The sequence below is a fragment of the Cavia porcellus genome, unplaced genomic scaffold, assembly GCF_034190915.1.
Source record: "Cavia porcellus strain 051 isolate PalLab524CR breed Dunkin Hartley unplaced genomic scaffold, mCavPor4.1 scaffold_17, whole genome shotgun sequence".
In the NCBI taxonomy this organism is placed as follows: domain Eukaryota; kingdom Metazoa; phylum Chordata; class Mammalia; order Rodentia; family Caviidae; genus Cavia; species Cavia porcellus.
This window is the reverse complement of record NW_026947500.1, coordinates 62522804-62574955: the sequence shown is the minus strand read 5'-3', so window position 1 is coordinate 62574955 and position 52152 is coordinate 62522804. Positions and strand designations below refer to the sequence as shown.

General features: G+C 36.5%; 1 protein-coding gene across 1 annotated transcript; it reads right to left on the bottom strand.

Moving 5' to 3' along the window:
* Nucleotides 1-6410: 6410 nt before the first annotated feature.
* Nucleotides 6411-23532, bottom strand: LOC134471140 (vomeronasal type-2 receptor 116-like). The gene is made up of 6 exons (XM_063229117.1): nt 23459-23532; nt 17805-18093; nt 16635-17441; nt 10748-10975; nt 10292-10415; nt 6411-7339 (listed from the first exon to the last, which is right to left on the bottom strand). Exons 1-6 carry the CDS (start codon nt 23530-23532, stop codon nt 6411-6413), a joined length of 2451 nt encoding a protein of 816 aa, XP_063085187.1.
* Nucleotides 23533-52152: the final 28620 nt, after the last annotated feature.

Genomic DNA, 52152 nt, shown 5'->3' with positions numbered 1-52152 from the left:
ACAGAACTGAATCATACCTGTGAACAAATGGGTTTGTTAGACATATACAGAATGTTCCACCCAACAACATCAGAATACACATTCTTCTCAGCAGTACATGGATCATTTTCTAAAACAGACCTTATATTAGCTCACAGAACATATTTAAACAAGTGCAAAAGAGCTGAAATCATCCCTTGCATGTTATCGGATCATAGCGCCCTGAAATTAGAAATTAATGATAAAAGATACTGCAAAAATCCCACAAACACATGGAAACTGAATAACACACTCTTGAGTAATCAGTGGGTCACAGAAGAAATTAAAGAAGAAATTAAACAATACCTAAAAGAAAATGAAAATGCAGATACAACTTACTGGAATCTGTGGGATGCAATGAAAGCCATCCTGAGAGGAAAATTTATTGCACTGAGTTCCGACATCAGGAAAACAGAACGAATACAAATAAATAACTTGATGCTACACCTCAAACAGCTAGAAAAAGAAGAGCAAGTCAAGCCCAAATCCAAAAGAAGATAGGAAATTATAAAAATCAGAGCAGAAATCAATGCAATAGAGACTAAGAAAACAATCCAAAGAATCAACGAATCAAAGAGTTGGTTCTTTGAAAGAATAAATAAAATCGATAAGCCCCTAGCCAACCTTATTAAAAAAAGTGAAGAAAAAGCTCAAATTCATGCAATAAGAAATGAAAAAGGAGAAATCACTACAGACCCAATAGAAATACAGAAGATCATCAACACCTATTTCGAAAAGCTCTACTCTCAAAAGTTTGATAACACAGAAGAAATAGACAGATTCTTAGAAGCATATGAAGTGCCAAAGCTAGATCAAGAGGATATAAAACTGTTGAATAACCCAATCTCTGTTACTGAAATTGAAAATGTAATTAAGTCCTTACCCACCAAGTAGAGCCCAGGCCCAGATGGATTCACTGCAGAATTCTACAAGAAATACAAAGAAGACCTAATGCCGACACTCCTCAAACTATTCAATGAAATTGAAAGGGAAGCAATCCTTCCTAAGTCATTCCTGGAAGCAAATATTACTCTAGTACCAAAACCTGAGAAAGACCCAACTATAAAAGAGAACTATAGACCGATCTCCCTAATGAACACAGATGCAAAAATCCTCAATAAAATATTGGCAAATAGGATCCAGCAAATCATCAAGAAGATTATACAACATTACCAAGTGGGATTCATCCCAGGAATGCAAGGATGGTTCAACATACACAAATCAATAAATGTAATCCACCATATCAATAAAGCCAAAAATGAGAATCACATGATCATTTCTATAGATGCAGAAAAAGCCTTTGATAAGGTCCAACATTTATTCATGATAAAAACTTTACAGAAAATTGGAAGAGATGGTCTTTACCTCAATATAATAAAGGCCATTTATGACAAACCAACAGCCAGCATCATACTAAATGGCCAAAAATTGAAAGCCTTTACTTTAAAATCAGGCACAAGACAAGGATGTCCTTTATCACCACTCCTATTTAATATAGTACTGGAAGTACTAGCCAGAGCGATTAGGCAAGAAAGAGAAATAAAAGAGGTAAAGATAGGAAAAGAAGAAGTTAAGTTATCATTGTTTGCAGATGACATGATACTCTACATAGAAGACCCCCTAAACTCCATTGAAAGACTCTTAGATGCAATAAATAAATTCAGTAATGTGGCTGGATACAAAATCAATACTCAGAAATCAATAGCATTCCTATACACTAACAACAAAATCACAGAGAGGGAAATAAGAGAAATTGGACCATTCACATTAGCAAGCAAAAAATTGAAATATTTAGGAATTACTCTTACGAAAGAAGTGAAAGACTTATACAGTGAAAACTATAATACACTGAAAAAGGAAATTAAAGATGATCTCAGAAAATGGAAAGACATCCCTTGCTCATGGATAGGAAGAACAAACATTGCAAAAATGGCCATTCTCCCAAAACTGTTATACAGATTCAATGCAATCCCAATAGAAATACCATCAACATACCTTATAGATCTAGAGAAATCACTCCTAAATTTCATCTGGAACCAGAAGACACCTAGAATCGCAAAGGCAATTCTAAGCAGCAAAGACAAAGCAGGAGGCATCACAATCCCTGACTTGAAATTATACTACAAAGCAACAGTAGTAAAATCAACATGGTATTGAAATCAAAACAGAGCTGAAGATCAATGGAATAGATTAGAAGATACAACCACAACTACAAACACACTCAACCACCTTATCTTTGATAAAGGAGCCAAGCAGGTTCACTGGAAGAACGACAGTCTTTTTAATAAATGATGCTGGAAAAACTGGCTCTCCATTTGCCGAAAACTAAAGCTAGACCCATGTCTATCACCATGTACTAAATTAAAATCTAAATGGGTCAAAGATCTGAATATTAAAACAGAAACACTAAATCTATTGGAAGACAAATTGGGTAGAAACCTTGGAGTCATAGGAGTAGGTAGAGAATTCATGAACAGGACTCAAACCGCACGGGAAATACTTCCCAGAATCAATAACTGGGACCACTTCTTATTAAAAAGTTTCTGCATGTCAAAAGAAATCTCCAGCATAGTGCAAAGAAAACCCACAAACTGGGAAAAAATTTTAGTGAACTCTCTCTCAGACAAGGGACTCTTGTCTAAAACATATAAAGAATTAAAAAAACTCAGACCTCCAAAATTCAAAGATCCAATCCCAAAATGGGCATCTGGATGAATACGCAATTCTCAGATGAAGAAATGCAAATGGCAAATAAATACATGAAAAAATGCTCATCATCATTGGTCGTTAGAGAAACGCAAATTAAAGTCACACTGAGATACCATCTCACTCCTGAAAGAATGGCCAGGATCAAGAAAACCAACAACAAATGCTGGAGAGGCTGTGGGGAAAAAGGAACTCTCCTGCACTGTGGGTGGGAGTGTAGACTGGTACAGCCTTTGTGGAGGTCTGTCTGGAGATTTCTCAAAAAGTTGGGATTGGAAATCCCATTTATTCCAGGTATTCCACTTCTAGGCATATTCCCAGAAGAACTGAAAGCATCATACCACAGTGATATATGTGCACCTATGTTTATAGCAGCACAATTTGTAATTGCCAGATCTTGGAAACAAGCCAAGTGTCCATCAACTGAGGAATGGATAAAAAAGTTGTGGTATTTCTATATAATGGAGTATTATTCAGCTATAAAGAAGGATCACATTGAGATATTTATCAATAAATGGGTGCAGCTTGAGACCATAATCATAAGTGAAATAAATCAATCTCGCATGTATGAATACCAAATAGTTTCCCTAATGTAAGTAATGATTCAAATATATGAAAATATGTGGTAATCATGATTCCCCATTATGTGGCCTTGAAGCCTTATAAAATTTTCACTTATAAATTAGAAAGTCTTTATTCTGGGCTTCTTTATATGGAAATATTTGAAGCTATAGTATATGAAGTTTTATCCAAATATTTCAAGGAAAAAGACAGACACTATGGTAACTACTATTAAATCGGGTTATTTGGTGATGAAGCACGAGGTTGCTGAAACAGTCATGCTTTGACCTCTATTGTTATATTGTTATGTCCTGTTTTAACTCAATCTCTCCCTTATTCTTTAAAAAATTATTTAGTTATTTCTTATGTTTATTTTAATTAAGGGGAAAAATTTTAAAAATTAGGATATATAATAGTAACTCTTTTCGATTTCCTATTAACTTGTTTTGAAGTCCTGTAATACTCCCACGATCTTGTTTTGACTGATTAGACTCTGTTCCATTCTGTGTGATAGTATCAAGTTTGAGGGTATAGGCAACTACTTTGAAGGCAATAAGATTCACAAAGATGCCCATTCTGGTTTGACTATTGTCTCCTTTGGAAGTCCTGTAATGTTTACAATGCCTCAGTTTTATTGGTCTTGTTCTCTACTGTTTTGTCCAACTTTATAATATCTAATGAGATAGACAAATCTTTTTAAGGAAACAAGAGACAACGTTGATAACCATTGTTGATAACCTTGTACTCTGTTCTACATCATGTGCTATGTCTATCCTTGACTGACAGCTTTGTTTTGCCATATTAGACTTTATTCTCTCCCCCCCCAAAAAAGTAATAAGAACTAAGGAGTAATAAAATCCAAATTGTGTAAATTTTGTTGTAAAAAAGAGAGGGAGGAAAAAAAAAGAGCTCTAATGGATATAACAGCAAGTGTGTTTAGGGGTGTTAAATAGCTGACTATATTAATGTTTTTGGATCATTGAACACAGCTGTTTGTAGTCTCTCTGTTTGAATGTCCACTTTGTATTCTTTAATACTGTGATTTGAGCAACTATTTCCAAGATGATAATATGTAATCTATTAACAGGTGATTTCTTACTGTTACTTTTTTTTTTTGTAGTTCTGTATTATGTGTAACCTTACACCGCTTTGTTTTGTTTTGTGTTTTTCTCTTTTTCCTCTTAAATGAAATTTAAAAAAAAACAAAAAGAAATGATTACATCTCAGGGTCCTGTATTCATCATGATTCAACTTTGGATGAGTTTAGTGCAGTTAATTTCAATTGGGTTTCTGGGGACTTAACCCAAAAAGCTGTGTCCTTGTCCCCAAATCTTTCTTTGTCACTCTGCTTCCTGATTGCCATTTTTGAACGTCTTTCTTCAGTCAGCTCCTTCCATGTTGCCTTTCTGCGTCAGAGCCAGTGGACCTGTAAATGAATCCATGAGACAGAATAAATCTGTCTCATCAGTGCTTTTCGTCAGCAATAAAGTGGTTACCTAGATTTTGGAACCAGAGAACTGGAATCATTGCTGTCACTGTACCTAAGTATATGGTTTCAATGCATTTTGGAACTACACTGTGAGAGGAATTTGGAAAGGATTGAAATTGTCAGGTGAAGAAGCCCTAGAATGTAGAAATACAGAAAATGGAGATATAGGAGAGGAAGATAAAAGCCCAGGTGATTACAAATTTATTTCATCAAATGAATCAGTCATGCCAGGAGTTGGGGCTGTGCAGAGTTGAGGGAAACACAAAGGAGCAGTTGCATTTCTGCAAGTTTGTTTCACATGGGACAATGACAAATTATTATATTTTGTATTTTAGTTGTACTGAGGTTTTGATGGAATGTATTGGGAACATCTAAAGAGAGCAACAAAAGAATAAAACTGTTCAACTCTCCATTTTGTTTGTGTTTACAGTTTACTTCCTTACCAAACTCTCACTTTTATTTACTCCCTAATATTCCTTCACTTTTAGTCCCATTGATGTACCCATGAACTCTGCTCATCTGTTTTTTGCCTCTGATACTCTTTTCTTCCCACCCATCCTTGTTTCTGTCCACCAATCCACAGAAACATTCTTTAAGTCTGTTCATTTATGGAACAGATTTTCCTGCATATGTATTCTCAAAAATCCAATAAAGGAGAAATACTGTCTCCTTATTTTAAAACAGATGGTAAATATTGATTTCAAGTAAGATCTCAACAGTGTTAAAGATCAGCACGTGGTGTCCAATTGAAGGTTTCAATCAGAAATAAATTTTCAACATTATTATTGAAATTCTTCTATTTAAACACTGAAAGAAAAAAAATGGTGACTCAAAAGCCAAAAACTGGATGTGGGCACACAGTAAGCTTCTGATTTATTTAATGTTGATTTTCAGACAGATGCTTGTTAAGTCTCAAATTACTCCAGGTTGAGCTCAAATTTACAATCTTCAGCTCACTATACCTTAGTGCTGGGATCACATGTGTATACCACCATAAACAGAAATAAAACTTCGTATACGTGGATTAACATGAATATATGCGTCACAATATATGGCAGATAAATCATTTCTTGTCACATTATCCAAGCATTCTTTAAAATACTTGGATATAAAATGAAAAGAAAGCTTATTTTATAAACTATCTCTCTCTATATAATTCCAAATGTACATTATACACATGTCTACCTCACAGTCAAGAATATAGGGTACAAGGAAATGCAAATGTGGAAGTTGAAAACATTCTACTGCATATCTGCAAGATTTTTCTCAAAGTAGTTTACAAATTCAATACATAGGCACCATAGAATCAACAATGTTTATACTTGAATTAACCAGTCAATTGTAGAATCTTAAAAGCTATGTAAGACAGGATACTTAAAAGTAATGCAACTAATTGGAAAAATGGCAGTGAAAGAAGACAAATATGCACACAACTACTAAAATGTACTATAATCAGCACATAGAAGACAGGATATACCTTAAAATAAAATATTTGAAATAAAATTCGTTTGAAAGAGTTGAGGACTACAGTTTCTACTAAGGATCTAAGTCCCATATAATAGATTATATTTTCTGACTTTACACATGGTCCAGTTTTGATTTCAAGACCACAGATTATAATTGAAAGCCAAGTTATTTAATGATAAGAAGGCTCCTTTCTCACAGAAAGTATATTATTCCTGATCCCAGTTAGAGAATTTCTCTCTGGCCTTAACAAAATAATGTAACACTTAGGGACAAAGATACAGCCCAGCAGACCTGCAGCAGAGGCCAAGATGGAAAAGACCTCCATGGCCACCATCACCTTCCCCTTGCTGCTGTGGTACATGGGGAGGAAGGTGACCCACACACTGCAGAACACCAGCATGCTGAACGTCAGGAACTTGGCCTCATTGAAGGTGTCAGGCAGGTTCCTGGCCAGAAAAGCCACTGTGAAGCTGAGCAGGGCCAGGGAGCCCAGGTATCCCAGGACACAGTAGAAGGCAGTGAGGGAGCCCTTGTTACACACAATGATGATGTGGCCATGCTCAGAGTGTGCATCTGTGTCAATGTAGGGTGGATTTGTCCCCATCCAGACTGCACAGAGAGTGAGTTGGATCAGGGAACAGATAGGGATGATGGAATTTGGTGTCCCTGATACCACAAACTGCCTCATCCTCTTGCCTGGAGCAGTGATTTTAAATGCAAGCACCACGGTAATGGTTTTGGCCAAGACCGTGGAAACAGCCACAGTGAATGCAAGTCCAAATGTGGTCTGCTGGAGGATGCAGGTGGCTGTGTTGGGTTGGCCAATGAAGAGCAAGGAACAAAGGAAACAAGAGAGGAGAGAGATGAGCAGGATGTAGCTGAGAGTCCTGTTGTTGGCCTTGACAATGGCAGTGTCTTGGTGCTTCACAAAGAGCCCAAGGACAGCAGCTGTGAGGGCAGTGAGACTCAGGGCAGTGCCAGCCAGAGCTTTTCCCAAAGGATCTTCATAAGCCAGAAAGGTCACAATTTTATGCAAGCATTGGTTTCTTTGAGTGTTGGCATATTGATGACCTAGACACTTTACACACTGTTCCATATCTAGAGAAAATTAAAATTGTCACTTGTCTTGGTTTCGTATCTATTTTACAGTCCCATCCCCAGGAACTCGGTGGACTTGAAGTAAATGGTGGCTTTTTGATATTTTTCTTGTTTTGTCTTTTCTTTCTCTTTCTTTTTCACAATGTGGGACTGAACTCAGAAACTGCCATGAGGTATATTTCTAATCCTTTTAAATTTTAGTATTTTGAGAAGAAAATTTCCTTAAGTCCTTATGTTGTGAATTGTATGCTCTGACTGAAAATCCTTTAGCCTCAGCCTGTCAGAAACCTGGATACCAAGCATGTATCACCACACCTCATGCTTCCGTTGTATTACAAGCACAAAATTAAAGGATGGTATATAGAGAATAATTCCCAGGTAATCCTATTTGTTGTTTACTATCCTTTATAATGTGACATAACCATAAAACCCTCTTTGTACAAGTAATAAAGGATCAACCTTTATTACTTACTTCCCTTATTTGATCTAACTCAAATCTTTATAAATGCTACCCCAGATATTCAATTAACAATCTCGTATTAGAAAGCCAACATAATTTACTGTGTTCCAGGGAAATACATATGAGGAAATATATTAAACGTGACTTGTTTCATTGTTGACCCTTTCCATCTATGTGTTTGCTACAATCACTTTTAAATTTTTATTTTCAAAAGGGTGTTTCAATGGTTTGATATGGGTATCTTGCTAAACCATTACAGCTTATGTACTACATATTTAGTGATTTTGAAGTGGTGAAAAATCATTTTTCAAGATTTTACATATGAATACTTCATGATCAAGGTGTGGAAAAGGTTTCTTTTTTGTAATAGTCTTGTGTTGAATAACTAGGAATTTCAGCATAATTTTATTCACTGACACAAATTTTACAGTTAACTAATATCTCTACAAAATCTCATTATCATGTTTCTCCATTTCTAATATATATTTTCTGTTATTTTTCTTCACTGCATTAATCATGATGTAGAGCATCATGGCTGGCAGACTAGACCCAGAAAGTTCTTATCTCATTCTTGCTAATGGACCACAAATTGTAAAGTGTGCTAAGGGATAACATAACACATTTTTGAGCAATAGCTAGAGACTTTTCTCCTATTTCTTAATTGGTAAGTAATGTTCTTGATGTTTCTAACATGAGTAGAAGTACAAAGTGCTCAAACCTCTGTTAATTGAAGACATTTTTTCAAGCTCTTTGATCAATATTTGAGTGAAGATTTTTGATGAAGTGATCTTAATTGTCCATTTCTGTTATTTTAAAATTATAGTTTGAAGAATTACCATCCTGTTTACCATGAGTTAGTGTTAGAATAAACTGAAGTTTGGGATAAATATTTTTTGAAACCTGGGCATCAAAATCTAAACTGCTTTCAAATGTATAGTGGCTCCAACCTTGAAGTGTGTTGCTTTAAAAAGAATTTCATCTTTGACCACTATATGTAGTTGATACAACTGCAGTCCAGAAGTTGGAAAAGGACTGTTTTGATGAATTCAAATGAGCATGTTTTTCGTCTACAAATTGTTCAACAATCTTGTGCTGCTGACCTAAAAAATATGTCTTAACTGTTGATCAAGGCAGGCCCACAAAGCCTCTACTTGTTAGTATTTGAATTTAGGATTAGCTTTTCTTATTACTTTCTATATCTCTTAAGTATTTACTGATGCTTTATACTAAATCACACTTCTATTTGATACAAATATGGTGTGTTTTATCCAAGCCTCTCCTCACATTGTACTCCAAATGAGGTGTTTGGTGATGAGGAGCAGGTCACTCATGATAAGAACACTTTGGACACTTACTAAAGCAAGTTCAGACATTTCTTCCACTTTTCATGTCCTTTATTCTCTATCATTTTCCTCATTCCTCTACTACTGTTATGTTCAGAACCCTTCCTTTGGTATTTACAAAATAGTGTACAGGACTGAAAAAACACACGTCCTTGACACCTTTTTCAATGAGTCACAACTTAGGACATTGTTAAAATCTCTAAACCATCATCCTGCTCTAGGTAGCCACCAACTGATCCACTGTTTGACTCTTAACTCATCATGCACTACAGTCTTCCTGTGTTCCTTGTCCTCAGTTCCCCCTATGTTATAAAGTTGGACCAGAGGGATTTGTGATTGTTACTCTCTGGATTAAAAAGACCCATTCAACACTTTTACCTAGGTTTACTTTGAAGTAGGCAGTCATGTAGGCTTTATTCCTAAAAATTATTTGCGATCCTAGTAGTCATGAATGTATGCTTGTATTTGTAGATTACCTAGCTGTCAAGAGGCACATTCTGCTTGTTTAGTTTTATATTCTCAAATCTGTGACTGCATCTCTAGCATTTTCTATGCAGTGGGGTACTCTGCCTGTATTGAAAGCATCAAGAGTAGATGATTTTTCTGTTAAACATGTGCAGAGTTGAGAGTTGATACTGAAAATTGTCATTTAATCCTTCTAAAATTGTAATTGTAAAATATCCCAAAACAAATTGATCTGCCTAATTTTTATAACAAAAATTAAATAAAACAATTTAGCCAGATGTAGCAGTATATAAGTGTTATTCCAGAGAATTAGTGAAGTCAGACAGGGCTTTCAAATTTTTGTGGCAGCCTGAGGCAAATTTGTGATACTCTATCACATAATATCAAATAAGAATATCTGGGGATATGGAAAAGTGATAGAGTACATTTTCGTTGAATAACCAGTAATGGAAAAAAGATTAATAAGAATGTAATAAAAAGCAAATGAATTAGAGTGAATTTCAAAAGAGAAAATGTTTTCCAATCAAGTAATAGCACTGAATAAAACAAATAATTTGATAAGTGAAGGAAGAATCAGTGTCTTCTATGTCATCAGTGTCCTCTATGAGATTTATTTTCCATTTCCTGAAGGGGTAGAGTGAGTGTAAAGTGGATTGAGTATGTGTCCACAGGACATGCGCCTACCTGTTTCATTGGCGATCTCATTGTCTGCACAAGGGGTGCAATCAAAACAGCAGGCAGCCTTTCCCTCCTGAGGGCTTTTTCTAAATCCAGGACTGCAACTCTGACTGCATACTGAGAGGGGAATCTAAGGCAAGAATGTATAGTGGTAATTTCTTAGAATTTTACTTACTTCAGAAGTTCCAGAAAAAATTTATTTTCATAGCTACATAAACAAAACTATTGAATACCCATGCAAATTTTATCACATACAATGAAACTTATACTTACAAAAATAAAGTAAATGCACTCATTTCCCACACACTAGAAAACATATAAACAATTATTTTTAAAATTTAAAATTTAATTATTCAATGTCCACAGATGATTATTGCATGATGACAATGGGAATCACAACATCTTTGAGAGATTTAACTCACTTGTGCTTAAGAAAGTGCATCGTGATTAGGTACAACATACCTCTGTAACTCCTGTGGACCACTCTATCAAATCTTCAAATAAAGTCATTTTTTGACCATGTGGAGCATGGGAAGAAAATGTTCCCACTTTAACATTAAGTCTAAGGCCTTCTGGAAAATTCCAAAAATTGAGAATGTCATACTCTGAATCCAGTTTCCTTCTGTCATTCAAATTCACTTGGTCTCCAGCAGAATTTGAAAATTGGATGTTCTTCAAAAATGGATTCAGCTAAAAAACACACAACATCCTATGTTAACAGGGCTTCAAGATACAAATGAAAACAGGAATGCAAGGAAGATCCTAAGTGTCACTAATTTCATTTACATAAAACAGTTTAAACAATGGTATTAATTAAATTGGAACAGGTGAATATTTGAAGGACTAAAATGTAACCATAATCAGGAAACACCAGCCTATTTCAGAAAAACAATTTTTTGCATTCCAATTTAAATAAGATGTACAGTTGCGTTAGGGAAAAACATTAACTGTGAAACTGAAGCTTCTAAATTTCACAACTTGCAGCCTGCATTCAGCCTCATTGTCTCAAAGTGTGCCCAGAAAATTCCATTCCATGGTGAAGCGTTGGCACCTTGCTCTGAGATGTGTAAGGCTCCACCCAGAGTCCTGCATCACCAGAGGACACCCTGGAATGTCCCTGCAGGTCTATTTGGGCCTGCAGGCCCAAATGACCCCCGACTAGCCAGCAGCACTTTGCATGAGACAATTGTGTGTGCAGCAATTTCCATCCAACAGAGAAGCTTTGACACATGGATAAAACCCTGAACAGTGTCCCACATAGCCAGAGGATGCACTCAAAATTCTCTCAAGGCATAAGTGGCCCAGTCCAGTGCCCCTGAGTGGCCTGCAGCCACCTATACTCCATGTCATGAGTTGAAAATGTGTGCAGAAATTTCCAGTCCATTGGGAAGCTTTAGCTTGTTGCTCTGAGACTGGCAACACCTTACTGAGCACTCCTCATCACGAAGGATGCACTGGAAGGTGCCTCCAGGCCTGTTTGGCTCCATTCAGCAACACCTGAGTGGCCCCCAGCCACCTGTGCTCCACCTTGCTAGTCAAAAGGGCATGTAGTGATTTCCATTACACAGCAAAGTTTTGGCACATCACTCTGAGACTGTTAACAGGCCACACCTGGTGACACCAAGCAGCTGGGAGCCCCTTGATTAAGTCTATCTAAAGACTTCCACTCAACCAGGGAAACTCCCTCCAATAGGAATAGATATTCTCAACCCAAGAACAACTGAGACCTTGCCATCAGCTTCCCTAAGGTAACATAGGAAAATGAAAAAATGACAGAGAAAAATGCAATTTAAAACCTTCAGCCCATCCCAAGCAAGCCTAGGAGACATGAACACAGAAGAAAAAGTAAGTCACATACCTGAAACTTCTGAAATGATAGGAACTAAAGTAAAGAAAAATTGGAAACTACAAAAGAACTCAGATCAGAGATAATCACCTGGCAAAAGAAGAAATGATAAGTATAATGAAAGAAATGCTTAATCATACATGTAAGAAAGACACAGTTAAAAAATAGAGGAACAATGCAAAAAGATGGAAATCTTGGATGAACAATATTAAAAACAAACAGAATGCGTGATACAGACTCAAAGAGGTATACTGGAAAGCTTGAATAAAGGTTGGCAACACTGCCTCAATGAAAATGAAGATATACCATAAAGACAAGACTGCAGCTAGTAAACAGGAAAGGAAAGATCTTTTAAAAATAACAAGGAACCAGAAAATAACAATTCAACAACTGCAAGATGATTCAAAGAAAAACGACAGAAGATTGATAGGTATAAATGAAAAAGGTGACAAAACAAATGATACTGAGGCTATTTACAGAAGTAATACCTGAAAATTTCCCAAACAAGAGAAAGGAAACTGAGATACAGTTAAGCAAAGCATATAGAACTTCAAATAGCCATAAGCAAAATAAAAATACACCCAGAATTACAATAATCAACATCCCAGAAATCCAACATAAGAATTGAGTATTAAAAGCTTGTAGAAGAAGCAGATCACCTATAAAAAAAAGCCTATCAGAATCACAGCATACTTCTCAACACAAACAATGAAGTCACGAAGAGCATGGATTGAAGTATTTCAGATCCTAAAAGAAAATGACTTCCAACCCAGATTGATGTACCCTGAAAAATTGTCCTTCAAAATGGATGGAAAAGGTTGGTCCAGTAAGACCAGGGGAGGCAGGGATCCCCGCCCTAGTTTGGCAAACTGTTTTCTTTGCCTAGGGCCCAGGATCCAGCTTCCTGTGGATCAAACAAGTCCAGTGGAGGCGTGGAACTCTCTTCTTTGCCTGGGGGCCAGGCTCCAGCTTCCTGCTGGTTGAGTAAGTCCAGCAGAGGCAGGGAACCCCGCCCTAGGCTAGTGAACTGTTTTCTTTGCCTGGGGCCCAGGATCCAGCTTCCTGTCCATATCAGTGAGTAAGGAGGGGGCAGGGAATTCTGTCCCAGCCCGGCTGAGCTCTCTACCTCACTTGGAACAACACTTGAAGCTCAAAAATATAGGAAAATGACAAAACGAAAGACCAAAATGCAGCCTCAAACAGTCAGCCCATCCCAAGAATGCCTAGGAGCAATGTACATAGAAGAAAATATATGCTACATACCTGAAATACCTGAAATAATACTAACTGAAATAAAGAAGTAACTCTGGGAAGACTTAAAGGAAATCAAAATAGAAATAATCTCTCAGGTAAAAGAAGAAATGATAAAAGAAATGAAGGAGATGCTGAACATATCTAAAGAAGACACAGTTAAAAAATTTGAGGAGATAAACGAAAAGATAGAATCCATGGATGAACAATATAAGAAACAAACAATATATAAAGCAGATGCAAAGAGATATACAGGAAATCAAAAACTCCATCGAAAGTTATAAAAACTGCCTCAATGAAAGTGAAGATAGAATTTCAGACCGTGAAGACAAGATTGCAGCCAGTGAAGAGGAAAGGAAAGATCTTTTAAAAATAACAAGAAATCAGGAAATCACAATTCAATAACTGCAAGATGATGCAAAGAAAAACAACATATGATTGATAAGGATTAATGAAAAGAAGAGGATGACATAAAGGATGTCAAGAGGATATTTAGAGAAGTAATAGCTGAAAATTCCCAAACATGAGATTGGAAACTGATATCAGGATCAATGAAGCATATAGAACTCCAAATAACCATAACCAAAATAAAACTACAGCCAGACATATAATAATCACATCCCAGAAATTGAACAAAAGAATAGAATATCAAAAGCTGTCAGAGAGAAAAACAGATCACTTATAAAGGAAAACCTATCAGAATCACAGCAGATTTCTCAGCACAAACAATAAAGTCAAGAAGAGCATGAAGTATTCCAGATCCTAAAGGAAAATGATTTCCAAACTAGAATGATGTACCCTGAAAAACTATCTTTCAAAATCGATGGAGACATAAGATACTTCCATGACAAAGAACAGCTGAAGAACTTCATGATCACCAAGTCAATCCTGCAAAAAATATTGAAAGACAATTTAGGTACCCTTAGGAAAGCAGATAATTAAACAGAACAGAAATATAAAGATGCAACAGCAGAAAGATAACATGACAAAAATAAAGCAGCATATAACAGTTATAACCATTAATGTAAATGGTGTCAATGCATCAATTAAAAGAAAAGGCATGGCAGAATGGATCAAGAAACAAAATCCAACTATATGCTGTCTACAAGAAATCCATCTAACCAAGAAGGATACTCACAGACTGAAAATTAAAGGATTGAAAACAATACTTCATGCAACAGGAACCCCCCAAAAAAGCATGAGTAGCCATTCTGTTTTCAGACAATGTGAACTTTAAACCAATAATGATAGGAAGAGACAAAGAAGGTCACTACATACTCATTAGGGGAAAACTTCAACAGGAAGGGATAACTATCTGAAATACGTATGCACCAAATTCCAGAGCACCCTGTTATATAAAACAAGTATAAACAGAAATGAAAAATCAAATTATCAGTAACACAATTGTAACAGGAGACCTTAACACACCATTGACACCAAAGGACAGATCAACCAGACAGAAAATTAGCAAAGAAATAACAGAACTGAATCACACATGTGAACAAGTGGACTTGATAGAGATATACAGAGTGTTCCATCCAACAACTTCAGAATACACATTCTTCTCAGCAGTACATGGGTCATTATCTAAAATAGATTATATATTAGCTCACAGAACATATTTAAATAAATGCAAAAGAGTTGAAATTAAGCCTTGCATGTTATCAAACCATAGCGCTATAAAGTTAGAAATTAATGATAAAAGATACTGCAAAAATCCCAGAAACACATGGAAACTGAATAACACACTCGTGAATAATCAATGGGTCACAGGGGAAATTGAAGAAGAAATTAAACAATTCCTACTAGAAAATGAAAATTGTGATACAACTTACTGGAATCTGTGGGATGCAATGAAAGCTGTTCTCAGAGCAATATTTATTGCACTGACTACCCACACCAGGAAAACAAAACAAATACAAATAAATAACCTGATGCTACACCTCAAACAGCTAGAAAAAAAAGAGCAAGTCGCACACAAAGCCAAAAGAAGAGAAGAAATTATAAATATCAGAGCACAAATCAATGCAATAGATACTAAGCAAAGAATCAAAAGAATCAATGAATCAAAGAGTTGGTTCTTTGAAAGAATAAATAAAGTCGATAAGTTTCTTGTTTTTTCTAGTAATCTGTTTTGTTTTGGTTTTCTAACACAAAAAGGATAGGTATACATGTATAGTCTTGTACATGCCTAGAACTTCTCCTAAACAGTTTACAAAAATGGATTATATTATGCATGATGAAATGAGCAGCTGCTTTGAAGAAAGAGACTATTCTGGTGTCTATTGCTGATTCCATATCATCATGCTCTGAAATCAAGTAATGCATTAATAATTTGTTCAGAGTGGTATTAGTTTGTTTTGTGTTGTTTAATTTCAACATACGTGAAGGTATGGATAGGTATTGTGAAGAGAACAAGAGACATTATGGCAGCCATTGTTGCTTTTCCTATTGTCTGGTTTTGAAAGGCTGTATGCCTTCATTACTTTGTTATGATCAGTTTTATACCATTTTGTTTTGTATGAATTCATTGTGTTTGAAGATAGAGACAACTATTTAGAAGAAAACAAGTGACATTTTGGTAGCCTCTGTAGATCTACTGTTGTGTTGCTTTGAAATCGGTGTCACTTCCATTATTTTCTTCTGATACTCTTGATTCTGTTTTGTTATGTTTATTTTTACCCTCTTTAATGTAAAATTTCTCACAACTTCCATTTTCTATCTGACTATACAGTGTCTGACCCATGGAGTATACCTACAAAATGAGTTCATCACTAAGTGAAGAGTTGGCAGAATTAAATAAAATTTAATTACATGCATTGTCAAGTTTAACCCAATATAGTTTTGGTAAGATTTTTTTGTTTTCTTTGCAGGTATTCAAGACCCTGCACTTGCTAGGCAGTTGCTTATGCTCCTAAGGTAAATCCCTCACACCAACCCAATTTAGATTTGTAAGTATCTACAGGCTTCCCAGGTGTCCTTAAGAAAACCAAAGAACGTCTTTACATGAATGTGGCATCGACATACTTTAGATCAAGCCAATTAGCTTGCCTTTTGTTCGTCCTCCTTGCCAGTGCTTCTTGATGGGGAGTAATTTCAAGTCAACTCAAAAATACTTCCTTAGCAATACGTGTGATACACAATGTCTTGTATTTTCTAGAAATGGTCCTAAAATTGTTGGGTGAAGCACATGGAATAAGTGGAGAGATGCACCTTGATGACACTGCATGCCATTCAGAGAAGACACATTACCTGCCATGGGGAAAACATCTTCATTTGTCTATTTCTCATTGATGGCCCTTGTTCTTCTGCAAAAAGCATTGCATGGAGGGCATGGGCAACAGCATACACACCATTGTATATATTGTAGCTCCTGTCATTCATGGCTGTGTCAAAATGATTTGGAGGCAACCAAGCTAGAGAGGCATTAGGTGTACAGTTCTCCAATGTACAGTCAGACTCAGAGAAGGAGCAGTGAAAATTCTTGTACCAGTACATAAAGAGGTAAGTGTCATCTGGGTATTTGAAAGGAGTGGCTTCCTGGACATAATTTTTGAAACCTGAAATCTCTTCATAGTGGTGTGAAAAAACAAGAACCCCATGGAAAGAGTCAAGTATGAAATTTCTTCCATCCAGGTCTGCTTGCCATTGTGAGTTTGTCACCCAGATTTTCCATGTCATTAAGTTTTGCACTATGTGGTAGCTCACATCATGTATACTATTAGTGTCATAGTAAATAACCACCACATTGACTGATGATGTATCTGCAGTCAGAATATCATGTTTCTGCATGGCTGAGAAATATAACACAGTGGAACTTGCCACAATTTTCACAAAGGCTACACAGACTCTGTTCCTGTCCATCTCAGTTCTCACATCCGAGAGAAACTGAAGACCCTTATGGCCCTCTGTGGTGAGCAGGCCCACCCAGGTCCAGTGGAAATGAAGCATCAAGGACACCATGGCAAGGGCCAAAAACGTGTCCTTTTGAGCGACCTGATGGAGCAAAGGATACTGGCCACTCTCAGACAGTGTAGGATCAAACAAACCATAGTAAACCTAAAATAAAGAGAAAATTGGGTAATATACTGGTGTTGATGGAAAGCAACAGTATTTTTAAAGTGTATTGAGTATGCTGTACTAGTTTTAGAAGAAAAACGTGTCCCTCCCTTTTTTCTAAATATTTACCACAGCAGATTTTTTAAAAAAAATGAGTAAATCATTCAGATATCTAGGAAACATACTTCTCCTTCTTTATAAGGAAAAGAAGTTGTGTGTAACGTATGAAGTCTCTATGTATAGACTCTGGTGCATTGTACCATTTGAAAGACACTAAATGCAGTCATTTTTAAACCTTTATGCTCCTGGTAGCTGAAATTCCCTGCATATGTTTCCATGATTTCCTGTCCCGGAAACCCTCACCTGGGGAAATTTGTAGAGTTTCAGTAGTGGTCCTATCTGAGCTGACATATCCCATGGATTTTCTGTCAATACTGCTGCACATTTATTTTCTTTCCTACATGTGTAATTAGGTATCTCATGCTGTCCTGTGACCAACAGGAAGGAATTCTCTAGCATCCTCCAATGACTGTAAATGAAATTGTGGAACTCATAGCCCAGAGAAACGTTGGGTAAAATATGAGGATTCCTGTTGATCTCTTCTACAGCAAAGGTGAAAGCCAGGTAGTTCTGGTAGTTGCTAGGTGTAAGCCTGCAAGGAGAACACAGAGGTCCTTAGGGAAAAGTTTCCTTCCATGGTTGCCTTCCAATTAAGCACGGTATCATTTATGACCCGAATGCTTGTCTTACCACACGTTCATATATTTATAACTTAAGTGTGAACATGGTGATATTAGCAGATTTACCTTTTAGAAGGCAATTGTAATTAAATGAATCATGGGGGTGAATTTCTCATAAAGGGTCTTAGTAGCCTTACAAAATTTCCAGAAGAGTTGCTTCATTAATGTTATATATGTTATGCAGTTAACATGTTCATGCTACATAAATTCAGATTAAAATTTGTATACTTGACCTATGTAGGTCTTTTGAAAATGTTATATTTTTAAAATAATCTTATAGTTTTCATGTACAAAATATTATATTTATGAGTAACATATGGTATCCAGGACTAACAAGCACCCATTTCTGCTTAAAAGCTTCATTTTAGGTAAAAATATTTCCTTAATATTATTATTTAAGTGTATGCAAAACAAAATTGCTATTCAGGCTTATGCATGTGAAGAAATACTAGTATGATTATACATTAATCTGCTTGATGTAATGTTTAGGTAACATAATACGTAGAGGCATTTTACACTGCACCTATTAATATAGAGAATTGAATGTGATAACTAAAGATAAAATTAAAGATAAAACTAAAATTCTTTTAAGTCAAATCTTAGATTTGCTTAAAGAATAAAAGTGAGTCAGCACTGGCATAGAAATTCATGCTCTTTTAGGAGTTCATCACACAATCATCCACCCTTCTCCTGCTGAGAGATTTCTGTTAATACAGCTGTAAAATTGCTACTGACACAGTGCAATCTCCTTTCATTGTTGTAGAATAAATCTTCTAAAAGCTGTATATCAAGAGTGTTTTCATTGAAAAAGTTCCCAAAACAGAATTTATTTGTTAGCATCATAATCTCTTATTATTACTCTGGAGTTTCTAAGTCACGGAATTTATATTCAGCAAGTTAGTAGAAAAAAAAAAGAACTGAAGAGAAAAGCCAGCATTTCTATATCATTAGGAAATTACTATTCAGTTAAAAAATAGAAAATATTCTAGTAATGCTCCAAACATATCTAAGTAAATGAGAGTGAAAAAGAATTACAATATAAAACTGGTAAATGATACTCCTTTGTGATATACATAGTGTAGCAACAGCTTTAACAAAACTTACAGTAAGACTTCTTTAAAAGCCCTAAAGATATGGTAAAGAGATAAGAGCCCTAAAAATAATACTTCACAAATTTTAGTATTAAAAATTTCTATCAATGTTGTCACTAATAAATATTTAAAGATGTGATATCTTATATGAATGGCACATATTACACAACTACTATAAAATATTCAAAATCTGAACAGTAGTGAAACTGTTTCCGAACACAAAAGGAGCATGGTATTTGGAGAAGAAGCAAGTCAAGAAAGAGCTGCATCAATGGAACAGATCATAAAAATAATGTTTATATAACTTGCTCTGTATCTATCTCCTTATCATCTATCATTTTTAATCACAAGATTTGTTTATAACTTCTCTATTAAACTATGGTACTGATAGCAAAAATAAACTAATGTGAAAACAAATTGAGTACACACATTAATTGTTAAATACATTTTAAGTACTAAATAATTAAAATGTAGGAGTAATAATCTCAACACAAATGTATTTTCAAAATTATGATTGAGATGCATTGCAAATAGGAAAAAGAAAACTGGGAGGTTTTTTTTCCAGCCTACGAAGTCATATCAATTTCTGTTTAAGCATGATTTATGTAAAACCATTTACAACAACAAAAGCATAGTAAATAATTTTAGAAATACCTAATCAAGAATATTTCCTTTTCCTTAATATGAAAAACATTATTTTATTAATTAGAAGAACTTTCCTAAGACAAAAAATTGATGAAGGGTAAGTCATAAAATAAAATACTTAAGACAATGCAGACAATATTATCAATCCAGATGTTAATAAAGAGTATGTCTGTGTATAAAAATGTTGCCATTTCTTTTACCTCAACTTAGGACAAGTGTCCAGTGTAAAGGTTATGGATATATTGCTTCCTTGAGTGGCTGTTCGAAAGTGCTTATTATTTTGTTGTAGGATGTGGTTTGATAACATGTGTACAACAATATAAAATAGATAATTTGGAATACAGCCATTTTACTCTTGAACATTCTCTAGATTTAATCAGGGAGGATTCCTCTACACATCATATTTCTATTATCTTCCTTAAATGAAAAGAGGAACTAATTGGAAAATTTGGAATATTCAAAAAAGTGTGATTATTGACATGATAGTTTGAAAGTATATAAATTTTGCATGTATAAGAATTAGCGTGAATTTATATTATATTATGTTATATAAGGACAAAAAGTTGATGCAAATATCAACAGAGACAGAATGATGCTACCTTGAATGTATTTATGTGCAGAAAAGCCAAGAATAGAGTATTAAATATTGTGACTACTGCATTTGCAATATGATTCTGCAAAATATTAAAATTAGATTCTTAAATATATGGTTGGTATAAAATATGTAACTTGATTATATGTGAGTATTTTTATTTTTCCAAAGTTGTTTTCTTTCTGATTTTATCAAGAATCAAAATAATCTTCTATGTCCCTAAACTCTCATTCCTGGTAGATATATCAGCCTGAGCATAAAAGCTCAGAATTTCACATGTTTTTTTCACCAAAGACAGAGATTACAGCATGTGGTACAGCATAAAAGCTGCCTGATTCTCTGAGCATATGAGGGGAATGTAAAGAAGAATAGACGAGTGGGACCTTATCTTTTCCTCCCAGGAATAGAAACAGAACCTATATGCTAGAACTACTCTTGAAATCTGATAATGCTTGGTATTTGATCAGTTCCTCACTGTACTCAGATGATGTCTGATCCTACTGGGATTTTTATAGTTAGAATTCTCAGGCAGCTTTAGCTACACTCCCTGATTTCCTGCCTGCATCCTCCCGGTTAGCACTAGACACACTTTAGCCAATCCACCTTTAAGAATCCACTTTCCTAAATGAATCACATTTCATTGGATTTTCTACTGAAGGTTATGTCCTGATCAAATAAAATACTTTTTAATCTTTTCAGTAAGTGACATGAGTAATTAATCCTTTCATAGGGTTTGGTTGGTTTTTAGCAGAGTTCTCTGAGTAAAAACATTCAAATATTATGATCTGTTTCTAACAAGAAACATTCACTAGCAAGAACAAAAGTCAAGCCTTCTATATTAAGCATATCAGTAATAACACACATTTTAGAAAAAGATTGAAGAAAAACACATTTTCAAGGTGTAATGAAATTCCTATAATGCAACCTGATAGAGAAGCTTCAGCAGAGGAAATCTTTGAGCCCAGGAGTTTGCCGGTAGCATAGTCTGCACACTGAGTCCCTGTCTTGGAAACTCTGTAAACATTTGGAAAGTGTCTAGGAATAAAAATACCAGCAAACCTCTGGATGTTACAAGCTGTATGAAATAGGTAGAGATCCTATTTGCAAAGGGAAAAGGCTCACTTCCCTTATTCTACTGTCTCTGCTCAGGTTGTTGTCTTAAAAAGACTACAGTCATAGCTGGCTAATGTAGGGACCTGATGTCACAGCAAACAAATGCCTCTATCATCAAGAAAAAAACAATAAAACAAAGATCAATAAATTGTTAGTTAACACATACATGATTACACAGAAGAGAAAGCACAGAAAAAGTTACATCACCAGGTTGTAGAAACTTCCAGCCCTGAAATTCCAATTCCAGTGCTGAGTATTCTCTTCATCTGTCTTTCAGGGTTCTGATTGGGAAGGTCAGGGCAGAGTGTCCTCTCTACAGATGAGATCCTAACATCCTCATACCAGTGAAGGCCATTAAAATCCAGTTGAGACAAAAGTGACAGTAGCTTAACTTTGCATGACCAGAAACAGAGTCTGTAGCCTCGAAGACCTGCTCACGCACCTGGTGGAACAAACATCTGTATCTTCTGGACAGGTAAGAAAGAAACTTCTTGGGAGATGACCAGGCTAACAGTGAGTTTCTGTTCATATCAGGTTGTGCACCAAATATCCTAATATTTAGCTTTTACAACATGATTGTAACACTCCAGGGATGATCTTTCTTTTTTAATTTTAATCCTTCAAGAGGACAGCTGCAAGAGGAACACTATGGAATAAAAACTTTCTAGAAGACTCAATCTATCACTGTTCCAATGGCATCTCTTTTTTTTCTCACAAAAGCACAAGACATTTTCTAGAATTCTCTGATCCTTGTAACAGCTGTCATTCAATTATATGCTCGGCATGAGACCTGAATAGTGCACATATACACGCATCCAACTGAGGAAGAATCACATTGGTGGGGAAAAGCCTCACAGATGATTTATGCCTTATTCTGGACCCAGGAGTCTTGTGGAACCCTAAAGTGTTTTTTTTTTTTTTATCAAGGTTCAAACTCACGACCTCACAGTTTCTAGTCAGGCACTTATGCCACAGAGCTATATCCCTACCCCCTAAAGTGTATTTTAAATAGTTACTGAATATTCGGAAGAAATAGTTTCTCCAAGCACAAGGGGGAGAAATATGAGAAGCCAATTTGTAAAAGTGTACGGGATTTTTTTGCATAGTTAGATAAACATCCGCAAAGCCTTCATTGTATTAGGGAATATTTGGCAAAAGCCACTTAGCCCTCAATTCAATCCAAGGATTTCAGCTGTGATGAAGAACATCACCTAATATCATGCAGTACCATCTATGTAGGAGGAACGACATGGACCATGGAATATGGTGGAGAGTGGGGTCCCTTTCAGGATCCAAGAGTCAGAACAATTTGCTATGAACACAAGAAACAAAAAGAACATTTTCTTCCTCATTCCAAAATATGTTTAAAAAGAACAAGAAAAATAAATAGTCAGGCCTGTTGGACACATGTGCATAGCAGAACAGGATAACAGCATAGAGGATATTGATGCATCAATGTGAAGATCCTTACATATTATCTATTCTAGTGTCCAGAAGAAAACAAATAAACAAAGATGCTTACTGGACAAAATAGAATTCTCGAGTTGGCTTTATATGAAAGATACCAGTATAGTAAACATAGAAATAGAGAGACAAAAAACATCCAATCACCACATCTCCATCCTTGTGCACACTGGTGCTCCTTCGTAGAAGGCAGGCTTCATTGTCAAAAAAACACACTAAGATAGGAAGTTGCAGGGCAAGGAAGAAAATCATCGAAGGCAACATCTTACACATATGTGCAATGTTTAGACTGAGTTAAGAGAAAACATTCAATGCAGGGCAGGTATGTAAATATATTATGTGTCTATACTTCAGCATGACAATGTCTCTGACTCAGGTTGACACTCTGATGCCCCAATTCCTGTCACCAGTGACTGTCCCATGTCCCTGGAGAAGGGTGCCACCATTGTCCCTTGGGCTCCATATCTGAGTGTGGTGTCCTAGAGAAAACTACCAGCCAGAAAGCATCCTTGAGTGTCACTTTTTTCACCTGGAGCCACCATGATGTAATTCAGTTCCAGTGATAGCAACACCCCAGGGACCCCCTCCTCCTGGGCAGGTTTGTTCCTAAGTCTTAGTCATTATGTCAGTCATGTAGGTGCCACTAGAGATTTGCCATTTGTTTGCATTAGCGTATTTAATGTTAGTGTTCTGGTATTGTGCTTTACAAAGTGGAAGATTAACGAGTATCATACGACAGGCCCATGATTAAGATTTTCAGCCACAGAACTTTCTCTGCAGAACTGTGTCGTCTGTGTACCAGCCATACACTGAAACTCACAGCCACACCCGCTCTTCACTGCTTGTGGTACAAATAATTGTACTACAGCCAAGAATCCCAAGTTAGTTAATGGAGACCACTGCAAAAGTATAACACATTTCTGAATTTTCTAATTTCTCATACTTCCTTACTCCTTAATTTTTTTCAAGTGTCTTCATTTCATGATTGATTATATTGTAGTGTTCCAAAGGTAGTCTTACAATCTTGGCTTCCACCAGTATTTAGGCTTTTATGAGAACATGCGTCCATGTGGTAAATTTCTTTTTCCCTTATCTTCAAGCAGGGGAGCAAAACTGAAAATAACTTCTGTATTTATAATCAGTCAAATTTTTGAGGAGTAGGAAAGTGTAGAGAGCATTTACAGCCATGACACTCTGGAACTTTCATAACAAGTATATTACTATGATTAATGGTGTATTTGTCCAATTCATTTTATATTTGTCAAAATTTAAATAACCAGTGCAAGGAATGATCCTCAGTGTAAACTTAGACTTCAGCTATTGTATATTTATTAGTATTGTATTATACACTTGCAAACCCAGTCAGACAATCTGTTAAACATGCAAGGAGTTATTGATTTTTCAAAAAATAAAGTTAAAAATTTAAAGTTTATAAATTTTGAGAGGATAGTTTCCAATTTGCAAAATGTTGATCTCCTGTTCTTAATTAGTTTCTAAGTGCAAAATCATCAGAATTTCAAAAACTTTTAAGACATGATTAAAATTAATAAGTATATAATAATTGCAACAGTTGCTACATTTGAGAAATTTAGAAATTAACTAAGTGACTCAACAATCGTGGTTTCTAGATGTAGAGGTTCTTGCTGGCTTTGCTGTTTTCCACTGCCCTAAATTGTTGCCCATTTACCGTGTGACATCCTGCCTTGGAGTTAGCTGATTGTGGACTGAAACCTTGACAAACTGCGAGATAAATAAACCTTTCTTCCTTTAACTTTGATTCTTGGATATTTTTTCTTTTTTTTATTTATTTAAAGAGAAAAAAGGAAATAAAAAAAAACAAAGCAGTAAAAGGGTACAAGTAATACAGAATTTCAAGAAAAAAATATACATTAAGAAATCACAAGTTGACATCTTAGAAACAGTTGTCCAAATTATAAAATTAAAGCATATAAAGTGTACATTCATACAGTGAGATTGCAGACAGTTCCGTTCAATGGTCCAACAAAAGCTCAGTAATATGGCTTTCCATCCTACACACTCAAACATACATCATGTTATATCCCTTAGACCACCTTCCTTTCCTCTGCTTTTTACTATAACCATTACACTTTTTGGTTTTTTTTACTCCCACAGTTCTTATTACTTTTTTTTGAAGAGAATAAAACCTTACATGACCAAATAAAACAGAGTCAGTTAGAGCAGAAGGATGGGCATAGAACATGATGCAAAAATAGAATATCAGGTGATCAAAAATTGGTACCATTGTGCCTCTTGCTATTTTATTTTATTTTATTTTTTTTTTATTTAAGAGGAAAAAGAGAAAAACACAAAACAAAACAAAGCAGTGTAAGGTTACATATAATACAGAACTACAAAAAAAAAGCATAACAGTAAGAAATCACCTGTTAATAGATTACATATTATCATCTTGGAAATAGTTGCTCAAATCACAGTATCAAAGAATACAAAGTAGACATTCAAACAGAGAGACTACAAACAGCTGTGTTCAATGATCCAAAAACATTAATATAGTCAGCTATTCAACATCCCTATACACATTTGCTGTTATATCCGTTAGAGCTCTTTTTTTTCCCTTCCTCTCTTTTTACAACAAAATTTACACATTTTAGATTTTATTACTCCTTAGTTCTTATTACTTTTGGGGGGGGAGAATAAAGTCAAATATGGCAGAACAAAGCTGTCAGTGAAAACCAAGGATAGACTTAGCACATGATGTAGAACAGAGTATACGGTTATTAACAATAGTTATCAACGTTGTCTCCTGTTTCCTTAAAAAGATTTGTCTATCTCATTAGATATTATAAAGTTGGACAAAACAGTAGAGAACAAGACCAATAAAACTTAGACATTGTAAACATTACAGGACTTCCAAAGGAGACAATAGTCAAACCAGAATGGGCATCTCAGTGAATCTTACTGCCTTCAAAGTAGTTGCCTATACCCTCAGACCTGATACTATCGCACAGAATGGAACAGAGTCTAATCAGTCAAAACAAGATCGTGGGAGCATTACAGGACTTCAAAACAAGTTAATAGGAAATCGCAAAGAGTTACTATTATATATCCTAATTTTTAAAATTTTTCCCTTAATTAAAATAAACATAAGAAATAACTAAATAATTTTTTTAAAGAATAATAGTTACCATAGTGTCTGTCTTTTTCTTTGAGATATTTGGATAAAACTTCATATACTATAGCTTCAAATATTTCCATATCAAGAAGCCCGGAATAAAGCCTTTCTAATTAATAAGTGAAAATTTTATAAGGCTTCAAGGCCACATAATGGGGAGTCATGATTGCCACATATTTTCATATATTTGAATCATTACTTACCTTAGGGAAACTATTCGGTATTCATACATGCGAGATTGATTTATTTCACTTATGAGTATGGTCTCAAGCAGCGCCCATTTATTGATAAATATCTCAATGTGATCCTTCTTTATAGCTGAATAATATTCCATTGTATAGAAATACCACAACTTTTTTATCCATTCCTCAGTTGATGGACACTTGGGTTGTTTCCAAGATCTGGCGATTACAAATTGTGCTGCTATAAACATAGGTGCACATAAATCACTGTGGTATGATGCTTTCAGTTCTTCTGGGAATATGCCTAAAAGTGGAATAGCTGGAATAAATGGGATTTCCAATCCCAACTTTTTGAGAAACCTCCAGAGAGACCTCCACAAAGGCTGTACCAGTCTACACTCCCACCAACAGTGCAGGAGAGTTCCTTTTTCCCCACATCCTCTCCAGCATTTGTTGTTGTTGGTTTTCCTGATCCTGGCCATTCTTTCAGGAGTGAGATGGAATCTCAGTGTGGTTTTAATTTGCATTTCTCTGATGACCAATGATGATGAGCATGTTTTCATATATTTATTTGCCATTTGCATTTCTTCATCTGAGAATTGCGTATTCATCTCAGATGCCCATTTTTGGATTGGATCTTTGAATTTTGGAGGTCTGAGTTTTTTTAATTCTTTATATGTTTTAGACAAGAGTCCCTTGTCTGAGAGAGAGTTGACTAAAATCTTTTCCCAGTTTGTGGGTTTTCTTTTCACTATGCTGGAGATTTCTTTTGACATGCAGAAACTTTTTAATAAGAAGTGGTCCCAGTTATTGATTCTGGGAAGTGTTTCCCGTGCGGTTTGAGTCCTGTTCATGAATTCTCTACCTACTCCTATGTCTCCAAGGTTTCTACCCACTTTGTCTTCCAATAGATTTAGTGTTTCTGTTTTAATATTCAGATCTTTGACCCATTTAGATTTTAATTTAGTACATGGTGATAGACATGGGTCTAGCTTTAGTTTTCGGCAAATGGAGAGCCAGTTTTTCCAGCACCATTTATTAAAGAGACTGTCGTTCTTCCAGTGAACCTGCTTGGCTCCTTTATCAAAGATAAGGTGGTTGAGTGTGTTTGTAGTTGTGGTTGTATCTTCTAATCTATTCCATTGATCTTCGTCTCTGTTTTGATTCCAATACCATGTTGATTTTACTACTGTTGCTTTGTAGTATAATTTCAAGTCAGGGATTGTGATGCCTCCTGCTTTGCCTTTGCTGCTTAGAATTGCCTTTGCGATTCTAGGTCTCTTCTGGTTCCAGATGAAATTTAGGAGTGATTTCTCTAGATCTATAAGGTATGTTGATGGTATTTCTATTGGGATTGCATTGAATCTGTATAAGAGTTTTGGGAGAATGGCCATCTTCACAATGTTTGTTCTTCCTATCCATGAGCAAGGGATGTCTTTCCATTTTCTGAGATCATCTTCAATTTCCTTTTTCAGTGTATTATAGTTTTCACTGTATAAGTCTTTCACTTCTTTCGTAAGAGTAATTCCTAAATATTTCATTTTTTTGCTTGCTAATGTGAATAGTCCAGTTTCTCTTATTTCCCTCTCTGTGATTTTGTTGTTTGAGTATAGGAATGCTATTGATTTCTGAGTATTGATTTTGTATCCAGCCACATTACTGAATTTATTTATTGTATCTAAGAGTCTTTCAATGGAGCTTAGGGGGTCTTCTATGTAGAGTATCATGTCGTTTGCAAACAACGACATCTTAACTTCTTCTTTTCCTATCTTTACCCCTTTTATTTCTCTTTCTTGCCTAATTGCTCTGGCTAGTACTTCCAGTACTATATTAAATAGGAGTGGTGATAAAGGACATCCTTGTCTTGTGCCTGATTTTAAAGTAAAGGCTTTCAATTTTTGGCCATTTAGAATGATGCTGGCTGTTGGTTTGTCATAAATGGCCTTTATTATATTGAGGTAAAGACAACCTATTCCAATTTTCTGTAGAGTTTTTATCATGAATAAATGTTGGACCTTATCGAAGGCTTTTTCTGCATCTATAGAAATGATCATGTGATTCTTATTTTTGGCTTTATTGATATGGTGGATTACATTTATTGATTTGCGTATGTTGAACCATCCTTGCATTCCTGGGATGAATCCCACTTGGTCATGGTGTATAATCTTCTTGATGATTTGCTAGATCCTATTTGCCAATATTTTATTGAGGATTTTTGCATCTGTGTTCATTAGGGAGATCGGTCTATAGTTCTCTTTTTTAGTTGGGTCTTTCTCAGGTTTTGGTACTAGAGTAATATTTGCTTCCAGGAACGACTTAGGAAGGATTGCTTCCCTTTCAATTTCATTGAACAGTTTGAGGAGTGTCGGCATTAGGTCTTCTTTGTATTTCTTGTAGAATTCTGCAGTGAATCCATCTGGGCCTGGGCTCTTCTTGGTGGGTAAGGACTTAATTACATTTTCAATTTCAGTAACAGAGATTGGGTTATTCAACAGTTTTACATCCTCTTGATCTAGCTTTGGCACTTCATATGCTTCTAAGAATCTGTCTATTTCTTCTGTGTTATCAAACTTTTGAGAGTAGAGGTTTTCGAAGTAGGTGTTGATGATCTTCTGTATTTCTATTGGGTCTGTAGTGATTTCTCCTTTTTCATTTCTTATTGCATGAATTTGAGCTTTTTCTTCCCTTTTTTTAATAAGGTTGGCTAGGGGCTTATCGATTTTATTTATTCTTTCAAAGAACCAACTCTTTGATTTGTTGATTCTTTGGATTGTTTTCTTAGTCTCTATTGCATTGATTTCTGCTCTGATTTTTATAATTTCCTCTCTTCTTTTGGCTTTGGGCTTGACTTGCTCTTCTTTTTCTAGCTGTTTGAGGTGTAGCATCAAGTTATTTATTTGTATTCGTTCTGTTTTCCTGATGTGGGAACTCAGTGCAATAAATTTTCCTCTCAGGACGGCTTTCATTGCATCCCACAGGTTCCGGTAAGTTGTATCTGTATTTTCATTTTCTTTTAGGTATTGTTTGATTTCTTCTTTAATTTCCTCTGTGACCCACTGATTACTCAAGAGTGTGTTATTCAGTTTCCATGTGTTTGTGGGATTTTTGCAGTATCTTTTATCATTAATTTCTAATTTCAGAGCGGTATGATCCGATAACATGCAAGGGATGATTTCAGCTCTTTTGCACTTGTTTAAATATGTTCTGTGAGCTAATATATGGTCTATTTTAGAAAATGATCCATGTACTGCTGAGAAGAATGTGTATTCTGATGTTGTTGGGTGGAACATCCTGTATATGTCTATCAAACCCATTTGTTCACAGGTATGATTCAGTTCTGTTATTTCTTTGCTCATTTTCTGTCTGGTTGATCTGTCCCTTGGTGTCAATGGCGTATTAAGGTCTCCTGTTACAATTGTGTTACTGATAATTTGAGTTTTCATTTCTGTTAATAATTGTTTTATATAACTTGGTGCTCTGGAGTTTGGTGCGTATATATTTAAGATAGTTATCTCTTCCTCTTGGAGTTTTCCCCTTACAAGTATGTAGTGACCTTCTTTGTCCTTTATGGTCATTGTTGGTTTAAAGTTCACGTTGTCTGCAAACAGAATGGCTACTCCTGCCTTTTTCTGGATTCCTGCTGCATGAAGAATTGTTTTCCATCCTTTGACTTTCAGTCTGTGAGTATCCTTCTGGGTTAGATGGGTTTCCTGTAAACAGCATATGGTTGGATTTTGTTTCTTGATCCATTCTGCTAGTCTGTTTCTTTTGATTGGTGCATTGAGACCATTTACATTAATGGTTATTACTGTTAAATGCTGCTTAATTGTAGGAATGTTATCTCTCTGCTGTTGCATCTTTATCTTTCTGTTCTGTTTAATTATTTGCTTTGCTTAGTGGTTTTTTCCTTTGTGTATCTAAACTGTCTTTCAATATTTTTTGCAGGGTCGGTTTGGTGTTCATGAAGTTCTTCAGCTGTTCTTTGTCATGGAAGTATCGTATTGCACCATCTATTTTGAATGATAGTTTTGCAGGATATATCAGTCTTGGTTGGAAATCATTTTGCTTTAGGATCTGGAATATTTCACTCCATGCTCTTCTTGACTTTATCGTTTGTGCTGAGAAGTCTGCTGTGATTCTGATAGGTTTTCCTTTATAAGTGATCTGTCTTTTCTCTCTGACAGCTTTTAGTAATCTATTCTTGTGTTGGATTTCTGGGATGGTGATTATTATATGTCTGGGTGTAGTTTTATTTTGGTTATGAGTGTTTGGAGTTCTATATGCTTCACTGATCTTGATGTCAGTTTCTGATCTCATGCTTGGGAAATTTTCAGCTATTACTTCTCTAAATATCCTGTTGACATCCTTCATGTTGTCTCCCTCTCTTTCATTAATCCCTATCATTCTTATGTTATTCTTCTTTGCATCGTCTTGCAGTTGTTGAATTGTTGTTTCCTGATTCCTTGTTATTTTCAAGAGATCTTTCCTTTCCTGTTCACTAGCTGCAATCATGTCTTCAAGGTCTGAAATTCTATCTTCACTTTCATTAAGGCGGTTTTTACAACTTTCAGTGGAGTTTTTTATTTCCTGTATATCTCTGTGCATCTGCATTATGTATTCTGTTTGTTTCTTATATTGCTCGTCTAGGGATTCTATCTTTTTGTTTAGTTCCTCCAATTTTTTTATCTGTGTTTTCTTTAGATATATTTAGAATCTCTTTCATTTCTTTTATCATTTCTTCTTTTATCTGGGAGATTATTTCGAGTTTGAATTTCTTTAAAGCTTCCTGGAGTTGTTTGTCAACTTCAGTAGCTATTATGTCCGATATATGAGGTGGATGGGATATATTTTCTTCTATATACATTGCTCCTAGGGTTTCCTGAGATGGGCTGGAGGTTTGAGGTTGTAATTTGGTCTTTCGTTTTGTCATTTTGTATATTTCTGTGTTTCAAGTGTTATTTGAAAGCTTCCTCAGGATCTGTTGAAAATCCCCTTCTATGCTTGGAGCTACTGAGCCTCTGACACCGCACTACCCCAAGCTATTGGGCCTGCAGAACCAGTGTCCCTCCTCTGCCTGCTCAGAACTCCGCAGTTCCAGACAAGCTGGGCCTCAGGGACACTGTGCGCCCACCTGCCCCTTGGAAGATCCACAGCTCTTCAATTGCAGCTGGGTTAGGGTGCTCTCCACAGGCCACAGTGCCTCAGGAGCCTGTCATCCCTCCCTGCTTGCAGAGATATCCACAGTCCTCTAGGCAAAGGAAGGGACTTCTGCAGGCACTCCAGATCCGCCCAGCTCCTCCTCTGCAGGCAGATGGCTAGGCGCGGCTGGGCTCGGGGGTTAGTGTAGGCCCGCCCATCCGTCAGAAGCTCAGCAGACTTCCAAGTGTAGCGAGGGGGGCGGGGATGGGGAGGCAGCTGTAGTGGCCTCTAACCCACTGCTCCACTTCACTGCACCCAGAAGCCTGGGGGGTCCGGAACAGTCTGAGATTTGGGCAGACTGTGCTGGGCACTCACCACAGGCTGAGGTGCCTCAGGAAGCTGCGATGCCTCCCTGCTTGCAGAAGTATTCAGCCTTCAGACAAAGGAACGGGCTTCTGCAGGGACTCCGGATCCGCCCAGCTCCTCCTCTGCAGGAGATGGCTAGGTGCCGCTGGGCTCGGGGGTTAGTGTAGGCCCGCCCATCCGTCAGGAGCTCAGCAGACTTCCAAGTGTAGCGAGGGGGGGGGGATGGGGAGGCAGCTGTAGTGGCCTCTAACCCACTGTTCCACTTCTCTGCACCCAGAAGCCTGGGGGGTCCGGAACAGTCTGAGATTTGGGCAGACTGTGCTGGGCACTCACCACAGGCTGAGGTGCCTCAGGAAGCTGCGATGCCTCTCTGCTTGCAGAAGTATTCAGTCCTTCAGACAAAGGAAAGGGCTTCTGCAGGGACTCCGGATCCGCCCAGCTCCTCCTCTCGCCTCTTGCTATTTTAAAAAGAGTTGCCTGTATCATCAGGTATAATAGAATTGATCAAAACAGTACAGAACAAGAGCAATAAAACCTACACTGGAGGCCTTACAGGACTTCAAAAGAAGATAATACTCAAACCATAATGGGTATCATAGTAAATCTTATTGCCTTCAAATTGGATGCCTATACCCTCAAACTTGATACTATCAAACAAAATAGAGTATAGTAAAAGCAGACAGAACAAGATGGGGTAGCAATACTGGGGTTAAAATCACGTTAATAGGAAAACAAAAAAGTTACTATAATATATCCCACAATTTTAAATTTAGTTTTCCCTTAATTGAAAAAAAAGAAAAAATAGGTTAATTTAAAAAAGGGTGGAGATTGAGATAAAAGAGGACATTGTAACAGAACAACACAGGTCAGAACTGAACAATTTAAGCATCATTGTGTTACACCCCCAGATAATCTAACATAATAGTAGTCACCTTAGTGCCTCTTTCCTTGAATTATTTGAGTATAACTTGGTATACTATAGCATCAAGCATATCAAGAAAGTGTGAAGTCATTCAAGAGAATGAAAGAATGACATACAGGGTATTAGAACCAGTTAACAGAAAATGAACAATGCTTTCTATATTATCTATTTGCCTATAAAATTTTTTGTTTATACTATCGCATATAGTAAAGTATAGTAAGACACAACACGTTAAAACCAGTGGAAACAGATGTACAACAGCTTGATGGGACTTCAAAACAAGATGATATTACATCAGCACTAGCATTTATGATATGTTGTTTTCTTCAAAATAGCTATTACCGAACTATTAGTATGATAATAGTATTATACTATTACCGATACTAAAATCGAACAACCCAGGTTAAAACAATTGCATTTAATGAGTGAAAACATTATTTGGCTTCAAACCAATATGGTTGGGAATCATGATTACCACATACTTTTATGTATTCTTATCATTCCTTACATTAGGGAAAATATTCGGTATTCATACATGTGAGCTTGAATTATTTCACTTATGAGTATGGTCCCAAGCTGGATCCGCTTATTTATAAATATCTCAATATGACCATTCTTTATAGCTGAATACTACTGCATTGTATAAAAATACCACAACTTTTTTTATCCATTCCTCAGTTGATGGACCGTTAGGTTGTTTCCAAGATCTGGCTATTACAAATTGTGCTGCTATAAACATGGAAGCACATATATCACTGTGGTATGAGGCTTTCAGTTCTTCTGGGAATATGCCTAGAAGTGGTAGAGCTGGGTCATATGGGGCTTCCAGTCCTAGTTTTCTGAGAAATCTCCAGACTGACCTCCACAATAATTGCACTAGTCTACACTCCCACCAACAATGCAGAAGAGTTACTTTTCCCCCATAGCCTCTCCAGCATTTGTTGTTGGTGGTTTTCTTGATCTTGGCCATTCTTTCAGGAGTGAGATGGTATCTCAGTGTGGTTTTAATTTGCATTTCTCTAATGACCAGTGACGGTGAACATTTTTTCATGTATTTATTTGCCGTTTGTATTTCTTCATCTGAAAATTGTTTATTCATCTCAGATGCCCATTTTTGGATTGGGTCTTTGAATTTTGGGGGTCTGATTTTTTTAAAATTCTTTATATGTTTTAGACAGAAGTCCTTTGTCTGATGGGCAATTCACTAATAATTTTTCCCAGTTTGTGGGTTTTCTTTTCACTATGCTGCAGATTTCTCTTTACGTGCAGAAACATTTTTATTAAGAGGCGATCCCAATTATTGACTCTGGGAAGTATTTCCTGTGGGTTTTAGTCCTGTTCATGAATTCTCTACCTACTCCTATTTCTTCAACGTTTTTACCCAATTTTTCCTCTAATAGATTTAGTGTTTCTGTTTTAATATTTAGATCTTTGATCCATTTAGATTTTATTTTAGTACATGGTGATAGGCATGGGTCTAGTTTTAGTTTTTGGCATATGGAGAGCCTGTTTTTCCAATAGCATTTATTGAAGAGACTGACATTTTCCAGTGAACATGTTTGGTCCCTTTATCAAAGATTAGGTGGTCGAGTGTGTTTGTAGTTGTGGTTGTATCTGCTAGTCTATTCTACTGATCTTCGGCTTTGTTTTCATTCCAGTACCATGTTGATTTTACTACAGTTGCCTTGTATTATAACATCAAGTCAGGGATTGTGATACTTCCTGCCTTGCCTTTGCTCGTTAGAACTGTCCTTGCTATTCTAGGTCTCTTCTCACTCCAGAAGAATTTTATGAGTGATTTCTCGAGTTCTATGGGGTATGTTGATGGTATTTTTTTATCGGGATTGCATTGAATCTGTATAGTAGTTTTGGGAGAATGGCCATTTTCACAATATTTATTCTTCCTATCCATAAGCAATGGGTGTCTTTCCATTTTCTGCGATCATACTTGATTTCATTTTTCAGTGCATTATAATTTTCTCTGTATAGGTCTTTCACTTCTTTCATGAGAGTAATTCCTAAATATTTCATATTTTTGGTTGGTAGTATGAAGGGTGTGGCTTCTCTTATTTCTGTCAGTGATTTTGTTGTTTGTGTATAGGAATGCAAATGATTTTTGAGTATTGATTTTGTATTCATCTACATTTCTGAAATTATTTATCATATCTAAGAGTCTTTTAATGAAGTTTGGGGTCTTCTGTATAGAGTATCATGTCATTTGCAAATAATGATAATTTAACTTATTCTTTTCCTACCTTTACCCCTTTTATTTCTCTCTCTTGTATAATTGCTCTGGCTAGTTTTTCCAGTACTATATTAAATAGGAGCAGTAATAAGGGACATCCTTGTCTTGTGCCATATTTTAAAGTAGAGGTCTTCAATTATTGGGCATTTAGTATGATATTGGCTGTTGTTTTGTCATCCACAGCCTTTATTATATTGAGGTAAGATGATCTATTCCAGTATTTTGCATTGTTCTTATCATAAATGAATGTTGGATCTTATCAAAAGCCTTTTATGCATCTATAGAAATGATCATGTAATTCTTACTTTTGGTTTTATTGATGTGGTGGATTACATTTATCAATTTACATATGTTGAACCATCCCTACATGCCTGGGATGAATCCCACTTGGTGATGGTGTATAATCTTCTTGATAATTTGCTTCATCCTTTTTGCCAATATTTTGTTGAGGATTTTTGCATCTGTGTTCATGAAGGATACTGGTTTGTAGTTCTCTTTTTCAGTTGGGTCCTTCTCTGGTTTTGGTACTAGAGTAATATTTGCTTCCAGTAAAGACTTAATAAGGATTGCTTCCCTTTCAATTTCATTGAAGAGTTTGAGGAGTGTCGGCATTAGTGTATTCCTAGTAGAATTCTGCAGTGAATCCATCTGGGCCTGGGCTCTTCTTTGTTGTTAAGCATTTAACTACATTTTCCATTTTATTAATAGAAGTTGGGTTATTCAGCAGTTTTACATCTTCTTGAGTTAGCTTTGGTACTTCATATGCTTCTTGGCATCTTTGTATTTCTTCTGTGTTATCAAACCTTTGAGAGTAGAGGTTTTTGAAATCGTTGTTGATGATCTTCTGTATTTCTATAAAGTGTGTATTGGTTTCACATTTTTTATTACTTATTGCATTAAATTTATTTTTTCTTCCCCTTTAAAAATAAGACTGGCTAGGAGCTTGTCAATTTTATATATTCTTTCTTTTTTTTTTTTTTTACTGCTTTAAAAAGATATATTGTTTATAAGGAGGGGGTGAACACATGAAGGTACGTATGTGCAAAATAATTGCAAAGAATTTGACCAAATATAGCAATTTAAAAATATTTTCAAATTCATTAGTTTATGTATAACCTTCAAGACAGTGAGGAAATAAGATAATTCTGAATGGAAATTTGAGATATCTGGGTTTATATTTCTTTCCTGTTGATTATTTCTTGGCTCATTTTCTCATTCAGGAATCTTAGCTTCTTTTTCTGAGAAACATTTGGGAGTATGGGCAGGTAGGGGTGGTATGTTGAACATGGTTTCTTCTATCTCAAAAACTATGAATCAATAAATGATGTATGTTCTCGTAATATGTATTTATGTTTCACAGCTTTCTTAAGAAGCCGGGACCGATCACATCAAAAATTTTACAACATGATGACCAAAACACAAATGTTTATTCGCTTTATTGAAGAATGTTCTTTTGTAAGTGATAAAGATGCAAGTCTGGCATTTTTTGATGATTGTGTAGATAAAGTAAGTAACAGCTTGTCTACAGCACCTAACTTATTTTGTATGACTGCTAAAATGTTATAGTTTCTATTTAAAGCTTTTCACAAAATCTGAATTCTATTTTAATAATTGACCATTTAAAATGGAAGTTTGGGTGGCCTGCTAGAATTTATAAAACATACCTTTAAGAAGAAGTATCTTGCAGAAATTTACTGACCTGTGGGTTTTAATATAAAACAGTGAAGTTTCTAACCCTGTTTGTACACTTAGAGACTAGGAATTTTTTTAAGCCTTTTAACCTCCAACTTGAGCATCCTTAATTTATACTTTTTCTTTTTGTCTAAAGTAGCTCTCACATGCTGGTTGTGGATGTGTAACATAATTGTCTTGGGTATTTTTACTTTTCTCTGGTTGCTGGTACAAAATACCTGATGCCCAAAATTAGGGAAGTAAAGGTTTATTTAGCTCACTGTTTATGGAGGTTTCCGTCCATAATAAGCTGGCACCAAGGCAGGGTGGCATGACATTGGGGCAACACTTCAAGGCAGGAGCCAGAGCAAAAAGGAGAAAAAACAACTGGCTTCTCCTCTTTTACATTGTACACAGGCCACTCCTCTGCCCCCGCTCCCACCCTGTACTTTAGGGTACCTGTAGCACTCAGAAAATCTCTCCTGCACAGGATGAGGATATTTACAAAGTAAGAACCCTGGTTCCCTACTGAGTTTCTCAGTTAAACTTCTAAACTTCTCAAGTTTACAATGTATCAACCATGATAATCCACCCTTTGTCAATTTGGAAACCAGACATACTTCTTTGATATTCTTTTTTTTTTAATCAGTACTGGGGATCTAACTCACCACCATGTACTTGCAAGGCAGGTGCTTATGCTGCTGAGCTAAATCCCCAGCCCCTGCAGACATACATCTTTAAATCAGTCTCCAGATACAAAGGCATGCTTATTCTTAACATTTTGCACCTTGAACATTATAACACATTTTAACAATCCTTAAGAACCAGCATTGTCTATCAACATTATATTACATTAGAATTATAACATTTTGACCTTGGACCCCCAAAGATTCATGCACACCCTTTTATACAAAAGGCATTTAGCCCATCTGCAAGAGTTGCCAAAGTCCTAACAGTTTCAGTATTGCTGAAAAGTCCTAAGTCCCAAATCCTCTTCTAGATGCAAGGTAGACTCTCAGCTATAAACCCCTGTACAAATGAAAACAAAGTTAAACACTTCCAGCATGCAGTGGCACAAGACAAATATTCCCATTCCAAAAGGAATACAAAGGATTGGGACCAAAACAATCCAAAATCCAGCAGGACAAATGTTAGGACCTGTAGTTGCGTGTCCAGCATCTGAAGCAATCTGTGGCAAATTGTGAGCTTGTGTGATTCTGCCCCCATGGCATTTCCAGTGGTTATAGATTCCAGGACTTCTCTTTTAGGGCCACTGTGGTCAGTATTTACAGGTTTCCTTAGATGGTCTGTGCTCCTGGCTTTTCTAAACTTCTAGATTCTCCATTGCACCTTTAGCTTCATACATTGCCCTCTCGGGGGCACACTGCCTGGTGTCCTAGGCCTTCTGAAATCAGGGTGGAAGACTTTAGAACCTTAGAATCCCTTGAATTCTGAATGCATCTAAAACCAATACCACATGCATGATGCCAAGGTCCCCTGCTAGCTGGAGCAGTAACTAGGCTTTCCTCTTCTTTGACTGTAGGAATCAAGTGCCTGGATGTCTGGGCACTCTGAACCTGATAGTGAGGAACAAATTCTCTGTGTTGTCACCATTCTGGAACCTCATGTGGCTTCCGCCACCACTCCAGAACCTGGCATTGTGTGGCTTTCACTTTTGCAGTTTTTTTTTTTAACTTTTTTTTATCGGTACTGGGGATCGAACTCACAACCACACACTTGTAAGGCAGGCACTTATGCTGCTGAGCTAAATCCCCAGTCCCCACTTTTGCAGTTTTGAGGCTGCAAAGGGTAGAGACCTGCCTCACGTCCTATGATGCCTCCAGGCCATCTTTTTTATTTGTCTGTTCATCCTCAGCAGTTGAGATTTCAACGGTATCTTTATAGTCCACAGCTTTCTGGTCAAACTCACAACATTTTGAATCATCCTGCTGCACTCTTTGCTCTTTATTTGCAATATAAATCTGGCTAAAAGCCCACAACAATAGCCATGCCACTGCCTCAATATTTGACTGCCTTGAAATTTCTTCTGCCAGATTAATGAGTCTGCTGTCCTTAATCTCAGTCTCAGGCAAAGTCTCTGGACATGAGTAAAATGCAGACAAACTTTCTGCCAACCCATAACACATCATCTGGAGTCCAACAGCCAATGCAGTCCTTCTTCCTAACAGAAACCTCCCAAGCCTGGTCTTTACTGGCAGGATTTCTGTCAGCCTTCTGGTCTTTTTTTATTTTTATTTTTATTTAAGGAGAAAAGAAAAGAAAGAAAAAAAAAACAGTGAAGGGGTACAAGTTATACAGATTTACAGAAGAAAAAAATGTGCAGTAGGAAATCACTAGTTAATGGATTACATATTGCCATCTTAGAAATAATTGTTCAAGTCACAGAATTAAAGCTTGTAGAGTGGACATTCCAACAATGATACTGCAAACAGTTCTGTTCAATGATCCAATAAAACTCTGTGATATCATTTTCTATCTTATACATTTAAATATACATGCAGTTATATAGTTTAGAGCACTTTCTTTTCCTCTCTTTTGTACAGTGACTATTACACATTTTGGGTTTCATTGCTCCCACGGTTCTTATTGCTTTTTTGGAAGAGAGTAAAACCAAATGTGACATAACAGAACAGAATCGGTCAAGTCAAAAGGGTGGACATAATAGATAATATAAAAACATAATACAAGGTGATCAACAATGGTTACCATAATGCCTCCCACTATTTCTAATAGAATTGCCTATATCATTAGTTGTAATACAATTGAACAAAACCTTAAAGAATAAAACCGACAAAACCAAAACATTGGAGATATTGTAGGTCTTCAAAAGTAGATAAAAGTCAACGAGAATGGGCGTTATAATGAATCTCATTATCTTCTCAGCTGATGCCTAAACTTTCGAACCTGATACTATCCAGCAAAACAGAATAGAGGAACCTCAGTCAAAAACAAGATGGTGAGAGTAATACAGGGCTTCAAATCGAGATAATAGAAAGTCAAAGTGGGTTACTATATTATATCCTGCTATATTTTTCCCTTTAATTAAATGGATAAAAATAAAAAAGTAAATAATGGAGTGGAGATTGAGAAAAAAGAGGGCATAACAGCGAAACAGGGCAGATCAAAACATAACCATTTAAGCAGAATAGTGTTTCACCACCAGATAATCCTGACCCAAAAATAGTTACCATATTGACTCCCTCCCTGAAGTCCTTGAGTACAACTTCATATACTGTAGCATTAAGTATATCAAAACAATGTAAAACCATTTAAGAGAATGACAGCATTATAGAGTATTTAGAATCGACTAACAGAAAATGAACAATGGTCTCTGTATAATCTCCTTGTCTTTAAAAGGTTTTTGCTTATACTATTGTACATAACAAAATCCAATAAGATACAACCTGTTTAGACCATTGGAGACAGAAGAACAAAAGCTAGATGAGACTTCAAAACAAGATGGTACTAAATCAGCATTACCTATTAAGATGTCATTTTCTCCAAAAAAAGCTGTTCCTATCATCCAATCTTCGCTGTCTCATTTCTGTTGAGCTCTTTTTCTGTCAGTAGCTGTCAGTTTGTCTTCTTCGTTTTGTTCTCTGCTCCATTCATTGTGGCCGCCCCGCCACTATTTCTGGGTTCTTTGTATTTTTCTTTTTTTAGAATATCCTGCAATACTTTCTGTAGGGTTGAATTGGTGGTTGCAAATTCCCCCAGTTCCTCTTTATCCTGGAAGGACCTCGTTTTTCCATCAATTTCCAGGGACAGTTGTGCAGGATATCTCAATCTTGGCTGGAGATTATTATCTTTGAAAGCTTGAATTATTTCTCCCCATGCTCTTCATGATTTGATGGTTTGTGAAGAGAAATCTGCTGTAATTTTGATGGGTATTCCCTTGTAAGTGATCTGTTTCTTGGTTCTTACAGCTTTTAATATTCTGTTCTTGTATTGAATTTCTGGAATTTTTATTATTATATGCCTGGGTGTTTCTCTGTTAGGGTTGTAGGTAGCTGGGGTCCTGTATGCCTCATACATCTGAGTATCTTTACCTTTTGCTAAATTAGGAAAATTCTCCTGGATTATTTCTGTGAGTAGCTTTTGTAGTTCACTTGTTTGTGTCCCTACTTCTTCTTTTATGTTCTTAATCCTTAAGTTATGGCTCCTCTTATCATCTTCTTGTCTTTGTATTATTGCTGTTTGTTTCTTTGTTATTTTAAAGAAGTTTTTCATTTCATTCTCCCATGTTTCAAGTCTGCCCTCCAATTCAGATAGTCTGTCCTTAGTTTCTTTCAAGCTGTTATGCCAGTCTTCGATAGACTTCTTAATTTCTTGATAGTCCCTTTGAACCTGCTTCACATACTCAATGCTTTCTCTGTTTTCTCCATCAAGCAATTCTCCCCTCTTTTTCTGTTCTTCCATTCCACCATCCGTTTTTTCCTGGGTGGTGCTTAGCATTTCTCTAACTATTCTGCATACTTCTAGCTTCAGGTCATTGATAACTTCATTCCTGAATTGGTCTATGAGGCTCTCTATATGGCGCTTAATGTATATTGGTGTGGTGTCCACTATTGCCTGATTCTCAGGATTGGGGACTGAGGAGCCTTTTTTGTTGCTTCCCTTCCCCATATTTTCTGTTCCTTATAAAATGCAATCTTACATAGGAGGCCCGGCTTCCCTGCCTGTCAGCCACAGCCTAATCAAATTGCGCTGGCTAGTTGTTCCCGCCCACCGCTGCGCCCCAGGGAGTTGCGGAGGAGGCAGCCTATGCGGGAGTCAGTTGCTCCTCCGGGCCACCGTCAGGCTCTGGGATCTGGGTTAGGCCAGCCTAGGGAGTCCGCCAGCAGCGTCACTCAGGCCAGGCACTTTTCACCAGTCCCGTCCGAGAGGGGAATGTGTGGCTGGAGTTGCCACCGCGCCCTGCTCTTACAGGACTGCCCGAGCCCAGAAAAACCTCTGCTGGAGTCAAATTGTGGTAGGGAGTCAGTTTCTCGCTCACCTCGCCACCAGTCAGTTTTCGTGTACGCCTCCTTGTCCATCCTGTTTCCGACTCTGTTTGCAGACTCCCGTTCCCAGAGCTCGGCGCGTCTCTCCTTGCCGAGCCGCTGTGGAGGCAGCCAGCCGCCGGGCGGCGGGAAACCCAAATCGCGGTTTCCAATGGCGCGGGGTCGAGCCTCCACACCGAGACTTTTCTGTTCCTATTTTAGCACCAGGACTGTATTCTAAGTTGGATTCTCTCAGCCCAGTTCGTTCCTGAGTCAGCAGAGCATATCTCTACTGGTTCGTATCTCCTTAGTCCGCATCATTCCTGGCCTCTGAGCCGAGCCTTTCAGAGAGCCTTCAGTAGTTGCTGTTGTCTGTCCGCCATGTTCTCCCTCATTCTTATATATTCTTTCAAAGAACCAACTCTATGATACATTGTTTCTTTGGATTGTTTTCTTAGTCTGTATTGCATTGATTTTAATTTTTATAATTTCCTCTCTTCTTTTGGCTTTGGGCTTGAATTGCTCTTTTTTTTTAGATATTTGTGGTGTAATAACAGTTAATTTATTTGTATTCCTTCTGTTTTCCTGATGTGGGATCTCAGTGCAATAAATTTTCCTCTCATGATAGCTTTCATTGCATCCCACAGATTCTGGTAAGTTGTATTTGTGTTTTCATTTGTTTGCAGGTATTGTTTAATTTCTTCTTTAATTTCCTCTGTAACCCATTGATTACTCAAGAGTGTGTTATTCAGTTTCATTATGTTTGTTCGATTTTTGCAGTGTCTTTTATCATTAACTTCTAATTGCATAGTGCTATGATCCGATAACATGCAAGGGATAATTTCAACTCTTTGCGTTTATTTACATATGTTCTGTGAGTTAATATATGGTCTATTTAAGAGAATGACCCACGTACTGCTGAGAAGAATGTGTATTCTGTTGTTGTTGGTTGGAATACTATGTATATGTCTATCAAGTCCATTTGTTCACAGGTGTGATTCAGTTCTGTTATTTCTTCGCTGATTATGTCGGAGTGATCTGTCCATTGGGGTCAATGATGTGCTAAGATTTCCTGTTGTAATTTTTTAATTGCTAATTTGGTTTTTCATTTCTGTTAATACTTGTTTTATACAACTGGGTGCTCTGGAATTTGGTGCATATATATTTAAGACAGTTATCTCTTCCTCTTGATGTTTTCCCCTAACCAGTATGTAGTGACATTCTTTATCTCTTCTGATCATTATTGGTTTGAAGTTCACATTTTCTGCAAACACAATTGCTACCTCCGCTTTTATTTTGTTTTCCTGGTGCAAGAAGTACTGTTTTCCATCCTTTGACATACAGTCTGTGGGTATCCTTTTGGGTTAGATGGGTTTCTTGTAGACAGCATATGGTTGGATTTTGTGTCTTGATCCATTCTGCCAGTCTGTTTCTTTTAATTGCTGCATTGAGGCCATTTACATTAATGGTAATAACTGTTATATGTTGGTTTCTTGTTGACATGTTCTTTCTGCTGTTGCATCTTTATCTTTCTGTTCCATTTAAATGTCTGCTTTGTTTAGTGGTTTTGTTCTAAGTGTGTCTAAACTGTCTTTCAGTATTCTTTGCAGGGTTGTATGGTGATCATGAAAATACCATCAACATACCTTATATATCTAGAGAAATCAATCCTAAAATTCATCTGCAAGCAGAAGAGACCTAGAAGAGAAAAAGGAATTTTAAACATCAAAGGCAAGGCAAGAGGCCTCACAATCCTTGATTTGACATTATACTACAAATCAAGTTAACCAAATCAACATGATACTGGAATAAAAACAGAGCCAAAGATCAGTGTAATAGATTAGAAGATACAACCACATCAACAAACACACCCAACCACTTTATCTTTGATAAAGGGGAGGAACATGTTCACTGTAAGAAGCACAGTCTCTTTAATAAATGCTGCTAGAAAAACTGGTTCTCCATATATCAAAAATGAAAACTAGACCCATGACTATCACCATGTACTAAATTACAATCTAAATGGATCAAAGATCTAAATATTGATACATAAACACTAAATCTATTTGAAGACAAATTGGGTTAAAAACCTCGAAGAAATAAGAGTAGGTAGAGAATTCATGAACAGGTCTCAAACGGGAAATACTTCCCAGAATCAATAACTGTGATCACCTATTATTAAAAATTTCTGCACGTCCAAAGAAGTCTCCAGCGTGGTGAGTAGAAAACCCACAAACTGGGAAAAAAATCTTAGTGAACTGCCCCTCAAAGGACTTCTGTCTAAAACATATAAAGAATTAAAAAGAATCAGACCCCCAAAATTAAAGACCCAGTCCATAAATGGGCATCTGTGATGAATAAACAATTCTCAGATGAAGCAATACAAATGGTAAATAAATATATGAAGAAATGTTCATCATCATTGGTCATTAGAGAAATGCAAATCAAAACCACACTGAGATTTCATTTCACTTCTGAAAGACTGGGAAAGATCAAGAAAACCAACAATAACAAATGTTGGGGAGGCTGTGAAGAAAAAGGAACTCTCTTGCACTGTTGGTGGCAGCGTAGACTAGTGCAACCATTGTGGAGATCAGTCTGTAGTTTTATCAGAAAACTAGGACAGGAAGCCCCATATGACTCAGCTCTACCACTTCCAGGCATATTGCCAGAAGAACTGAAAGCCTCATACCACAGTGATATATGTGCTTCCATGTTTATAGCAGCACAATTTGTAATAGCCAGCTCTTGGAAGCAACCTAACTGTCCATCGACTGAATAATGGATAAAAAAGTTGTGGTATTTTCATACAATGGAGTACTACTCAGCTATAAAGAATGACCGCATTGAGACATTTATAAATAAATGGACACAGCTTGAGACCATACTCATAAGTGAAATAAATCAAACTCACATGAATGAATACCAAATAGTTTCCCTAGTTTAAGAAATGATAAGAATACATAGAAGTATGTGGTAATCATGATTCCAAATCATATTGGTTTGAAGCCAAATAATGTTTTCACTCATTAATTGCAATGGTTTTAACCTGGGTTGTTCGATTTTAGTATCTATGATTGCACATACAGCTATTTTGAAGAAAGCAACACAACATAAAAGCTAGTGGTGATTTAATATCGTCTTGTTTTGAGGTCCCATCAAGCTGTAGTATATCTGTTTCCACTGGTTTGAACATGTTGTATCTTACTATATTTCACTGTATGATATAGTATAAACAAAATTCTTTATAGGCAAAGAGATCATATACAAATCATTGCTTGTTTTCTATTAGCAGGTCTAAATACCATGCAATTTTTTCATTCTCTTGAAAGGCTTCACACTATCTAGATATGCTTGATATTATAGCATGTGAAGTTACACTCAAATAATTTAAGGAAAGAGGCACTATGGCGACCACTATTTGTTAGTTTATCTGGTGATGAAACACAATGATGCTTGATTTGCTCGGTTCTGCCCTGTTGTTCTATTACAATGTCCTCTCTTATCTCAATCTTCCCTCTATTTTTAAATTAATCCATTTTCTCTCATTTTTTTACTTAAGAGGAAACTAAATTAAAAAATAATGGGACATATTAAAGTAACTTTTTGTTGTCCTATTAACGTGACTTGAACCCCAGTATTGCTCTCCCCATCTTGTTCTGTCTGATTATTATATATTCTATTTTGCTTGATAGTATCAAGTTTGAGGGTATAGGCAATCAGTTTGAAGGCAATAAGATATACTATGATGCCGAATATGGATTGACTATTATCCTTTTTCTGAAGCCTTGTAAGGTCCTCAGTGTAGGTTTTATTGGTTTTGTTCTGTACTATTTTGATCAATTCTATTATACCTGATGATATAGACAACTCAATTTAAAAATAGCAGAGACACAATGGTAACCACTTTTGATCACCTGGTATTCTATTTTTGCATAATACGCTATGCCCACCCTTCTTTTCTAAGTGACTCTGTTTTGCTTAGTCACATTTGGTTTTATTCTCTTCAAAAAAGTAGTAAGAACCATGAGAGTAATAAAAACCTAAGAGTCTAATTGTTACTGTAAAAAAGAGAGGAAAGTGAGGTGAACTAAGGGATATAACCACAGGTATGTTTGAGTTTGTAGGTTGGAAAACCACATAACTGAGCTTTTGTTGGATCATTGACTGAAACCGTCTCCAATTTTACTGTATGAATGTTCAGTTTATATGATTTAAATGAGTGATATGGAGAAGTGTTTCAGGGAAGATAATATGTAACCTATTAACTGGTGATTTTGTACTGTATATATAATAAGAAGAAATAGAAAACTAAGAAGACACAGAAAACTGCTGTACAAGGAGTTCTATCATGGTTACTGTGTTGTCTCTTGTTATCATCAATGGAATTGGCCACATCATCAGATAAAGTATAACGGAATATATCAGTACTTAACAGTATTAATAGAAATACAACTTTGTAGATAGTGTAGAACCACAAAAATATGTAGTAATCAAATCAGAATGGGTATCATAGTGAATCATTGTCATTTTCAGTATAGTTGTCTAAACTCTCTGACTTGATACTATGAACCTAACAGTTCTGAGTAAAATCTGTCAAGAACAAGCAGCAATCAAACAAATCAGATTTAACTTAGTTCAGTCATGGTATAACAGTGTAAGTTATATAGGGATCCATATTAAGTTAATAAGAAATTAAAGATGATTACTGGGCTATATCCTGATAATTTTTGGATAGCTGTCTAGTGCAGATCTAGTGCTTGTATACAAACTGGGATGGAATAAGTTCTGTCTAAGCAATGTGGTATGAGTAATGTGGGTTTTAATTCCCGATACACTATTAGCAATATCTTCTGCTGTCTTTTTAAAGACTATTCCTCCCCTTTCACTCCCTCAGGGTGTACTGAGTATTTTTTGGTCTCTCCAACACGCTCGGTTTTATATTGGGGTCAACCTGCTATTTACCTAAATGTTACAAAACTTTCTCACTCCTAGACTTGATCTCTAGTTGTATTTCTGTACTTATTAAAGCCTGTCTTTCCAACCTATTCATAAATACTGGTCCAGTTGCCCCCATTACTCTCTGGTTCCCTAACTCATAGGGTTCTGTTTTCTCATATTTGATTTTGGTTCATATACCCTTCTTCAGGTTAATTATATTTCCTTTAAAGACCATCTCAGTGGATCCTACTACTTGATCTACTTTGCCTGCAGCTCTCTTTTTTCCCTTAATTTAGTGTATCCAGGCCATGTATGTTAGAAATTGTATCCAACCTTCTCTGCCTTATTTCTGTTGTGCTCTTTTTCTATCATTAGTTGTTTGTGTTCTTTGTTTGCTTTTGCTCCATTCATTGGTGCCTCTCTGCCACTGTTCCTGAAATTCTGGTGCTCTTGTCTCTCTTTAGAATGTCCTGTAGTATTCTCTGTAAGGCTGTATTGTGGTTGCAAATTCCCCCGGTTTCTCTTAATCTTGGAAGCATCTTGTTTCTCTGTTAATTTCCAAGAACATTTTTGCCCGTTACATCAATCTTGGCTGGAGGTTATTTTCTTTCAGGACTTGGAATACTTTACTCTCCTCGATTTGATAGTCTGTGCCAAATAGTCTGCTGTAATTCTGATGGGCTTTCCATTGTAGGTAATCTGTCTTGTATGTTTTAAACAACTGTTCCTGCCATTAGATTTAACATAATTGAAAAAAACAAAAGAGAGTAAACCCCAGCCAAAGAAAACAATGCAAATGATATGAATTGCAGACTGGCACCACTTCCTGGGGAGGCCTTGTTCTTTCCCACAGAAGTCCTCAAATAGCACTGACTCAGAGAGAGAGAGGGTTGGGTCTGGCTTTTCCCACTGCAGCAACAGCCTTTCAAGGTCCTGGTTTCCAGGGGGGGATCACCCCTTTGTGAGGTCTGGCTGTCCTCTCTTGCAGTCTGTTAATGGCGCTGACTCACAGAGAGAGGCTTGAGTCTGGCTGCCCCGCTCCAGTATCAGTCCACACATGGTGCTGGTTTCCAAAACATTGTTTTCAATGAACTAATAAAAACTAGTATTATAATTAACTGATTATATATATATATATATATATATATATATATATATATGATCTTTTAACTGGCTTATTTTCTTCTTTCATTCATCCCAGTTCTTCTTTCTTTTTGAAGTTGCTTCTTTACCTCTCACCATGTGTACTGTACAATTTTATCTTATTTATGGTTTTAGTTTCTTATATTAGGAAGATGGTATAATATTTACACATCTGAATCTGATTTCTTTCACTTATGAGTATGGTCTGAGTTTCCATCCATATACCTATAAAAACCTCAAGTTTATCCCTCTTTATAGCTTAGTATATTGTCCTGTATAAAAATACCATATTTTAAAAACCATTTCTTGTTTGATGGGCATTCATGTTGTTTCCAACATTTAGACATTATATATCGTGCTGTTATAAACATGGATATATAGTTATCTCTGTGGTATGATGTTTTTAAATCTCGTAGTAAAATACCCAGAAGCAGAATAGCTGAGTCGAATGGGACCTCCAAACCTAGTTTTGGAGGAGTTTCCACACTGATTTCTGCAGTGGTTTTAACTCCCACCATCAGTAGAGAATATCTCTTTCTTCCCAAAAGGCCCACCAGACATTGTTACTGATTATTTCTTGATGATACACATACTTACTGGGTGAGATAGACCCTCTCAGTGTAGTATTAATTTGCATTTCTCAAAAGACCAATAATGTTGAACATTTTCTCATGTGTTTATGTGTGATTTGTATTTTTTCATCGGAGTAATGTGTGTTCTCAGATTCTCATCTTTGGATTGGGTCTTTGATTTAGGGGGACCTTAATTTTTCAATTATTTATATGATCTAGATAGAAATCATTTGTCTGAGGGGCAGTTGTCTAAAGATTTTTTAACAATTTTTGGGTTTACACTTTTGCTCTGTTGGTGATTTATTTTGGTTTGTAAATATTTTTAATAAGCTGAGATCTCAGTTTTTCATTCTTTGAAGAATTTTGTGGTTTGTTTATAAATTCCCTGCTCACCTGTATGTCTCCGAGTTTCTTTCTGATCTTTGTTGTGAGTGTGACTTCTAGGCTCCAGCCTAGAACTCTGGTGATGACAGGAGTGACATCTACTTTAGAAGGATGTGGAAGCAGCAGGTTCAATCACTGCCCTCAACCTTTTCCCCAGGTCCCTGACGCATCTGCTTCCCTCACAGGTCACATCTATCAGGGCCACTATTCAAGCTTCCCCTTGGCCTGGAGCACTCTCCCCACACGTAGCCTCACATTTGACTCTTGTTCAAAAGTCACCACTCAAGATGACCCTGCTCCCATTTCTGTCCTGTGCTGTATATTTTGTAGTCCTATTCTGTTACTAAGTGAGTTTCTCTTCCTGTCTTTCCCCTTCCAAAAGCAGCATCCTGTCTGAATCCCTCATCCTGGTTTCCCAACTTCCCAGAAGTATGCCTGAAATGTAATAGGTGCTTAAGTAGTGACTGTTTTGGGAAGAAACAAGGTACATGATGAGCAGTGAAGGACGTATGGGAGGACAGGTTTTCATGTAGGTTCTTCCTCTGTTGAGGAGGAGAGAAGGTGTTGTTCCAGGCAGACTCCAATCCCAGGGTAGCTCGCCTCTTCCTTAGGGCCCAGGTAGTCGTTGCAGAGCCCAGTGTCTCCTTGCCTGCACAGTATTGATCATCTGGGAAGGAGTATGGTGAGGATTCATGAGGATTGTAGTGGATACCATGTTCTTCAGGCAGGGAGTTGTTCAGTCTGGAGTCATGCTTTCTGTGTTTGAAGATTTACAGCCCACATTATATTCCCAGGTCCCAATATTCACATTGGGATAATGATAGTGCATACCTCACGGTGCTTTTGCTGAGCAGAAGTGGACTAATCCCTAGAGTCCCTAAAGCAGACCTATGCAGTAGACAGCATTTTAGATGACTTGGCATGCCTTATTATGAACTGAGGTTTTGGGTTCCATCCCATGCCATTTCTACAGCACTGACACAGATGTCTCATTACCGTCCTTGTATATATCATAAAAGGGATTTCTGTAATATTTAGGCCATAGATCATTTTAGAGCCTGCTTCAGGTGGCTGAGATGCTTTTGGTTAGAGCAGTGGTTAGGCTGGGATGTGAGTAAGTCAGGTTCAGTGAATCAGACACCTATGATCTATGCTAGCATTGCCTGAAAAGTCATTTCATTGTTTTGATCCTCAGTTTCCCATTCCAATCTGGTCTGCCTGAAGTATGCATTGATGGGTACAGTGCAATATGTGTTCTCAAAGAATACCATGTGAAGGCTTCAGGATTGTTTTCTCCGTTGTGTCAACTATCACACTCAGTTTGCAGCCCTATGAAACCATCCTACATAAAAGGATTAAAATGAAATCATTTGATAAGTGGCAGCTAGTAGCAGTTCAATTCCACCTCTTGATAGGAACAGTTTTAACAAGAGCCTGAAACTTAAGTCAGAGGAAATTCTTGCCTGTCATGGATCATCAGATGCAATCATGGGTCAGGTAGAGAATATAGCTGGTGCTGGGAAGGAAGTGCCCAGCCTGGATCTGGTTTTCCAGTTGTTGCTGCTTCCTAGGAGGGTGATTTCAGTGAAAAGTTCTGTTTTCAAATGTTCAATTTATAATCTGTAGAACTGTGGAGATTAATGTCTATGTTTGAGGATGCTGTGAACCACAGCATAGAAGGCCTACTGTGATTTTGGCAACAAGTAATTGCTCCACAAAATTTCCTTTCTTTCCACTCCATTTTTTCTTTTGCAACCTCAGATAGGCATGTCCAAAAGTCTTCTGTTTGAAAGGTTATTACATCTTTGGGTCCTCTATTCCTCAGAATATTCAACTTTGGATGAGTTAGTGCAGTTAGTTTCAATTGGGTTGCTGGGGCCTTAATCCAAAAAGCTGTGTCCTTGTCTCCAAATCTTTCTTTGTCAGTTTGCTTTTTGATTGCCATTTTTGAAAACCTTTCTTCAATCAGCTCCTTCCATGCTGCCTTTCTGCCTCAGCCAGTGGACCTGTAAATGAATCCGTGAGACAGAATAAATCTGTCTTCATTTAACTTGCAGCTCATTAGTGCTTTTCGTAAGCAATGAAGTGACTTATAGAGATTTTGGAACCAGAGAACTGGAATCATTGGTGTCACTGTTCCTAAGTATATGGTTTCAAAGCAATTTGGAAGTACTTTGTGGCAGAAATTTGGAAAGGATTGAAATTGTCAGGTAAAGAAGTCCTAGAATGTGGAAATACAGTAAATGGAGATATAAGAGAGAAAGGTAAAAGCCCAGGTGATTACAAATTTATTTCATTAAATGAGTCAGTCATGGCGGGAGTTGGAGCTGTGAAGAGTTGATGGAAACACAAGGGAGCAGTTGCATTTCTGCAAGTTTGTTTCACATGGGGCAATGACAAATTATTATGTTTTGTATTTTAGTTGTACTGAGGTTTTGATGAATATATTGGGAACATCTAAAGAGAGCAACAAAAGAATAAAACTGTTCAACTGTCCATTTTGTTTGTGTTTACAGAGTGCTCCCTCAACAGACTCTCCCTTTTATTTACTCCTGAATATTCCTTCACTCTCTAGTCCCATTGATGTACCCCTGAATTCCACTCATCTATTTTTTGTCTCTGATACACTTTTCTTCCCATCCATTCTTGTTGCTGTCCACCCAGCCATATTAACACTCTTTAAGTCTGTTCATTTATGGAACAGATTTTCTTGGATATGCATTCTCAAAAATCCAATAAAGGAGAATACTCTGTCCTTCTTTTAAGACAGATGGTAAATATTGATTTCAAGTAAGACCTCAACAGTGTCAAAGATCACCACATGGTGTCCAATTGAAGGTTTTAATCAAAACTAAATTTTCAACATTATTATTGAATTTCTTCTATTTAAACACTGAAAGAAAACCTGGTGACTCAAAAGTCAAAAACTGGATTTCGGCACACAGCAAGCTTCTGATTTATTTAATGTTGATTTTCAGACAGATGCTTGTTAAGCCTTGAAGTACTCCAGGTTGAGCTCAAATTTACAATATTCAGCCTTACACTAGTACTAGGATCACATGTGTATACCAGCTTGAACAGAAATTAAACTGCATATACGTGGATTAACATGAATGTATGTGTCACAATATATGGCAGATAAATCATTTCTTGTCACATTATCTAAGAATTCTTTAAAATACTTAGATATAAAATGAAAAGAATGCTTATTTTATAAAGTATCTATATATATATATATAATTCAAAATGTGCATTATACACATTTCTACCTCACCATCAACAATAATTATTTAGGATACAAAGAAATACAAGTGTGGAAGTTGAAAACATTGTACTGCATATCTGCA

Bases quoted from the DNA above. Each gene is read 5' to 3' on its own strand.
- LOC134471140 (XM_063229117.1), bottom strand. From the start codon at position 23,532: ATGGTGGCACCCTTCTCCAGGGACATGGGACAGTCACTGGTGACAGGA. The intron at 18,094-23,458 runs GTCAGAGACATT...TTCTCCTTGCAG, and splicing joins GCATCAGAGTGTCAACCTGA to GCTTACACCTAGCAACTACC. The intron at 17,442-17,804 runs GTGAGGGTTTCC...TCTTTATTTTAG, and splicing joins AACTCTACAAATTTCCCCAG to GTTTACTATGGTTTGTTTGA.